A 69,440-nucleotide genomic window follows, 5' to 3' on the forward strand; every position below is an offset into this window, starting at 1 on the left:
TTTTTTTGTTAATGACCAATTCAACTTATGTATAGTGCATGATAGAAGAGCGTTGCGTAATAATCATTACGCAACTAAATCCAGTTGCGTTATGACGAACCCATGACAGATTGATTTGATGAAAAACAGCCTATTACTTATGATGAGAAATTGCAAAAGGTCTTTATTTATATATGAGTTAAAATTAGTTTGGATACTAAGGAGTGTATCGAAAAGTAGTCGCAAACATTCAAAACCGTTTCAAAAATATTGGGTTGAACCCACAAACAATTTTTTGATCAGAAGTGCTTTACAATTGTTTTAAAAATTATGATGCGGTGATATTGTTTCAATAAAGTGGCATTTTTTATGATAATTTTTCGAATTACTAACAGATGACGATGAAAATCTTGCACACCTCTGAATAATTTGATGTGTTAAAAAATGTGTTAAATTTTGAGAAAAAATGTTTTTTGTTTATGCTTATATATTCTGTGTCACAACTCTCAAGACATGGTGTAAAACATTTATTGAAAAATACATTAACAAGCATTTGAGAGCAAATACAAAAATCGAAAAATGTCGATTTTTAAGGACCAATGAATGCCAATAATTGGAAATCTGTCATCTCGAATTCCATGTCCCCGAATTATCCATAATGCCTAATGACAGTACGCCGAATTCCATTATCGCGAGGCATTGTCATTCGAAGTTATTGTACACTAGTGGTCCCGGCAAACTTCGTCTTGCCATCAAGTAGGCTGTTTGATAACGTCAAGAATCCCACCATACAAAATTACACCTTAGTCTTCTCCCGTTTTCCCAAATATTTCGGACACTTTCCTGAACTTTCTCCTCGCACCCGTTCCGTGACCCGTTCTCAAGTCATTTCGTGACATACAAACATCACTCCATTTTTATTTATATAGATTCGGGGTAGTGGCATCCGAGGTAATGGGGTAGAGCCGATTTTTGACATTAAAATGTGTATATGTTTACATTTCATTAGGCTGCGCACTCCGCTATAGGCCTATTCAAATGACGTCTCAAATCAGCTGATCGGGAAGCACTTTGACATTTCTTCTATGAAAATGACAGGCCCGTGTTAGCACCGGTCCTCTACCGATGTAAACAAATGCATAGACGGATCTGTCACATGAAAAGACCTATACTTTTTTCGATCTCTTGACTGTTACTACGATCCCTGTGTTGGTGCTGTCTCGCTCTCGCACATGCGTGACTTAAAAACAAGGCTGACAGTAAAAGTCAAAAATTTTATAGCGCACACAGCCTAATTCAACGAATGAAAATCAACGACCCATGAAAGTCAAAAATATGTCAGTGATTGTCAAATGCAGCTGAAGGTCATACTAAAAACATCGCAGATCAGACAATGTTCATTGAAAAACATCGCAAACCAGTCATTTTGTTCCACAAAAACTGACAGAAAACGTAGCGATAACTTCAAAATTGGTTTATTAGAGTCTGTCTACACCCCGTGCTATTTTTTTATTTTCAGTAACCCCTCCTCCCTTATAGTCTTTTGGCCACACAAAAAAAATCAAACACTTAATCCACTAGACGTTTAGTACCATAGTCCGTTTGGCGACATGACAACATTGATGATATTGCTATTACTTTCACGTTATACGTACCCGTCTCATGTCATGTTTTAGTCATAAAATAATCGATCAGCTGATCCAAAACGGTTCGCAAATGCACTATTTCCACAAACACACTCTTGAACGATCAACAAGCAAAAAAGAGCACGGAGCGAACACACAGCAATAACACTTTGCGGAAGTGTGAAATTGTGTTTGAAATTTAATAAATCATTTCGTAGAACTCGAGAACAGTTGTACTGTCAAAATCCTGTTTGGCATAAAGCGCTGTCGAAAAAAATACGTAACGCTTGAGGGAGGGGGAGCGTCATAAGAGGAGAGGATCCCAAAATTTCTAATTTTAGCGTTACGTAATAAAAATAAATCAATACTGCATAAGAAGTTTATTATTCTCAGCAATTAACCATCGTAAAAATCAAATATTTTATGAAAAATAGTCAACTGGTCGCAGTTGTATCGTTGGTTGGAATATTGCACATCATTATATATTGAATGTACCGTTACAAAAAAAATGACTTAACTGTCAGTTCGACACTGCAAACTGACAGCTTCCACTTGTTTTGGCATGGCAAACATCACTTTATGCTAAATGTCCATTCGGTGAAACCGAATGCAGCATGCAAACGATATAAACATGTTGCGCTGCTTTGTGCATTTTTTCTGTCTGTTTTGTCTACCATTCGCAACAGACTCAGTAGCGGCCGAACGCCATCTCGCTTCGGGTGCTGAAACGAACTCTACGAGCAAGCACATGGTTTGTATCTATCCATCCGCTTGTTTACCTCGAACCTGTTTTGTGTTTTTTTTCTATGTCGCTGAATCGTTGCATGACGGCCGGGTTGAACTCTCTATGGGAGGAAAAGATTGTTCAGATGAAAAGGCTATACTATGTTTGTTGCTTGGGTTGGTTATTCCATTTGGCTTACCGTTTTACTCTGCGCGTCGTTCTCGGTGTTTGCCTGGCACTGTTTACACTACAGCAAAAATGGGCGAAAGTGGCAGCAGATTATGGTACATTAGTAATTTAAAAACCAATTTGCTTCTTTCTATATCGAGTAATGAATAGTAACATACAAGTATTTTTTAGAATTAATGCACCATATGTATTAATTTTGATTATCAAAGTTTGTTCATTTGTTTTACGTAATCAATGAAAAGCCCCTAATTATTTTATATGAATCATTAATTAAGATATCTTTTTATATTTGTTTGATAATATAATTATGATCATTATTTTTGTTAATCAAATACAATATGCAAACATTAGATTTGATTTTATATGATGACGAAATGATATTTGATTTCGTCCATTATCCGCAGGTGATCAGTAAGCACGATAATACGGCACAATAACAGCGTTATATTTATGCACAATATAGTGTAGCCATTTGATGCATGCCGACTTTATATACCGTATTAACCTATTTATCAACAAGTAGTGAAAATGATGAAGATTCAGTGACCCCAAATTTAGTCAGTAGCATATCTCTTTATTTTTGGAAACCTACCTTAGTAATTAATCAACTTCACCCTGGAATGAAAAACTCCACTTTTTGGTTTCCAACAATTGTTTTTGTTATTATTATAACATTTTGATACACATCGGGTTTGGGTTATTTGGCATAGCGCCATTTGACATAATGGTTATTCAGCATAAGATGTTTTCATTAAGAACAACCATGTTTTTGAAACAAGGGATATAATTTTAGTCAATAACCGGGTTGTCAAATGGTTATTATGCAAAACGGCGTTATGTCAAAAGACCTTATGCCTAATGGCTTTATGCCATATGGCTTGCTCCCCTTCCTCCACATATGCAATGGCTTATATCCAATGAGCAACATTAACACTTCATGAGTATGATTCTATCAATTCGTCCATTATACTTTAACTATAATATTCATTGTTTTACCTTTCTTCTCTTTCTCCAGATAATACCACCACCGGAATGGAAGCCTAGAAAAAAGGGCTATGATCTCGACGGACTCAATCTTACTATCCCGGCACCTATTTGCCAGGTTGTTGCAGGCAAGCAAGGCCTCTATCAACAGATCAATATCCAGAAAGGATCGCTCACAGTGAAGCAATTTGCTGAGCTTGCCAATACTGAAAGGTAAATACTTTCTTTTTTCTAGCTAAACAATTTAGCTTATTATCTCCATCTATAATATTTAATATTTTCTCAGATATGCTACACCGAAACACTTTGATTTCGAGGACTTGGAACGGAAGTACTGGAAAAATATCACATACGTTGCACCAATATACGGCGCTGATGTTTGCGGAAGTATAACGGACGATGATTGTAATGTAAGTATATTACGAATGGCCTCTAATTACACATACTAAATTCTAAACTTTTGTCAACAGATTTGGAACATAAATCGTCTTGGGACGATCCTGGATTACGTCAACCAAGATTATGGCATCTCGATCGATGGAGTTAACACGGCTTATCTCTATTTTGGCATGTGGAAGACAACGTTTGCATGGCACACAGAAGACATGGATTTGTACTCGATTAATTATTTGCATTTCGGTGCACCTAAAACGTGGTACGCAGTCCCTCCTGAACACGGTCGCAAACTGGAGAAGTTGGCAAACAGTTGCTTCCCGGCGAGTTTCCAGACATGTGCAGCTTACTTGCGCCACAAAATGACCCTCATCAGTCCACAGATTTTGAAGCAGCATAACATCCCATTCGATAAAATAACACAGGAGGAAAATGAAATCATGATTACATTTCCTTTTGGGTATCATGCTGGCTTCAACCATGGATTCAACTGCGCGGAATCAACCAACTTTGCGTTACCTCGTTGGATCGAGTATGGAAAAAGAGCTACTCAGTGCTACTGTAGCTCCGATATGGTCAAAATCTCGATGGATACATTCGTCAAGCGCTTCCAACCGGATAAGTACGAGGCTTGGATGAATGGAACTGATTTTGGGCCACATCCCGAAGACCCATCACACATAGTGGGGCCGCCGCCACGTGTTATAGATTGTGATAAAGATGAGGGCATTGAATCGTTCACGGAGGAAGGGGAGCACACCCCTATGAAGAAAGCATGCAATATTGCAACTAAAAACATACGAAAAATGTCGTTCAAAGAAAAAAATCCGGATTTGGATTTGAATGATATTCAAAACAATCCACACATTCCCGACGATGTGAAGATGGTCCTGAGCGGTGCACTGGTAGCAGATGATGTAGATGATGATATTGAGGATGTGTCACCAAACAAATCGGATGCTGGCTCAGATAGCTTTAAATCTTCTTCCTACGATCCGTTCGACTCCGAGGACGATGACGATGAAGAGTTCAGCTCAAAGAGCAAGAAACGAAAGAAGAAGAGGGCAGGCAGTGACTATGACGACGATTGGTATTCGTCTCAAGGTAGATCTTCTAGACGAGTGTCTTCGCCTAGAAAACGACTGTCCAGAGAGCAACAGGCTGCCAAGGCTGAGCGAGAAAAACAACGTTCGGATCGTCGGGCCAAGCTAGAAGAAAAACGCAAACGTCGAGAAGAGGAGAAGAAAGTGCGCGATGAAGAGCGCGAACGAGAACGTAATCAACGGATGGAGAAAAAGGAACGAGAACGTCTGGAAAAGAAAGAACAGCGTGAAAGAAACGTGTCGGATTCGAAAAAGAAAGCGTTGGATAGGATAAAAGATCGAATGAGCAATGGAAATAAGTCGCCTAAAAAGCCAGCCAACGGCGCCTCGCCAGCGATGAAAAAGATTAAGAGCCAACTGATGAAAGAGCTCCCACCGCAGTTGAAAATGTTGGAGCCCCACAAAAAGTTCGAAGGTAAGATTCCGCATCTCAAGAAGACCGGTGCCGAGAATGTCAATGGCAACGGTGATCCAAGCAGTGGAAGTACTCAGGTAAACGGTAGTAATGTTAGGAAGGTGGCACCTGTTGGAAAGCTATCTCTGCCAAAGTCAACCACTTTAACCGTTATAAATCGTCCGAACGAATTCACAAGGCGAGAACAGTACAACGATGTGCAAAAGCCAAAGCCGGTTAGTTTGCCTCTGTCAGACAGTAGTTTGGCGAAAAAGATAAGCAGTATTCCTAATCTGGTGGTAAAACAAATTGATGAGCGTGAGGTGAAGAAACATCCATCGTATGCGTCACAAAGTGTAACGTCATCCGTGAGACCATATTCATCGGAGTGTAAAAAGGCTGAACCTAAAGAAGAAAAACTTCCGTACCGACCATCGACGTACATTCCTCCTCCGGTGAAAATTCCTAAACCTCCTACTCCACTCAAACAAAAATTTGACTATATGAGCGCCTTTAATGCCTTCCTGCAAAACGGTAGTCAAACATCAGCACCAGTCATCAAAACAAAACCGCCAATAATGAAGACGGCTTCAAATCGCTATAACGATGAACTGTCGATGCCACCTCTAAGGCCATCTTCAGTCGTGGTGAATAGGCCACTATCGATAAAAACTGAACAACCAGTGAACAGTCGGACGATTGAAACTTCTGCCGGTCAAATAGAGATTGTTGTCCGTCAGCAGCCAGAGCCAGAACTATTTCAACCAGACCATAAACCACAGCTTGTACCGACTTTGTCGTCAACTGTGATTACGCCAAATAGTTTTCTGGATATCCAACATCTGCCTCCAGACCAACTGCTTCAGCCAATTGAAGATCCGCCGCTCATGCAGTTCGAAGAAATGCAACAATTTAGGTACTTTGACGCGGCAGGAAATGAAATACCCGGTCCATGTCAGCCGTCACTGGTCTATGAAGAAACTGTTGTACAAAGCTCGCCAATGATCTCGACTGATTGCGATACCACCACGACATTGCTAACCTGCGCTGACAGTACTCATCAATCGCTGCAACCCACTGTCATTAACAACACCGGCACCGGCTTCGTTTGGTCCAACAATTATTGTTTGAATGAACGATTAGTAGATTATAACCATTAGGCTAGCTGATCGGTTATACCATATTTGTTGTCAGCGATTATAGTTTTGAGTCTTCCAATCTTAACCTCTTTCTTTACTTTCACTTCTAAAACACCTTTACACATACACACTAGATCTAGATAAATGTCCCACAATTTTCTTTATTTTATTACTGATTATCAGTAGACTGCAAGCTAACCAGCTTCTGAAGAATTCTTATTTACGATTATTTCGAAGTTTAGTATTAGGTTTCGTCCAATATTTAATTTATACCTGGTTGGCATGCTTACCTTATCGAGGATGTATAAAAGTGTGTGAATGCGTTCGAGCTCCCAAATGTTAGGAAACGTTTCATCAGAAATGTTACAAATACCATTGAAAGTCATGGAAAAATGTTCCAACATGATCTTATTTAGTATTAAAGCTATGAATTCATTACGACTTGAACTTTTGTTATTAATTATTGTAATTTGGAAGAATTCCTTTTTCTTTCCATTGTGCTTCACGCATAGCATCACTTCATTTCAGATAATCAAACCATTATCAATCATATAGGTAGCTATTTCTGGCCTACAAACGCCTTAGTGATCTATGTGCCTAAGGTAAAAAGGGACCCAGATGGCTGTAGCAGTAAACGAGCAGCTATTCAGCAAGACCATGCTGAGAGTGATGGGTTTTAATTGTACAGGTCAAGACTCCTCTAAAAACAATGATTATCGAAGGCCAGCAAACCAATATAACTACAGTGAAACCTCCATGAGTCGATGTTCCAAGAGTCGATATCGACTCATGGAACCATAGTAAAAACAATATTTCATGGTTATTATGATGGTCCCTTCAAACGGCTTGCCAAGCCATTCGTTTCTACGACTCAATATTTCAATGAACCGATGACCCCTTCAGATAGCGACTCATGGAGGTTTGTCTGTATTCACGTTTATTTACAGTGTCTTGCCGATGTTGGCAACATTCGCTATTGCCTACCCCCGAATCTACACCCATTTTTGGCAACAATTTCTGCCCGTTTCTGACAACACATTGATTATATTTTCAGTTGATTGTTAAGAATTGGAATTAACATTTTGAGATGAATAAAAGTAAAAATACATCAAAATTATCATGCTGGACATTGACAGCAAAGAAACGGATTGTGCAATATACTTATGAGTAGAACTGTCATATTTCAAGGTTATTGCTTAACATATATGAGAAGTCTTATAAAGCAGGGAACATAATTAATCTTTGCTACATAATTCAATAGCCTGCATGAATTAGTGGAATATTAGCAAGCAAGTATATGTTAAGATAATTTGTTATGCTGTGTTGGTCACGATTGTTTTTGTAGTTATTGTGCTTGTAACCATTTTTAAACATATCAATCGGATTGTGCGATCAAAGAACATTGACGGTCTGAAATAGCTGTAAATGTTTCCAAATTCTCGTGAACATTATTATTTAGATAATCCATAAAATATTTGTTAAAACAATTTGCGAGTGTTTTAAAGGTATTTTTTGGAGAAATATATGGAAACTTTGACCATAGCTCTATTTCGCAGAATGTCAAGATGACTGTAAAACGAAGCCAAACCTAGAATTTTCAAGAGCACAAAGCTAGAGAACCGAATAGCGGACTGTGTTGAAAGTTTGATCGAATGGTCATCACCAGCAAGTAATCAACCGATCAAATTTTCAATGTGAACGGTTGTCAGATTCTGTAGATCTGTGCACTTGAAAATTCGAAACTTTGCTTCGTTTTATAATCACCTTAAGAATGGTTTTTGGTGTTTTAATTGAAGGAAATTTATCGAGTAATTCTAAAAGCGAATCACGGAAAATCAGAATTGAGTTTTAAAGGACATTGCTGAAAATTTTCCACCTATTCTCAAGCATTTTTTTCAAGAATTCACTGGTTTACTTCAGAATTTCAGCAAATTTCTCCACACAAAAATTGGTTACGGAATTGGACTACAAGTGACGTTTAAGTTGCGTTAGGAAAAACAATCAATCATTTTGATAAAAAAAGGATCTTCTATTGGTAATTCTTATACCAATAAATCAGCCAGAAATAAATCAATGTGTTGTTTGAGGAACATTGTCTGAAATTCTTTTCTGAAGTTTCCAGTTACTAGTTCATACAGCTTTGAGGGAATACATGTAGAAGTTCTACCTGTAACATGAAGTGTGCAAAATGCATAAAAAAGGCCAATGATTTTAATCTTACCTTTACGAAGTTGAGTTGACAATGCCTTGTTCACTAAGCATTTGGCAGTGCCAATTTGGATAAAAGGCATTGAAAAAGTGATCCGAAAAAATAATAATTACAATGAAAATAACAGCACGCTTGTATTGGGTACAACAAGTGTGCTTTTCAGATGGTGTTTGTACTCAGTACATGATATCCCTGATCTTAGATCATAAGTTGAATTGAAAAAGCCTCCCAGAAATTGTTCACACCATTCGTAGTAATGCCATGCATTTTTACTAGCTTTTAGAGATTATTAACATGCTAGATTTGGCCACATAAAATTCACCCCTGGTTGCCAAAATCGCTAAGACACTGTATTTAAAGCAATCTCAACTTATGTGGCTAGGAGTAAATTCACAAAGAGGTAGAATGAACGATTTCATCACACTTCATGTTTTTTTAATATTAATTTATGTTTTATATGAAACGAAGATATGACATTTTATTTCCAACTTGTATTGTTTTATCCCAATAAAACTTAACAAATGGAAAAGCCCTAATGATTGACTTTTTAAAGCAGAATAGTTTGATTTTCATTATGCGCTTTCGAAGTTCTGCTACAGTACTCAAGTTGCATACACTTGAGCACTCTTCATTTATTAATTATTATACACAAAACACTATTTTGTTCTCTAAATCATCTATTTTCGCTCACTAAAGTCACGGGGCACTTGTTCTTTTATCGGCAATGCAATTACTATTGTCGGCAACAAAATTGTTCTCTTCAGCAATCCAAAATTGTACAAAAACTACACGGAGAAAACGAAAAACACATACTTTTGAGTTATTTTTCTCTCCCTATTTCATTCGCTCTTTCTATTGTTGTCAGAGAGCGAAGAGCAAAACAACCTAAAAACCGAACCTTTGTGCGTTACCTCAAATTTGAGTAATTGACATAGTACTGGAAGTTGAGTTATTTGATCTGCCGGTTGAGTGAAAAGAACTTAGCCAGTAGGTATTTTTTCGAATGGCTGCAAATGAAAACCACTTCTACCCCATCAACTCAAAATTAGGTTAACGCACGAGCCCCCAGAATTGAGTGGAATGAACTCACTTTTGAGTACTTCATTTTCTCCGTGTAGGTTATGTATTAGTAACTCTTCGTATTCGTTGACAATGCCTGAAATTGAACGTCACTCATAATGTTCTACTCGTTGATAGGCCCAATGCAGAAAAATACAGACTACACTGAGAACAGCATTGCAGTTATAAATAGAATAGCTGAGAGCCATAAGGCAATCTGACGTTTAATCGCCTTTCTCTTTCCAGCATACGCACGCTTGTGGATTGTTTTCATACGGAAACCGTTTCCGTATGAAAACAACAAACAAAAAATCCCATTTGATCGTGTTGCTGGAAAGAGAAGGGTGCGATAGCCTTATATTGAATACACAACGCCACTAAATTTGTGCAGACTAAGGCGCAAGACCGTTGCGGAGGGGGGAATGGTCGAACACGATTCTCTTGATTTGTTCTTATTGCGTATCAATTCTACTCGCGGCGATCTGGACTATAGAAATTCATATTGCGGCGCTTATATTAAATCCACATCCAGCGGCGGCAGTAACGTGCAGAAGATATGCGCGCAATTCAAACGCAACGTCAAAATTCAAGTAGGCTTGGATTTTTTTCGTTCTTCAAGGACGCAAATGTTTCAAATTTGCTAAATCTGAAACATTTGGTGATTTTCATTATCACTGCGACGGTATATCGACATTTTCAGATAATCGCATTACGTGGATTTATCTTGCAGAGCACAATACATTTTGCCTTAAGAAAGATGGAGCGATTATTGCAATACGAAAGTTTTATGTATCGTTTTAGCATCACCCCACATCAAGGCGTCGATAGACGAGGGAAGTGCGCACGAGTCTATCGATCGCAAGGTTCTTGGTTCGATTCCAGGTAACAGGCTTCAAATTTATCCCTCTCATTTACCATTATCACGTCTATCTTTTGATACTATCAAATGATACTATCACTATGGGTAGTGATAGGGATACTATCCCTTCTTGAAAATGATTGATAGAAGATTGACTATATTATCTCTATCAATTGATAGACGGATGGAGATACTATCAGCATTTTTTCATCACTGATGGATCAAGCATATCTTTATCATCTATCTTTTGGGAAAAATATACTATTTGCAAATTCTATAGCTATCCCTATAAAGAGGTTACGTTATATCGAGGTATGACTGTAACTACAATCCCTAGCTGTTGCTAGGGCATGGCCAGAACAAGTCTCGACTGTAGAAAGATGTATCGATCTTGTCTAGCAGCCCTAGTCAAGCTCGAACATTCTGGGACTGTTTGGATAGTAGACGAGAAGAAGGCACCCCTCATTGAATGGTACAGTCGGACTCGATTATCCGGAGACTCGATTATCCGAGATTCGATTATCCGTAATTTTAAACTCGTCCGGAATTAGTTTTTGATAGTCTTATTTTTCAGTTTTTATGCATAAATTTGAGTTAATTTATTATCGCAATATACAATATGAATGGTTTGACAGTTTTGGACGTAGGTAGGAGTATGAGATTTTTGTGTATGCTGGTCAAAAAAAATATTTTCTTATCAGGAGCCCTAATGTTCCTAGAAATAAGGCCAGAGGCCGCTATCTTGGATTTCAAAATGGCGTCGGATATCGATTTTCGTCATATCATCATCGTGCCCGTTCCGAACCCATATTGCATGGGTTTCCAAAAATTCTTACATTCCTGAAGCCGTCACCTTGGATTGCTTAATATGGAATTTAATTAATGTTTTATACCCATCGTCCAACAATTTTAATTATAATAATATTATCAATTGATAAAGATATAACCTCTATCATTGTTATTTGAGAGATGTTGTACTGGTAGTATCATCATGAGAATTTTTTGGGATAGGGATACTATCACTCTATCCTCTATCTCTGATAGAAAACATTCTCTCAGTGATACTATCAGGATAGACAAGAAGTGATGGTATCATAGACCAAGTTTTTCTAAATAAAAATAATTTTAAAATAGATATCGAGTTATGGAGAGAAATTTACCTCTCACGTGACATCGACTAGTGGAGATATCGAGTTATAGAAATATCGACTTATGGAGAGCATGATGTATGGAAATTTGAAGGGACCGAAACATCCATCGAGTTATAGAGTATATCGAGTTATAGAATATCGAGTTGTGGAGAGTCGACTGTATCTCAAATTTATGCATAAAATCTGAAGAACAAGAATATCAAAAAACATTTTCCGGATAATCGAGTCTAAAATTACGGATAATCGAATCCCCAGATAATCGAGTCTTCGGATGTAATTCATTTTGCTTATAATTTTACTGCTCATACACCTAATCTGGCCAGGGTATTCCTAATATGGTCACTCTCATAAGAAATCAATTGGCCAATTTAGTAACCTAAGTTAAATGTATGGCCGAAACTGGCTATGATGGCCTATATTGACCAACAAGATTTCAATGCGAAAAAAAAGTTTCTAGTTAATTCCAATAATTTTCATAAAAATATGGATTGAAAGCTTTCATTTGACGTATTTGCAATACACACAGGACTTTCCGTTTACTTTTCAAAAACGTATTCCCTTGTGCTGGCCAAAACCGGTGCTTTTACCCTACAGACACTCTAGGACTTTATTGCATTAAAAATTCTTTCAATGCACACCCATAAGGATCCATCGATGCAAATCGATATGATGAAGGTCATCGGAACATGAACGATTCATCAACTGTAGCCGATTATGCCAAACTTGCTCTGGAATAAGGGATTTATAATGTTCGATATCTCCTCATTGATCATCTTTTTAATAAGGTTCAGGTATAAGATAGGTACAGGTGGACTTCTATATCTAGCATCGCTGCCAAGTGTTCTCATGTGAAATAGGGCAAGTGAAGCAGTAGTAGAACAACAAAACAAAGAAATACATTATCTCAACGCTCAACTAAAAGAGCTGCCTCTCCCCTAAGGGAGTGTTTTCTTTGGTTCTATCAAACTTGGATCGTCTCACTTTGTTTATAATAGTGAGGATCGATGAAGAGCACTCGTTCATTTTATTTGCTTGATCTCTTCTTGCACACGCTCGGTGTATTCTGGCTATTCATTTGAGTCAGTTTGGCTTTAGTTGCTTTGGACATTTGTAAAAAAGACAAGTTTTTGATTGTTTCGCTGGCGAAATAAATTGAAGAATCGCCGAAAAAGTATTCTGCGATCATATTGCGTGCTTCTAGAGTGAAGATTGTTTCTTGCGGTCTGATTTTTTTTTTCAACTTTAGCCTTTATCTAGGGGGTGTTTCATAAGCCCAGGTAAAAGATACACCTTTGGATGAAATACAGTAGTTTCTCGGGTATAGGGTAAAGATGGGCGGGATGGTTCACATAAGGAAAAGTTTTCCTTTTATGGAGCAGTATCTAGAACGATTTCTTGAAAAAAAGGGGCAAAATAAGTCAACCTTTCCTAAATTCATTTTTTTTTTCTCCGATGGAATATGCTGCAAGTGACCAAATAGCACTTTAATTCGCCCTGCGTGCTAGTGTAGTGCTTTAATGGAGCTGGCATGCCCTATATTAGCCGTACAGTAGCTGTGATAAGTCACTTCGAAATTGTTTTATGCAGTAAACACTCCATAATTTAAGATAGTTGTGATTTATATGCTATCATTTTGCAACAAAGATATCTATCGACGCCAAACCAAAATGTATTCCTCAAGAATCTTCTGAAGAACAATACTCGACAGTTTTTATTTACAATATAGCCCTTTATAATGCGGTAAAATTAACAAATGTACATAGAATTCGCAAAATAATGAATGCTCTATATACGGTTCGAGTAGACTACAGTTTGAAATCGGTATATCTCAAATCCAGATAATTTGGAAACTCGGGGTCTTCAGTATTAGAAAGATAGCGTCTTCGGCAAAGTAGTTCAGTAGCTCAAGGGCTATCATTATTTATTCGGAGAAATATAATATAAATATAATATTTATTTATAATATAAATACGATATTTTGCCAACAGGCGGCGCTAGATAGTATGGAACTTTTGTTTTGCAGATACTGCAGGATCCTGACTTTTTAGACAGATGGCATCTTTGGCAACGTTATTCAGAAGTTCAGGGAGAGACTATCATTATTTTATTAAATCTCAAACTTCAAGGATTAAGCAAAGAAAGCATTTCGGCTACTGAACAACTCTGCCGAAGACGCCGTCTTTCCAAGTAATCAGGCACCTGCAAAACAAATGTTTTATGTTCACTAGCGCCGCCTGATGGCAAAATTTTAAATCAACTAGCTCGAACAATGATAGTCCTTGAATTACCGAACAGCTTTGCCGAAGACGCCATCTTTCTAAGTGGTCAGGATCCTGAGATCTGCAACACAAAATTTTCATGCACACTAGCGCGCCTTGTGGCAAAACTCCCGAATCTCTTGCCTAAAATAATGATAGCCCTTGAGCTACTGAACAATTTTGTTGAAGATGTCATCTTTGAATGTGGTCAGACTCCTGGGATATTCGCAAAACCAAGGGTGTTGTACAAAGTACAACGCGCGACTACTCGCGTTACAAAAATTCGCGTGACAACCGAAAGGTTGAAAAGGATTTTTAACTCGATATCGACTCATGCTTTTCTCTTGAATTGCTCTCATTCTTTGGAACCTCTTTAATTCAATTAGACACTGAGATTGTATAAAATTTATGATTTTTCAGTTTGTAAACCAAAAAACTAATCATTTAAAATACTACACCTTGCTTTATTATTTTTTTATTACACTAATATCAAAGGTAAGATTTCGTAATATTGAATGACTTCAATTATTATTTCATCCAAAATCCGGGAAAATTATTGATAATTAGGTATATCAGGAGAAAAGTAAGTTGAAATACGGTGGCAACCCTGTCGTGAGTGCTTTAGACATAGGGATTGCCCATAAATTACGTAGCCTATTCCATTCGGACTCTGAGATCACTCCACACTAAACATTCTACATAAGCTACCATATATATTGTTTCGCTTACTTTAATTTCCATTATTGTTTGCACCAATTTCTTTTAGCTTCTTTCACTGATTTAGTTGCATTTTTGTTCATGGGGGCGTTATTCCTTTTTGATTATTTTCGTATTTGTAGAATTTAAAGATGGGTTCATCGCATGAATCATCATTTTGTGTTCTATCTATTATTGCAGTGATTTGTCTTTTTTTTGTTAAATTGTGGCCCATACTACTGCCTAACAGTTCTTAACCCATTGCTGATGCGTACTTTTTTTCGCGATGTTTCGGCATCGTACACTCGGTTTTCTAATTGTAGATAAAGTGCCCCGACGAAGACGGGCCCGGCGCCGACCTGGGTTGCGTACCTGGGCTACTTTGAAAGTAATTTGGAAGAGAAATACCGCATGGTAAAAGAAAGATTATATGAATGAAGAGGCTAGCAAAATGTCGCAATTATTTATGGGAACAGGTTATCGATTATCACACCTCTCCCATCTTGAAACAAATCATCGTAAAGGATTTCTTCTTTAAGTTTTTATTCTTCATAAAGGTAATGTACATAATAAATATAAACAATAATATATACTTTTTGGACTTTTCGTGAGAACCAAAACTACATTCTTTCATAACATGCAAAAATGAGAATATGTATGGTAGACTTTATTGTGTGTCTGATTTTAATATGGTAGCTAACATTTGTGCGCGCGACTTATAATTTTAATCGACTGTTTGACTCTTACGTAAAGTAGTTGACGATAGGTAGCAATTGAATAAAAAAGCTCTAAACATTAGTATTGGAGCTACAAATAATTCGAATAAATAAAGCAATTAGTTTCCTTAATCGTATCATTTCAATGCAATATCACATCCGAAAAAATACGTTAAAGTGAACGTCATAACATATTAAAAACATTTCAGAATAGAGAAGCATTTCAATTGTGTGATAATTTTGATGTTATCCACTTTATTCTATTCACAATAATGTCTGTAAAGCAAAATATACGAGTCTATTTTTAGCTGCAAGTCTTCAAGACTCTTCAAGAAATCCTTTTCTTGGGAATCGTTACGAGCATGGATAGTAAAATATCGTGTAAGTTTCGTTAATACTGTGCCAAACTTACGAATCCTAGGTTTTCAATAGTTTATTGTTTTTCGTTTCTCAATCATGAATAGTTATCGTTCATTCATAGTATCAAACCGTCAACTAATAAGTTTTATTTTTAGGAACAGATGACATTAAACAGGAAATCGAACCAGCTGAAACAAAAATGGAGGAAGATTTTGAAACTATGAGCAAAAAAATTAAAACTGAGCTATCCGATGAGCTGGACAGCGGCTTAGACATTAAACCAGAATCTATAGACATTAAAAATGTCAATGATGTCCCCTATGTCAGTGAGATCAAATCCGAACCCAACGGAGAGTTGCCGTGTGAGATCAAGTCTGAACCAAACGATGATATGACCGGAGAGATCAAATCCGAACCCAATGAGGAATTCCCGTGTCAGATCAAGAAGGAACCTAACGAGAAACAAAAGTTGTCTATGGAACAGCTTATGGCACAACGGGCCAGGTTTCGCCGAAAGCGAACTCCTTACAATCGTCATCAGTTACTAGAACTAGAGAAACATTTTGCAGAGCAACAGTTTGTCAACTTCAAACAACGTGTCGCAATAGCAGAAGGTCTTGAGCTGACTGAAAGACAGGTACGAACAGTGGTTTATCTACTAGGTTTCAGTAATAACGTTTTTCTCACATCTCTAGGTTAAAGTGTGGTTCCAGAACAGAAGGGCAAAGGACAAACGAATAGAAGCCGGCCTCGCATCGCCATGGACTCAATCAAGATGGGCTACTGGGGCTGCTGGTAATATCATTCCTAGTTTTCGTAAATCGATTGATAAATCAAATGCAAAAACCTCAGTAGAAAGTGTGGAGATAAAGAAAGAAGAAGGCGAAGAAATAAAGAAGGAAGATGCGGGTAAGTGTCTATTAATCTACATACTATTACATGTTGTACCAAATCATTTTTTACTGTTTTAGATGCCGACGTAGTCATTGTAGACAAGTCTAACAGGCCAGAAAAAATGCGTCAAAAACGTACTAATTTTACAACCGAGCAGCTTGAACTACTGGAAAAAGAATTCACGGAAAAAAAGTACCTCAACTTCCTCGAGCGGTGTCAACTGGCTTCTGAGCTGAAGCTCAGTGAACAACAGGTTAGTATAATTTATAATAGATGTGGTAGATGTTTATAACAATGTTCTTTGGATAGTATTATGATAAGTTGGAATTAGCCTCCGTGCCCTCACATTTCAGGGGCCTCCACAAATCTTGGCAAACATATTTGAAGTTAAACTTTTACGAAAAATTGCTTCATAAGGTTTGGAAGATTCAAGGTGTTTTCATAAATCCGGAATATTGGACAATATTTATGCAAATAAAATTACTAAAACAAAGCATTAGAGCATTCAGAATGGGATTTTGTTGACATCACGAGAAACAAGAAGACTAAGAAAGATTCAAAAACTATTTGGATAAACAAGTAGACTGCCATTCTTTTGCTTAAGGTGAAGATAAATCGAAGCCAAACCTCAAATTTTCAAGAGCACGAATCTGGAGAACCGAACACCCGTTTGAGCTAAAAACCTAATCGATTGGTCACCACCAGCGAGTGACCAATCGATTAAGTTTTCAGCTTAAACGAATGTTTGGTTCTCCAGATCCGTGCTCTTGAAGATTTGAGGTTTGGCTTCGATTTATCTTCACCTTAAATTCCTAACGATTTTCTTATGTGAATTTTCCAACTGTAACGAAAGCTTGCTTAAGTTTAAGACTAGGTTCGAATAACCAAACAGGAAACAGAAAAACAAAACGTAACTAATAGGAACTAGATAAGAGTTTGATTCTTCTTCATAGAGTCAGTCCAGACATTTGTCTTTTTCATAATCCCCCATTATATTGCGAGAGTACTACTGGTCGGATAACTGTATGTATTTTTTCATGACTGTCTCTAGGAATTTCGTGAGAATTTAGGTTCTTTCCCAAAATAGCTTCACTTCTTCTTTCTGGCGTTACGTCCCCACTGGGACAGAGCCTGCTTCTCAGATAAGTGTTCTTATGAGCACTTCCACAGTTATTAACTGAGAGCTTACTATGCCAATGACTATTTTTTGCATGTGTATTTTGTGTGGCAGGTACGATGATACTCTATGCCCTGGGAAGTCGAGAAAATTTCCAACCCGAAAAGATCCTCGACCGGTGAAATTCGAACCCACGACCCTCAGCTTGGTCTTGCTGAATAGCCGCGCGTTTACCGCTATGGCTATCCGGGCCCCTCAAAATAGCTCCAGCAGTTCATTAAGAGATTATTTCCCGTTCCATTCCTCAAAGAATTTTACTAACGGATTATTCCAAGAATTTTTTTTGCGAAAATCTCAAGAATATACTTTTGGGAACTTGTAACAGTGTGTTTGTTTGACAAATTGAGACATGAATTTGCGAAAAAATACGCGTTCTAGTGAGACTGGAACTCACGACTCCGCGTACGCTAGATTGGCGCTTTAACCAACTAACCTACAGAACACCTTATGATTCTGCGGAATAGAGAGCCTAACTGAATCCGAGTATTAACTATTAACACGTCTGTTTTTCGCAAATCCATGTCTTTTTCGGACTTAGATGTTCAAGGAAGTCCAAAATCTTCCGGTGATTCTTCCATCGAATTCCTTAGTATATCCTCCAAGATTTACGTTTAGAACTGGAGTAACAACTGGAGATTTTGGTTGATGGAACAGTGAAAAACTATCTGGAGGAACTCCTAATATAGTCTTCGTAAAAAATCGGGGTAATTCCTGAGGATATTACTGGAGGTAGTTTCATTGGAACTGGGGACGGAGGTGGTGTAGTGGTCAGAACACACGCCTCTTCGAGAACCTGGGATCGAATCCCATCCCCAAGATAATCATTCGTTGGATGGATTTCTGAGAGGATTGGTGTAGAATCTCTTAGTATTCCAGATAGACATATCTAGACGAATACTTTATCTTTTCTCGATAGTGACAAAGTAATACGACATGCACTAAACAAAGGACACGAAATATACTACAATAGATCAAATATTGGTCGCAGTGGTTTATGTTTTGAACAGAAAAAAAAAACATATCTGAACAAATCACTAGAAGATTTCTTGAAGTTTATCCTCGAGACATGTGAGACGAAATTCTCGAAGAACCTTGGTGAAAATTTCAAAATTGGCACATATCTCGCGAAGAAAGCATCCAACACCAGTGTACTTTTTATTTTGGCTTTGTGCACTAGCAGAAAGCTTAAAATAAGAGGATCAGAAACGTTTGCCAGTTATTCCTCCAGTTTAGTACCATTGGAAACGTGAGCAAGGGCACAAGTCGGCCATTTTGCCGGCCATCTTTGGATTCCGAGATGTTTCACCTTAAGGTGAAGGTGAATCGAAGCCAAAGTTCAAATTTTGAAGAGCACGGAGAACCAAACATCCGTTTGAGCTGAAAACCTAATCGGTTGGTCACCAGCTAGCGACCAATCGATTAAGTTTTCAGCTTGAACGGATGTTCGGTTCTCCAGATCCGTGCTCTGGAAAATTCCAACTTTGGCTTCGATTCATCTTCACCTTAAGCTCTGGAGATCTAATCCGATATTTCTAAAATTGGTTCACTAAATAGTTTGAACTATAAGTAGTGGTTAAAATGATTTTAACAAAAAAAAACTAGTTGTGTTATAAATTTTGTCAGTGATGACCCGGATGTCAGTAGGGTGCAGAACCACTTGAGCACTTCCATGATTCACTTTGGCATGGGTTTTTTTTCGGCCAAATTGTCTGAAACTTTGCAGAGACAAGTGTATTAGTACGACACATATTGAGGCCAAATATAAGCTCTGTAGCTTTCAAAAAAACCCACTGCCGAAGTGAATCAAAAGTGCCAAGAATAAGATCCGACTCCCTAATAGTTATATTCAGTCCAATTCTAAAGTTTCTTTACAAATAAAACATCATATTTCTTTTAGATTTGTGAACTAAGTTTTAAAAAAAATCTAATAATTTTGTTTAGAAAAGTGTTTATTAATGTTATTTTTCTAGATAAATAAAAATTGAATGGTGTTTGTATGTCACGAAATGACTTACGAACGGGTCAACGGATTTGGCTGATTCTTACTCCGCTTTGTTCGTCATAGGCCAGGAGAAGTGGATGAACTTGTCATTCATTTTTCTGTCAATTCTCATACAAAATCTACTTTTTCTCTGACATAAATTCACTTTAGGTGAACCACTTCCCCTGGCCTATGGGATCCGGCGTGTATGTGTGTATAAAAATACCAGGATATTTAAGATATTTACCACGAAAGTCGGGAAAACGAGAATGAAGGAACTGTCATTTTGCAAGGGCAATTCAAATGGTTTTTTCACAGCGTACTTGATGGCAAGACAAAGTTTACCGGGACCACTAGTATGTTGCTACAAATACCATTAGTGCACCAGATTCCGCTCATTTAAGGGAAGTTACGTGTTGAAATGCTTATTATAACATAACTATTGTGTCGATCAATACTATTTTTATGTCACAATGTAGCTCCAAGTATATGTAATCAGCGGCAAAATCATAAGAATTTGAGAAACATTCATAAAAAATATATAATTGCATTTGTTACTGCATTTAAGTATGCTTGATTTCGTGACGAACTTACTAAAACGCAGTATTTCGAATTTCGTCATTTATACTGATATTTTTTATGGTCAAACAATAGCAACTACTGCAATAAAAAAGGCTGTACTAAAATCGGCATTTCTTCAAAAAAAAAAGTTTTTTGTATAAGCGGTTATTGAAACGTACAGTAATACCTAGTTAGTGATCCAATAACCGCTCACGAGGTCTACTGTTTTCAATATAAAGAATATTATTATTTTATCAAACGAAAATAATGTCAGAAGACTCCATTTGATAGCTGTTAATATTGCTAGAATACCGTGACATGCTCTATTACCGTGAGGTTAAAAAACTCAAGTTTCAATCGATCAGATAAAAGTAACGTATGATTATTTTCAAGTCTTTCATGTTTTATATAGTAGACCGTTTTATATACTTTGCATTAAAAATATGATTTGAACCATTTTGAAAATTTTAACCATAGTTACAGTTGATGGTGTGAAACATACCAGTGTTTCAAATACCGTGCATCTGACCCCTACTGCCGGGTCACATTTTGAAACATCTCTCAATTGAACGAACGAAGCGCATCAAAAATAAAACTTTTATATCAAACAACGTAGGGTAACCAATATATTTTGGACCCCCTTGGCCATTTTCCTGCAAATTTCCCAGTTTAAATCGAAAGACCAACTAAATAGGCATGCCATTTGGAAAGATAGGACTATTGCGCACTTGCATCAACCGTTTGTACAAAGAAAATGTGTTTATTTTATCTGAAATTGATTTAATTTAATCGGTGCATCCATGCAACCGTTACAACACGTTACACACATAAATAGAAGCCGTCAGAAATCTTTCAAATGTAAACAAAAACTTTTTTCGAATTTCTGGACAAAAAGCGTAGAATTTGTTCGGTTTTCCATTGTCGATCGATTGATTAGACTATGGGCAAGCATATTATACATCCAGTGTCATGGACTTTGTCGCCAAACGATAAAAAACTGCCGGGGGTCCAAAATATATGCCATGAGGGTCCAAAATGTATTGGTGTGTCCAAAATAATGAAAAACAACGCATCACAATTCAATTATTTTCGACTTTTCTGGATCCTACATGACCGTTTTCGCATTTTTATCTCGTAGAGGTAGTTTTTCTCTACATTTTGACATGTTCTTTGACTTGGGTACGCTGTGCAATTGATTATTTGGGACACAAAACTAAAATCACTTCCTTAGGGGGTCCAAAATACGACCGTTACCCTATTGAGGTTTGCATGATTGATTCGAGAAATAAAATATATATTTCACTTCGCTATTTTGGAATTATAACTGAAACACGGTATTTGGAACGACTGTACCCCGTTTGACATAAAGTCGTTTGGCATAAGGTCGTTTGGCATAAAGCCGTTTGGCATAAAGTCGTTTGGCATAATGGTCATTTGGCATAATGGCTTGATTGACTTAAAATAAATATCGGCTTTTTTAAGCTTTTACCGAGATCAACAACATCGAGCCCATAGCAAAAAAATTGGTAGGTTCTAAACAAGCGTGTGTTCGTTCAGAGATTTTCCAAAAATGGTTAACATTTAGCATTACTAAACAATAAAATTTAAAACAGTATAAATATAAAAAACAGCCTATTTTTAAAAGAAGGCAAAATTTATAATTAAATCAATAGAAAAATGGATGGCAAAAAATTTTGCGGCATAATAAACGAAAGACATAAAAAGTGCGTTCATAATCATCGAAGTGATTGTGCTACTTTTCCCCGACAAGTGGTGCCGAGAAAAAAACAATAAACAGTCAAAAGAAGGAAGTATTCTGTCATTCTCGACTATACACATGTTGACAAAAATGCTGAGGACGGTAAAACTCGAAAGAACCGCCAATTAAATAAAAAAGAGTGCATATTAGATGGTCCGTTCGTTCACCATTCTGAAATGTATAAAGTTACGACATTTATGAGTGCTAAAACTTTTCGGGGAAGTGGGCTAGCCGGGGATATTCGGGGAAGCGACATTCGGGGAACCGACATTCTGGAAAAAGTAGCACAACCCTTCGAAGTAACTGCAGTAATCGATTTCTCTATTCGCTGATAATTTGAGCAGATCAGTGTTATCGATTGCCGCCTTTTAGTCAGTTGGAAACAAAAATACTAAAAAAAATGTAGCTCCAAAGAACAGCCTATGCATAAAAGAAGGAGAAATTTATTGAAATTTTAAATCAACAGTTTTCATACCTATAATTATGGTTACATCATATCTAGAAAAAAAAAATAACAATAAAAAGAAGGGTAAATTTTGTGCTAAATATATAAAAATCTTCAATGCAAAAAACTGTTCCAATAGCGAAACTCAAAAGAAGAATCAATATTTGAAAGAAGGGTAATTTCTGGATAAAAAATGAAATACTATTACTTGTATTTCCTAATATGCTTAAATTTATTCAAGAGCGAATGATTGTTGAATAGAGTGTCATTTTGTATCAATCGACTCCAAAACAAGGCTGATGTCTCTAGAATGATTCAATAGAAACGTAAAAAAGAAAAATTGAGAAATTCTTAGTTTCAGACTAATTATGCCAAACGATAATGGTCGCCAAACGACTTTATGCCAAATGACCATTATGCCAAACGACTTTATGCCAAACGGCTTTATGCCAAATGACTTACCACCATTTGGAACACATAAGCAACCGTGCCCTAATACCGTGTGTTTACACCAGGCGATTACATTCTAACATTATTTTTGTTTGTTTGTGTGTGCAACTTTAGTTCAAGTTTGACGTGGCTTTCTAAATACTACTTATTGTGCTAAGGTTTGTTACAATAATTTAGAAAAATAAATAATATAATATGCTAGAAATCTACATAATTCCCAAATACACTGTATTAGGCAACACACGGAATTAGAGCAGGTCACGGTATATCCGTGCGAAAAATGTTGGTTTTTAACACTAGTGAGTGGAAATATGCGGCATAAGCGGATACTGGTGCAACGTCGATTTGAATACGTTATCCTTTGAGACAATTTCAGTTGCCAATTTACTATAACTTAAAAAACTGAATGGTCATCAAATTGACATTGTTTGTCCAAGTTTTGTTTATCGTGATTATTAAATGGGTATTTTAAGAAGCACCAACAAATAGAGAGAATAAGTTTAATGTGTAATCAACTTGTCTTCAGATTATTAGAGTATGCTCTATTGAATTCTCCAAATTTTATGAATCGTTCTTTTCTCACATTTTCGCCCCCTTTTAGTTTTTTCGCTTCCCGAATTCCATTTTACAAATTTTTACCCCCCTGAAAACCGCTCCCAGGGGGCGAATACGCCCACTTTGGGAATCATTGCTCTAGATGGTCTCGATGGTCTTTAGTTTAAAACAGAGACTTCCCTGGGCATAGAGTATCTTTGTACCTGCCACACGATATACGAATGCGAAAATGGTAACATTGGCAAAGAAAGCTCTCAGTTAATAACTGTGGAAGCGCACATTGAATACTATGCTGAAAAGCAGGCTCTGTGGCTCTGTCACTGTGAGGACGTAATGCCAAGAAAAGAAGAATAAGCATAATATGCGTTAAGTTGACAGTAAGAAGGAAATCTTCAAATGAATTTTGTCCTTGACGAATAAGCATTGAATTTACCTGTAAAGATATAAAATCCACAAAAATATATAAAACATTAAAGAAAACATTACATTCATTTATTTAAATTTACGTTCATTAGGAATTTAAAGCATTTTAAATGTCCTTTTATTTCTGGAAAAATGGCTCCCCTGTCCGAGTGCTTTATTTGTATGACATAACTATACACTTCATAGCTTCTCTTCTAGTCACGTTCTAGTCTACAAGAGGTTTTGGGGTATGCGATAAAGGCAAAAGTACTTTGACCGCGGTTTTATAGGCGTTTATTTATAGCACCCCAGAAGTAAATCGTAAAACTAAAATTGTTACTTGGGATATGACATCGAATATCTCCTCAATAGCAAAACATACAATCATAGCTCTATTTATCATTGGTCTGTTATGCTTGAAAGTCATGTAATATCTAATCAATAACAAAATATACCATCATAGTAAAATGTGTTGAAAATGTGTTGTTCGTGCTAAAATACTAAAAAAAATGTTTGGCCATGATAGCTCATTCTACTATTCGTATGATATTCATTCAAAATACCTATAAGAAGCAAATTTTTTTTGCGGTAAGGCAAAACGTTTATTTTTCAATCATGCTTAATTTAGATATTCGAATCAAAGAACTACATTTACCATTATTTTGATCTACTCGTTAATAGCTTATTTTGTTTTTAATATCTAAATAATAACATATTGTGTTATTTACTGTGGCCTACTATAATATTTGTGTTATTATTATCTCATTATAATGGCAATGGCAAAATATGATATTATTGAGTTTTTGTGCCATACAAACTTAGTTATTTTAACTCCTATTTCAAACAACAAATAACAAATTTTGACATTCAAACATTCTATTTTAAAGGTAAATTTTGTTATTCGTTTGCAATTCTCCTCTACCCAGGCAGAGGCGATGAAATTTTGAAAATTTCTTGCAGACAACGATTTTTTAACCGTATTTTTTAAGCAGATACGCGCAGGATGTTTCAATTTCGTAAAGATATTGCGGGGAAATTTAAAAATTTGGATAGGCTCGCGGAAATAACGCGCAGCGAGCTATCTCCGCACAGAACAAAAGTAACACAGTGTGCGTTGAATTCTGGTTCATTAAAATATCATCCCAACACTACGCATCTACATGTCACACCTGAGATTGATCATGTTCTTGGTAAAAAAAATCATTTCATTCAATTTTCGTTTTCAGTGATTTTTAATGCTTATCAGCTGGAACGCATATGGTTTCGGGAAAAAAAGATCCGTGACGGCTAGTAGTTTATGGCAGAGTCTATGAATGGACATTCATAGACTCTGGTTTATGGGATTTCGACTTATTAATTTGAACACGACAGTAGAAGCCTTTTACCTTCCAAAAACTCTATGAAATGAAAGCAACGGACGACCATGGTGGCTATCAATATAATTATGAAGGGATGTAATGCCATAGGCAGAGATCTGTAAAAGTAGTTAAACAACCGTGCCACCTTTCGTAGCTAGTTTGCCAGTATATAAAGTGTATCATCATACATCGGAGCGCTGTAGTTGAAAGGACATGAAATATGTAATTATTTTTTGGCCCGAATAGTACCTTTTTGTATCAAAAGAACTATGAATAGTAGAAGAAGATATGAACATATCTTATATTGAGAAAATTGGGAAACGTCAAACCATTCCAAACCGGCACCTAACGACGCGCATCGCTGACTTTGATTGGAAGCCTGGAAAATTTACCAGTCGAAGTCGTTCGATTTTCCAGGAATCAAAATTTTTCTTGCAACGCGTAATAGTAGTTTTTATTTCGCGCCATAATGATACACCAAACTGATTTGAAATCATATCACTTTTCTCTTTTTTCTGTACAGGTACAAGTATGGTTCCAAAACCGGCGATCGAGGTGGAAAAAGCTGACCTCTGAAGCTGACAGTCCCGAAAGTAACAAGTACGTAAGCCTCCGTGGATCGTATGATAATGCGCCAGTCAAAATTAAAGATGAGCCCGAGTGGGATGAAAACGAACCCTTGGATTATTCTGGCTTGCAACCGATCAGTAACAATTCTCCAGTACTGCACCAACTGAAAGCAGATCCTAGCCAGATTATAGATCAGCCGGTTATCGAAAGATCAGAACTTGAAATGATAAGTGATGCTATTCGGGCCTTATCCGGTGCTGATGATGATCTTCATCGTAGTGAGAACGAGTATAATAATAGTGTTCCGCCGCTTGGACCGGTAAAGTTAGAGCCAACTTCGCCGTTAGATAAGTCTCCCGAGTATCCTCCATTTTATTCGCGGGCAGATCAGCCCGTTGATCCTGATATTATGGACCTATCGATTTCTACAAGAACGGCACCATTGAAACAAACAGAAACACATCAGCGCTCACCTAACAGCGTTCCCAATATGGTACAAGAGAATGATATAAAAATCGAAAACAATTCGATTGACCATAAAATTACAGAAGAAACAGAAGAAATGGATACAACAGATACTACGAATTGTGCAGAACCTGAAACTAAATTCCAAGCTGATGAAACTAAGCAAATTGTGGATGATTTGCTAAACGATACTAAATGTGAGAAAGAAAAGATCTCATCTGTCGACAGTCCTGATACATCACAAGTTGCCATGAAAATTGAAAACGGTACAGCTGTTACTTTCAAGGAAATATGTGCTCCCGAAATCGCTGCAGACTGTACTATGTCTGAGCCAATGGACAGCCAATCTCAAGAGCCCATGGACACCGAGAAGTCTTCAAATAATATGGATGGAGACATTAGTGCATCTGTTATCGATTCTGCTGCAACGCAATCCGTTCCAATAAAAGTCGAAAAAGAACTTACTGATGCTGTTAGTGAAAGTTCTACGGGTACAACTGATCAAGAACCCATGGATATTCAAAATGATCTGCGTAATAATGTTGAAGTCGATGAAAAACTATCAACAGGTTCGTCACTTTATAAACTAATTGAAGATGTCGAAAAACTTCAAGACGGTAGATGTAGTCCAACGTCAAACATAGGAACTGAGACTAAAACTAAGGAAATTGAACCTACGAATACTGCAGGAAGTATAACATCTGAAGTAGATAAATTAAATGATTCCTGTACTGAACTAGATACTGAAACCAAAATGGCAAGTAAAGATATCCGTGATGAATCACTAGACAAAGAACAAGAATCATTGGATAAAAAACAAGAAAGTAGCAATTGTAATTCGACATCTGATAAAACCGTTCCTACGGCAAACGATCTCAAAAGCATAGACGAGAAATCAACCACAGAAGATAAAATAAGTCCTGGCGATGATTTACTCATCAGTTCAGCTGTGCAGTGTTCTGATAATGCTGACTTAGTGTCTGTTCCGGTAACAGCCGATGATTCCCAAAAAGAAACAAGTGATATGCAACAAAAACTGGATAATGGGGTTCAAGACTGCTTGCCAGACACTAATTCCGGTACTGCAGACAAAGAGCTTGTATCTACCACAGAAGTATCACAATCAGATGTAAGCGAACAAACGAAATCTATCACAGCAGAAGCCAAAGCTGTCTTGGCGATAGCAAATTCAAACGATAACAACACCGCGAAAATAGAGTCCACTGAAGAGAAAGCAGCAGCAGTTCCGATAGAAGAACCAATGATCAAAGCTGAAATATAATGAAAGCGACTGAATGATTCGAAGACTACTCGGTGTTTGCAAAAACGCAATAGCAAACTTAAGGAGAAGAGGAAGATACGTTTATGTGATTAGATTTTTTATTTTACTAGTTTTATTTCAGTATTTTATAACATAAAATATTTCCTTATATTTTTGGAAATCGTGTTTACAAAATCGATCGGTTTTTTTTCTACGAATAAGTTTAACGCTTGGGAAGCTCAAGCATTTGGTTATATTAGTTTCTCGTTCACTCTAATACGAGCACGAGCATTCATGTGCAACATTTCTCATCGCGTATTAGTGTTTCGTTTGAAAACTAATGACTTTTAAAGCAAAATAAAAGAAATTATGCAAGTGGTTTTAAATCGTTTAGTAAAATATTGGAATCGAATTTAATTTTTGGAAAATTATTCTCTATCGCTTACAGCAGTCCACAGAACCAGTACGAAATTAGTGTAAATGTTCAATTAAGATTCGAGAGCCACTTAATATATAATCATCACATTAGAAATGTTCGTAGTTATAAGTTTTGATGTTCGTCGGAACTGATACATCACGATTCACGTAAATAAAAAAATAAAACATACGATTATAACGAAATCGAGTATTGTTCGTCATATAGAGAAAATATCACCTTCGCATTTTTTTATTAAACGGTGCGGCATTTAGGGGGAGATCCCCCAGTGCCGGACAGCACCTAATACCGGTTTTTGATAGGCATCTTGCAAACTAAGGAAAACTCAAATTATTCTTGTAAATGTAGCAAATACATTGAATTGGTAATTATAAACTATTCCTATAGTGTACACATTCAATGATGTTCAAATTTACAGAATTAGAGGCATTTCCAGATCGTGTCCGGTATTGGGTGTCTCCTTTCATGATCAATCAATTTGTTACTGAAATTCATTATCAAAATGCAATGTCAAAATTCATATTTATATTTTCAAATTTATTTTTGTACACTATAAAAATGATAATATTTATCGTAAATGAGTAACACGAGCCCATAAAATCAATATTTTTAGAATTATGAATTTAAAGGCTTAAGTGTCCGGTACTGGGGGATCCCCCTAACTCAATTTTAAACCGTGACCTGCTCTAATTCCGTGAGGTTGGATTCCAACGTCCTTCATTACCTGTGCTCTCAGCGCCATTCATATGCTCTTCGAAGTGCTGCTTCCACTTTTCGATCACCTCACGCTCGTCCGTCAAGATGCTGCCATCCTTATTCCTGCACATCTTGGCTCGCGTTGAGCTTCTGATAGAACTTACATGTTTCTTGAGACCACCACAGCTGTTCCGTCTCGTCGCACTCCGTCGCCTCCAGGCGGCATTTTTTCTTCCGAAAAAAGCGGGTCTGCTGTTGCTGTTTTCGTCTATAACGTTCCACGTTCTCCCGGGTCCCTCGCTGCAGCATGACCGCCCGCGCTGCATTGTTCTCCTTTAGAATCTGCCTACATTCTTCGTCGAGTCAATCGTTCCGTCGACTCCGTCCCACGTACCCGACGTTGCTCTCAGCTGCATCGTTGATGACTGCCTTCACTGTTCTCCAACAGTCCTTCATCCAGCTTCCGGTAATGCAGCCTCGAGGTGTTGCGTGTATGCAGACATCCGGTTGCTTAAGCTGCTCTATGTCATACTGGGGCGGCCGTCGGTACCGTACGTTGTTGACGATGGATAGTCTTAGGCGCAGTTTAATCATCTACAGATAGTGCAGTGGTCAGAGTCGATGTTAGCGCCCCGTTAGGTCCTGACGTCGATAATATCGGAGAGGTGCCAGAACGAGATCGATATGTTATTCTGTCTGCTGTGGTGATTTTCAGGTGTATCGATATGGAATGCTGTGTTGGTAGTAGGTGCTACGAATGGCCATATTCTTGGAGGCGGCGAAATCAATTAGTCGCATGCCGTTTTCGTTCGTCAGCCGGTGGGCGCTGAACTTTCCAATAAGTAGTCAGTCTGAACTCCTCCTCCTGGCCAACCTTAGCGTTTAGATCTACGTCGTAGCTTGAGCAGCTGTCCTAGTCGTGTTCGAGCTATGCGTAAAAATCGTCTTTATCATCATAAGTGCTTCCGGAGTGAGGGCTGTGCACGTTCATTATGCTGAAGTCGAAGAACTAGCCATGGATCCTCAGCTTGCACATTCTCTCATTGATCAGCCACCACCCGATCACGCGCCTCTGCATATCTCCCAGCAGCGAGCTGTTTCCAGCTCGTGTGTGTTGCCGCAGCTCTGGTAAATGGTATGGTTACCACTAAACGTTCGCACCATTGATCCCTTCTAACACACTTCCTACAAAGTTACGATGCCGAATAGGTACGCGGTCCTTCAGCACGTCGACGAGTATGCGTGTGCTCCCGATGAAGATGAGAGATTTACAGTTCCACGTATCGAGCTTATAATCGCTAGTCCCTTTACGTCGCTGTGGTCTTCGCCGATTGTCCCGGCTCGTATTCTCTCGTTAATTGTTCGTTGCTTGATTTTTTACGACTGGCTTGCAGGGCCTAGCACCAATCCCATAGATTTCCGGAGGACCATTCCCCCCAAATGATTGGAGGTCCATAATGCACAGTTTAACCTAGAGTTCTTCTCTGGCACTCGTACGATGATCAGCCGCCCCTGGCATGAGGAACAGATGATGTTCTGAGCCGCTCCTAACATGGAGTAAAGACACTCCAAGTTGGCAGAAGCAAACCCCCCTTTCCCTGTCACGCCCAAAGTTCCCACCGGAGTTGGTCACCCGATCTTCCCTAAGGTTGATCGCACCCAGCCAGTACCGCGAGGAGCTAGAGATAGGAGTTGCTGGGCAGGAGGCTAAGGACCACACAGAGGGGTCTATTTTATTCCTTCACGCGAAGTACCAATGCAATGGTACGTCATGCCCAGCATTTACCAACCTTTTTGCAACATATTCCATATATTTAGAAAAATGGAAAGATCAAAAATTGTTGAAATGATCCTTTTTCTTTAAGTATGCTAGGACTCCGATATGTCATAGGATCCAACCTCAGTCATTTTTTGTTGATTGAATTCATTCCAGATACCGTTTTGATTCATATTACGGACAGTTTCAAATAACGGACACTCTACTTTGTATGGGTACAGGTAACAGACGTTGAAGTCCGATTGTAAAACTGTGTAATAGATACAATCAATGGTCATTTTGAATGGAAACACAAGTAGCAACATCGTGGTGGCGCTGTCATCGCTAAGTTCCCATGACGATGTCAGTGGTGAATATGAAATATTTCAAGATACTGATATTCACCACTTATTGACGCAATTCGCTGTGTGGCGGTGCTAGTGACTGCAAGGAGTTTTAATTTGAATATTTACACAGTTTTCAGACAATTTTTGTTCTAGCATATACATCTGTTATCTGTGGTATGGGAATCATTTCACACGAAATGTTTCAATTCTTGCCGTTCAAAAGTTCTAAATTTCGATGTTCGTTTTAGTAAGCTTTTTCAATTAATATCTTCCAAAATTTGTAATGCCCAACTACCTTAGATGTTTCTTTAGTGGTTTGACGATTTCAATTGATGATTTGACTGTTTCATTATTGATTATCATGAGCTGGCCGGAATTCGAATCAAAATGTCCGGAATATGAGGCAAAAGTGAGGAAGCGCCCGGAATAAGGATCACAAAAAGGCCACACATTTTGATTTATATAAAATTATTCAAGTTACGGAAGCGTATTCTTGGCCCACCAATCGAAAGTTAAGGGCTTCCGGCGCTCGGTAACGCTAAGAAATCATACATAATGATTTATTTTGTATGCTCTAGGCGGGGTTACTTCCCTGAGGCCTTAAATGTCCGTAATATGAATCAAAACGGTATTCCAAATATTCCATTGCAAATAAATACTTAAAAATAAGAAAGGGTTTTTTATTTTTTGAAAAAATGTTTGAAGTTCGTCTAAGTAAAATTCTTATTTTAATGATTTTTCCATTCAAAAATTCATAGAATTTTTCCTGTAGCGATTCTTGAAGGTGGAATTTAATATTTTGAAAAATCTGTCGATGAATTGCTTATAAAATTGTGGATTTTGATAGAATTCCAGTAAACTGCCAGTAAACCTTGTCTGTGTTATGAGCACAAATATACTGTGCTTCAAACCAGCGAAAACTGGGTCCACAAGGTTACCTAAATAGAAGCTTCCCTTACGAAAGTAAGGTTCTTGAACTAGCGCCACTTGGGCAGTACCATTTTGCATGAGTCTGCAAAGATTGATTGTTGCTGTTCTTTTATGCTGAAGATTGATCTGAGCTATGCTAACCGTAGCCACTACCCAAACTAGGCAGGATTAAGCTTTTTGCAATCTCAGCAAAAAAAAAGACCAGCAACGAAAAAACCAGATCGGTATCTATTGAAAGTCGCCAGAGGCGAAAGAGCACAGAATACACTATGTAAAACGCATGATGCGAATCCATATAGGTGATAATTTAAAATAAATAACAACATATTAATAATCCCACCCTTATTAAGCCTCAGGATAGAGACTGAAGAAGGGCAGCCGATTATCTCGAAGAAACACAAGGTCACCTGCACCATTGCCCCGGGTAGCTCAGGAAGGGCTCAATACTGTAGAGGGCGCCCTGGTACCCCACAGGCTCCGTTTGCGGTTAGGTTTTATTTAGACCCCCCTAACCATTCATTCCTAGGCACGGTACGCATCACACCATAAATTAGGGGTCACCTATTAGGTGGACTTTTACCACCGGAACAGGCAGTCCGTAGTGTTAATTCTTAGCCAATTGAAGCAATCGCTACCGACATTACGCGGCTATCTAGGCTGCTCAGGAAAAGGAGGTTAATATTGATGATTAACTCCTGACGTTCCCAAGCAGCCTGAAAAGTTCTAAGTTACTCACATTTTTTTTCAATGAGTAATTCTCGCTGAGACCAGCTCACTATTTTTGAATGACCCCTAGAGCCAATGTTTATAATATCTCCACTTAAAACATTGTAGAGATAACTTTTTGCAATCCATATACTACAGAGCGAGCGTAAACCGCAATAACACCATTATTTGACCGCAAATTGCACCTGCGCGATAAGAAATGTTTTACAAAATCGCAGATAACTTTTGATCAAAAAACATATACCTCTGATTTTTTTTTCTTATTTTCTGTAAAACTAGCTCAGCTTTCCAATGATGCAAAAACTTTTAAAATCGGTGGTTGCGAACGCCATGAAAATTCAGTTTTTCCGATAAAATCCAATATGGTGGTCAAATCCAATAAGTCCACCAAATATTTTTATTTTTGCAAATGAAGCTCCTACGTTTTCTTTTTCCAAAACCATGCTCTTGTGAAGAGATTGTTGAATAAACTTCTGAGTTATAGCAGTTTGAGTGAGCCAAGAATTGTCAAATATCGAGGGGTCCTCAATAACTGTTTGAATCAAATACCAAGGGGTCCATCAATTTGACCAACCGAATGCAATTTCATTGCTTACTCCTACTGTTTTGAATGAGCATAAATTTGAACATTTTGAAAGACCAAGTGCAAATAGTGGACCAGTCTCAGCGAGAATTGCTCAATATAGTATCATAGTTTTGTAGATGTATGTATTGAGCCCTTAAAAGTCGACCCAAAATTTAAACTTCTGCAATGCGTAGAATCCATAATATTTTCTATTGATGCAGCACGCAAGCCTCCTAACAAGTCATGCATTTCAGATGACAGAAATATTGACTTTCGACGTTTCTGAGACTTGTCAAACTTGATAGGAAAGTGCAATCCATTAGTGAATGAGCAAATGTTGGAATTCATGAAAAAAATAAGAGGAAAAGATGAAATAATCTTTTAAGGATTTATGTTCAGATGGATAAGGCGCGGGCATCAGCAGATAAATTCCGTGTTTGTCTATTTACATTTATGCGTTGCTCAATCCTCTATCGATTCGCACCGACAGACTTGTCAAGATGCTTTTGGAAACGTTTTTACAACGCTGCGAACATCCCTTGTCAGTGTGATTATTGTCGGCAGCCTCATTCTCTTCGGCAACTTTCCCATAACAACTGCTGGTGAATCTCTTCGGCAGCTGCAAATCAGTCGCATTTTGAGGCGTGCTCATTTGAATTGATGGCATCTCCGGCAATCTCGTTTGTTTGGTCTCGGAAATCTTGCCAGCGGGAAGCGGGCAGAACAAAGAATCATCTGAATGTTTCCACTGATGTGTTTTGATAGGAAAATACTGTGTATTTGGCGTTTGAAATTTTATTGCCGATAATAGTCGAATGGTGACGAAGCCGTAAGTCTCCCTACTTCTTTTATATCGTATCCTACAATTCGAATCTCTTCTTGGAATTGAGAACGAAAATCATCAAAACATACAAGACATAAACTGCCCATAACTGCATATTTGTAACATTCGACAAAAGTAGGCATTGAGTAAATGGAATTCCAAATGTACGTTTTATGGCAGTATGGGAGGAAACTAAAATTTCTAAAAATTACGAGGAACTCAAAAGTGCTTATTTGAGGCTGATATTTTGTACAACTCATATCGCATACTAGGTGAATTGTCAGAAAATAATTCTGATAGAAATTGCATTGCTATTACATTACGAGGCTGTTACTGTTATGCGGTTATAATTACCAATGTGACAAAACAACTTGGTATTTTTTTTCGAATTTTCTAGAACAATCTCACAGATTTCAGTAAGTTGATCGAAAGTATTTATCATTTGATGACTCTCCATGGCATTAACTCCATTTTGTCAAAAATGTCGAATGTGACTGTTTTGCAGTTATGGACAATGAATAAGAATCTTATTTTCACTTAATTTCCTTTGTTCCCAGCTACAATATTTCGTTTTGCTGTGAGCAATTTAAATTGACAATTTATGGCGTAGTATTCATAACACAATAAAAATTCAAACAAAGCGTAGAAATTTTCCACCTGGCATCAATATCATACCGACGGAATGTGTGTAAACCTTCGATCCTGTCGAAACAGTGCAACAGTTGAACACAAACTACGTGACTGATATAGCGTAGGCGAATGAAATGTGTTGATTCATTTTACTGCTTGAAAAATTGACGCTATGGTATGAAACCAAAGAGGATTGAGGTCCTTATTCATGGCGGAAGTTTCACAAACTATCTAAGTCCTTCCCTTTTCATATTATGAGCAACCGTTCATATTATTTCAAATCAAATGGTAGAAACCCTGCCGCCACAGGAAACTTCTATTCCGCCTCTTCGTCTACCGAAAATCTTAACGGAAAATCATCAGATAATGTACCTATAGTATATTTCAAGTAATATGTCTCCCTCTGATTTTGTTTTTCTAACTGAACAATTGAATCAAATGATTGATGCTATGTTCAAAACTACCACTATGACTGAAGCTGTCCAAGTTGGTGTAAAATTTGCTAATCAAATTGTTATTGGATTACGTTTTTCTAATTGATCCAAACAACTATTTAAATATTTTTAATTAGAATGCTCGTTCTTTGAATGGTAGATAGGACGAGCTGTTTAATTTTCTTACAGCTAATAACGTGCATATAGCAGTTATTACTGAAACGTATTAGAAACCTGGATCCAAACTCAAAAGAGATCAATTTTTTTTTGTATCTAAGATCTCAAAAGTTAGATTCCAAACTGTTTCACCTTTATATCTTTGTCATTTTTGACTAGTTGTGTAGAACGACACAAAAAAAACTATTTGAATCTATATAAATAAAAATGGATTGGTGTTTGTATGTCACGAAATGGCTTACGAACGGGTCAACTGATTTGGATGATTTCTTCTCCGTCATGTTCGTCAAGGATTTCGACGTGTTTATGTGTATGAAAATCCCAAGATATTCACCGGGAAAATCGGAAAAACGAAAGTGAATGGAACTGTCATTTTGTATGAGTTTCAAAACGTTTTTTCAACAGCCTATTTGATGGCAAGACGAAGTTTGCCGGGACCACTAGTATGTAATAAATTTGCAACCTCTGTTTTGTGTATGTGTATGTGTTCTTTTGTTCACACCTCAAGTTTCATTTCCTTCTGTAGCAAAAAAAGTACTTTCTTATAACTTTCAATTCTTGTTTATTTACTACGAAAACTGAGTCAAAAGCAAAGCATCTTTCTTCAGCTCACGAAATAGTAATGTTTGCTGCGAAGGAAACGTGATGCTATCATTTTATTGTTTTTCCACGAAGAACGCAATCGCATCCATTGGGCAAAGTACGAAATCATGCTGAATCACATTATTTACTAACTTTCACGATCGCGATGGGCGAAACAGGAACCGAAGCGAGTGAGATCCGGCGATAGGAAAGAAAAACAGACTCCGACTGGGTTAGGGGTACCATGGGTAAAATGCATCAGTTAAGAAAGATGTACCGAAATGGAGATCAAACAACGTGTATGAAGTGTTTTATTGCATGAATCTAGCTGATTTGCACTCCTCTCTGGACCAAAGTGCACCTGAGCATCGAGACAAGACGTACCTAATGGGTCGTCCATTAACTATATAAGGAGTTACAGCGGAAGGGTGGTTTGAGATTTATTATGCGACATACAAATTATTCCTAACTTCCATACAACAAATCCTACTAGGACGGGAGGCGAGTTTAAAAAAATGTCAAAATTGTGTTACGTAATTAATGGGCAGCCCCTTAAACTAATGGACATGATGCACCACAACAATAAGGCAAGGTACATCGTGTATCAAAGTTAATTTTGTATTTTAGATGATTTTCGCATAGACGTGCTTAGAAAATGTGTGTAATTTAGTTGACAAGGACTTCAAATGAACAAGTTTTATAATATCAGTTTATTTTGAGATTGATTGTTCTGAGACGACTAATGAAAATCATATTGCTCCAATCAGAAGCTCAACAAAAACCTATTCGCAATAAGTAACATCCGAACCGTGCTTTTCGAATTTCTCGTTCTATCTCCCTGTTTAATTATTCAAAGTATATGAAATTTTCAGGGTGTGAACAATAAACAGCGTTTCATCAATCTGCATAGTATTTTTCACTGGAAAGTTGTTTATTCCACAGAAACTGACAACATGCGTTTTGTCCTAAAAGTACATGTTAACCCAGGCACCCCTACTATTTTATTATTCGGAAAAGGTTCTATAAATAAATGTATCGATTCCATATTCTCCGAGTATCTGAAATTTATATGCTCCAACTATGGAATAACCTGCAGCTGGTTTAATTTTTGCCAGTTTGTTGTCAGATTCTCGATTGTGAAGGTTGTGATCTTTGTGCAAGGTGTGGCGTGCAACTTGATCGTTAGTATAGGCCTTTAATCAGTTTTCAAATTTAAAGTGAGTAGTGTTTTAACAATAGGTAGTGCAAACTTGTATACAAAGAGAATGCTCTTCTTGTACGTAGAATTTAAAATGTGTAACAAAAAATATAGTTGAAACATCAAAAACCGTGTAATCTACACAGTTTTTGACAAATTATGCAAAGCCTATTTCTCAGTATTATGAGACCTTCCACAAGTATCAATTAAAAGAACTCTCGTAGTCGTGCGTCCGTATTAACGGTTTAAAAGGCATCAAACTAAATAACAAATGGGCAAATGTTCTTTATATTCTTATGTTAAGCTTTTTGCTGGTGCAAAAAGCCAAAATATAAAGTGCACTGTTGTTTGATGCTTCTTTCGCGAGATTAGTGCCTTTGGTGTTTTGGTTGAATCTTGAAAGTTGGATTCCAAGCCGTTTTACCTTAATAAATGGTAAAAAATAATAAACAATACATCAAAAGTGATTTTACAATGGATGTACACAAACTTCTTTTTATAGTAGAAAACATTGATAAGTATACACCGCTTGCTAATTGGTCAAAAGGAAAAATCAGTCCTGTGAATTTTGTTAGTATAAATGATGTGAGAAAAGTTCATTGTTTCAGATTTTATTCAGTATGGAGCTTTGTATACATGACATCATTATCAAAGTATATTCTATACTACTCTTGACTTGCCACATCTCGATATTGATAAGACCATCGAGACATGCAAGAAATTTGCAATTTACACTAGGGTTAGAAACCCTCTGGAACAGGAAAATTAACAAGGTCAAATTTGCAAAATTGTCTGGTAGAAGTCGACCTCCTTTGTCACGCTTTTCGTATGGGAGTTTAAAAAAAATATGTTATTTGTTTACGGAGAACGCATCTGAAACGAATAAATGTAAATTTGGAACAAAAATGAACAAGAACACATCAAGATAGAGCTATCGAAATAATGGAGTATCGACATGTGGAAAGTGAAATTGAAAACAGATTGAACGGACCGTAGAAATAGTCGATATAGGAAGCGATATCGAGATGAAAAACATCCAGATCTTGGTAGTCGACTGTATGAGGTAGATTTATCTATTAAATCCGACGCTCAGATGGTTCGTATGGTTCAATAGAATTATTTCATTACTTTTCGCGTTACACTGAGGAAAAGTCTCTTCTGTGACATATTGATGAGTACACGTTTACTATCGCTGGAGAAAATTTTAACTCATTGCTTCAAAAGGTTTTCGGTGCATAAGTGCATGTTTATTCTACAAGAAAGTATTCAATGAAAAATAAATAAAGTTCACTTCGAGTAGATTTTGGGTTCTAATGAAACTATATCGCTGAATAAGAGATCATAACGGATATTATCAGAGCTAGGTTCTCGAAAAAGTAACTCATGCACTTATCAACAACTAGAAAGTTCAGAACAAGTTCGATTTATACTTTCTTTCTACTTTGTGGTAAACATCATTCTATTTAACAGTGCGCATCGTACCTTCAGGCTGTGCGTACACGAATTCTCTCTGCTCTTGGAAGTTTTTTTTTTAAACTACCTAAAGCAATATAACAGTACTTCTCAGTGCTACGAAAACAGTACTTTTCAGTGCTAAAAAAAACGGTACTTTTCAGTGCTACTAAAGCAGTTGTATCAATACTTTTCATTACTATTTTTTTTCTACTATTAATCCCTGTTTGTACCCGTGGCTTCGATTTTTCGTTGGACCCGTTGGCGAAATTCTTCTTGGACACCGGCTTAGGAAAAAAAAACTCTCGAAGGTCACGTCTTCTTTCGTTTATTCACTAAACATGGCTGAAACTACAAACAAACGGAAGGATATATCTCTGAATTCTGCCCAATTGCCTACCAAAAAAGTGGGGTTTAAAACTGGTACTACAAGTGGCAACCCGACCAGACGGAAGAAACAAGATTATAACAGAATGTGTTCCTCTGATATGATTTTTTTATATCACTAGTTGTTACAAAACATGTACAGTTAGTAGTTAAAAAAACAAAAATTCAACAAAATTTGCACCAAATTAAAGGATTAAGGATTGTTAATGTTGTTAATTGTTAATTAAGGATGTTACAAAATAATAAAATTATTGCAAACGAGGGGACGGACCTGGTGTAGTGGTTAGAACACACGCCTCTCACGCCGAGGACCTGGGATCGAATCCCATCCCCGAGATAGTCACTAAAAATTTTAGTGACGACTTCCTTCGGAAGGGAAGTAAAGCCGTTGGTCCCGAGATGAACTAGCCGAGGGCTAAAAATCTCGTTAATAAAGATAGAAAAAAAAAAAAAAATATTGCAAACTATGTTACTGTTTATGACATCGGATGTTATTTGCAACAAACTTATAAATGCGATGTCAAAAATATTACAAATGTTGTTATAAATGTGTTACTTAAAATATAACAAATTGAGAACAAAGCCATCTTGATAGCAAAATTTTATCCAGGTATGTTATTTTAAATTGCTGTTGATAGGAATTTGTTATAATCTTGTCATGTGGTTCTGGTCGGGAAGAATGGAAGAAAGAACTTTTCACCGGATTGCGCGCTCTCTTCAAATGAGAAATGAGTAATCAGTTCGATGCTCTAGACAAATTTTCCGAACACCAAATCGAAGCAGTCTCTAGCCCAGGCTCTTTGATTCAAGTGAGGAAGTAAAAAACGCCGTCATTGTAACCCAAAGCACGAAAGCAGCCGCTATTGCTGAGAGGACCGCAGGAAACCGCAGAACTCGCCTCATAGAAGTAGCAGACCACCAGCTAGAAAACCCCACCGGTTCGAGTCTCCCACCAATTGCCAAAACGCAGTGGTGTGGCAAACGAGACTTGCGCAACTCAAATGTTAAATTCGACGACAGAATAAAGTAAGTTTTAAGGCAGGTGATTCCTCCATCCGATTGCGAAAAACCGTCGCCGAGATTCTTCGCAAAGACTACTCAGCACACCAGCGACGATACACAGACGGATCCCTCTCCGTACGAGGTGTTGGGATAGGTATAACAGATGAAAATTTAGCAACCAGCCTCATCCTCCCCGGACAGTGCTCTATCTTCTCCGCCGAAGCAGCGGCTGTTCTATATGCCGCCACTGTACCTACTACCAGCCCTATAGTCATCATCACCGACTCAGCGAGCTGCTTCACAGCACTCCAATCTAAACCCCTCGTCACCCGTGGATCCAGGGGATAATAAAAAAGGCCCTATGCGACCATAATGTGGGTTCCAGAACACAGCGGCGTTCCTGGAAACGCAACCGCAGATTTCCTTGCAGGATCCGGCCCTTCTGGCCCTCGTTACAGCACTAAGGTACCCCTTGCTGATATTCGAAGGTGGGTGAAATCGACCACACGCCAGACATGGCAGGCAGAATGGGCAAACTCACGAGGGGCCTACCTGCGAAAAATAAAACGAAGCACCGATGCTTGGACACACCTGAAGTCGATGAAGGACCAAACAATAATCTCCCGGTTGAGAACAGGCCACACAAGGATGTCCCACAATCACGGAGGAAACCCTTTCCATCGGTCCTGCGAAGTCTGTGACACGGGTAACACAGTTGAGCATTTTATCTGCAACTGCCCAGCCTTTGATAGCCCCAGACAGATGTATGGGATTTCTGGTAGCATACGAGAAGCCCTGCAGGACGACCTCTCTTCAATGGGGGCGCTTATCTCCTTCATTAGGGACGCCGGATTATACTATAAGATTTAGATTGTCCTTGTACAATTCACGTGATCGTAACCCACTAGCTGTTGTTGTCCCATGATATGCATGTTCTGCCATCTGATTAAACTGATCCGTCCATTCGTTCGCTCTGAATGTTAGGCACATAAGAAGTGGCTCCTTATTGTACCCCCAGGTTTATGTTGTGTTAATTTGTGGTTTTATGTCAACTAGTTTTAATTAAATCTCTCTCGATGTAATTACTATGTGTCCCTAGACTAGTTACAACATTTTTGTTTTTTTTTTTTCTCAGGCTGGCCCTTCAGGCTTGTCCTGTTTTCTTTTTTACCTGACTGGGGATGAACCTGCCTACGGCAGAAAATCCCTTCAATAAAAAGTAGGGAAAGTGTACCAGTTATGGCCATAGTGGTTCCCTATTTGGACACATATGAACTTTCAATACCTTTCACATTTTACATCTTTTTGAATGTCTCAACATCAAGATATATCTTTATTCTTCCTACTACAACACACAAAATCTTTCAAAATGTGAAGACATTCAAGTAATCACGTATGGCGAAATAGGGAACCACTATGTCCATAACTGGTACACCTACCCTAATTCAATTCAATTCAAATTCATATCTGACTTACCTGAGTTACCTCAGGGATGTCAAAAATCCTTGTTTGCGGATGGCACAGGCCTCTCCCTCAAAGGACAAAACCTGCGTGTCATCTGTAGTCGATTGCAAAAAAGTTTGGATATTTTTTCTTCATACTTGCAAAAAAGGAAGATTTCTCCTAACACTTGTAAAAATGGAAGATTTCTCCTAATGCTTCCAAAACTCAACTAATAATATTCCCACATAAACCAAAAGCTCTTTATTTAATACCTTAAAGTAGACATGTTGTCACGATGAGAGGAGTTCCAATAAATTGGTCAGATGAAGTTAAGGGCATTCAAGTCAAATGTAACAAATATGTAAAATGTCTCTATCCGCTTATTAATAGAAAATCAAAACCTTGTCTTAAGAGCAAGCTTTTGATATTCAAACAAATTCTCAGGCCAGCCATGTTGTATGCTGCACCAATATGGACTAACTGTTGTAATATCAGGAAGATAGCTCTGCAGAGAATTCATAATAAAATTTTGAAAATGATTCTGATTGCGTTATATATTTAGGTTAAGTAAATTGAAAACGTGTTTTTTTTCTCTCTTAAGCGGGTGAAATCAACTCACCTGTAAAAATTTGAACTGCTACGGCAAATGAAATGTAATATGTTGTTAACAAAATGTTGATAAATCTTTAATTTGTTTTATCAAATAAGGATGATAGTGTTGTCTAATAACACAGAACACCTAGATATAAGAAAGGAATGTAATGTTTGGAATGTTACTAATAAAAAAATAAAAATGGTGTTATTTTCACCCAACACGAGGATTTTATCTTCTTCAACGGAAATTTATTCATCGTTTTTGTCTAGTTTTTAGTCTAACTTGAACTGTCCGATGTCTGAAATTTCGTTGGTTCATGACTATGCGGATCCAATTTTTCTAAACGTATTTTTTGGCAAACCAGACCAGTCCATCGCTTCTACCTCGAGTAATGTTCTCATGCATTATTATAAAAAAAATTCTCCAGACTTATTATAACTATTTATCTTTATTTGAGTGGCTTTTTGCCCTGGGCGTGTTCGCCAATTCCTCCAGACGTTTTTCCACTGATTCTTTTACCGTTTTCTCCAGTTGTTCACAAAGCTTCATTCCAGGGTTGAAAAAAAAATTGTTTCGACATTATTCAAAGAAACAATACAATAACTCCTACACCGATTTTTAATTTATTCCAGGCATTTTCCTAAGGATTATTTTAGAAATTCGCCCGCGATTACTCTAAGAAATTGCTCGAAAGTTCCTGGTTTTTATAATAAATCTTCGAGCTGTTTAGTAGTGAGTAGTGTTTGATCCTTTGCTCGTGTCGCTTGCTCCTGCGGGGGCGGGTGATGTGAGCAGGATCAATCGTGTTGCGCGTCGCTCGCGCGGCATGAATAAATAGTGGCGTGATTCGCGGATAGGGTCAGTAGTGTTTGATCCTTTGCTCGTGTCGCTTGCTCCTGCGGGGGCGGGTGATGTGAGCAGGATCAATCGTGTTGCGCGTCGCTCGCGCGGCATGAATAAATAGTGGCGTGATTCGCGGATAGGGTCAGTAGTGTTTGATCCTTTGCTCGTGTCGCTTGCTCCTGCGGGGGCGGGTGATGTGAGCAGGATCAATCGTGTTGCGCGTCGCTCGCGCGGCATGAATAAATAGTGGCGAGATTCGCGGATAGGGTTAGTAGTGTTTGATCCTTTGCTCGCGTCGCTTGCTCCTGCGGGGGCGGGTGATGTCGCTCGCGCGGCATGAATAAATAGTGGCGTGATTCGCGGATAGGGTCAGTAGTGTTTGATCCTTTGCTCGTGTCGCTTGCTCCTGCGGGGGCGGGTGATGTGAGCAGGATCAATCGTATTGCGCGTCGCTCGCGCGGCATGAATAAATAGTGGCGTTAAACGGGTTAGGCGTGAATGTATCATGGATCGCATCACCAATCGCTGGTGACTCCCAGATCTTTACCTTATCCCACTAACCCAATATCCCTTCCATGACAACTGTGGAGATGCAGAAGATTCTTCGGTCTCTAGTAACAACGGTTGTCTAGCTAACATTCCTTCCCTTCCCCGATGACCGTAAGGACGTGGCCGGCGCCGTTATTGACTTTTAAAATTTGAGCTCTCGATTTGTGCACATTGAAGAATGGTTAGCTAATCCCAAGCCCCATTCATTGATTCCCTGTGCAACTTCGATTGCTCTAGTCAATCACGGAGTAGCAACTACGAATTGTACGGTCATATATGCTCATGCTCATGCTCATGCTCATAAATCTTCGAGCTGTTTAGTAGAATACCTATAAGTAGATGAAAAAACCGAATTTAGTACTATACCATTTAATTCCACTAGAGTTTGTATCCTTTGACAGATACGCGTATTTCGACCTCAACTGTAAGGCCGTCTTCAGTGTCGTGTACTAGACTAGGCCTTACAGTTGAGGTCGAAATCTTCTGGTTTTTATTCGATGATATCTATTACAATATTTTAAAAAATTCCTCTGGGATTCGACATTAAGTTCCTCCGAGAGAAATGCCTTGAAAAAAAGGCATTTTATTAAAATATTTTTGCAGCGGTTCAATATTTAAAAAAAATCAAATAAAATTTTCAATCCTCCATGGATTTTATTTATTTACATGCCTTCGAACAAGTCGCACAGACTGATACTTATGAACTAATACTTCTTTTGAATGTTAACTTCGACATATTAAAATCAAATCTGTCAGATACTTCGTTAAAACGACGACAACAAACATAAAACGGATTATTCTGTCCAAACAAAGTACGATGCACAGGGAACCGGAGAAACTTTCAAGGTTCCAGACTGCAGTAATTACATATTACAGTGTTTGCTTCGATCCTTCATAGATAAATTTCTTAAGGGATTCTGTCCGATTTTCTTCAAGAAATTTCATCAATATCCAAATTCGAATGTTGTGTTTTCAGTATAGCTGATACAAATATTTTATTGACATCGAAAAAATAAGCATAGCATAGCATAAACTGACTGTACATGTCAATGGTTGCTACTCCGTGATTGATCGGAACTGGTAAGAATTGCACTACGATCCAAATGAATAAGGGATGGGAGTTCCCGCTTACACTCGAAGTGCAATTTTAGCAGATCTAATATTATTGATCAATAACGGCGCCGGCCAAGTCCTTACAGTCAGTTGGGATGGGGAAGGAATGTTAGGCTGTAATGATTGTTGCTTCTAGAGACCGAGAATACCTCTGCATCTCCACAATCACCACGGGAAGGGTGTTTATTAGTGAGGTAGGAAAAGATCTGGGATCCCTCTGGGAAAACCTCTGGTCGATGATGCGATCCATGGACAAGGGGGAAATATACGACTTATATTTAAAGCTAGTTTTGTATTTTTGTCTCAGAAGTTTTTGGTAGAAGCTTTAAAAAATACGTCAACATCTGTAATGTCGAACAATTCAAAAGATGTTTTTATTAATGACGAAAACTGATTTTTTTTGTGGTATTCAGTTGGAGCTGCCTGACAGCTTAACTTGTCAAGGCTGAACCCTCGGTCTGGCTTTTGCCAAGTTTCCCCTCTACCAGGACCAATACTCAGACGGACTAGGCAATGGCGCCCACATGAACACTGTTTTTTATTAGTATTGTGACGTGGTAGTTTTTGAAAAATACCCATATTCCCTTGCTTCTGAAAAAAGGAAGCATTGTGAAAATCAGCAGCTCCATCAGAATTTATTTGAAACTAGTGGGCCCAGCAAACTTCGTCTTGCCATCAAGTAGGCTGTTGAAAAATGCTTTGGATCGTCCCATACAAAACGACAGTTTCGTTCACGCTCGTTTTTCCGACTTTCCCGGTGAATATCCTGGGATTTTTATACACACAAACACGTCGGAACACTTGACGAACAAAACGGAAAAATAATCATTCAAATCGGTTGACCCGTTTGGAAGCCATTTCGTGACATACAAACACCACTCCATTTTTATTTATATAGATAGATAGATAGTAGTGTAGTAGTGTCATTATTAATACTGTCTAGTCGAAATGGTTTTGAAAGGCAAACTGAACATCACCAATAGTATTAATGTCCACTTCGAATAAATTAATCATTTGAAATGGGCATCAATTCTATCAATGACGCAGAATGTCCGTTGGATCACATCCGAGATATTATTGCGTCTATGCCAAATAAATTATGACGCGGCTTTAATCAAAAAATGCCAAAATGTGATACCACCACTACAGGTTACGCCTTTGGTTTCCATCATATGGGCTAATGGATTATGCCCTCCCATCGCGGCATGGTCGCATAACCAAGGGGAGGGTACAATGTTAAATTGTTGTTTAAGTCTGAACCAAATTAGACTGTTACATTGGATACTTCTCTCATTTAGCTGGAGGTTGCTGCAATCCTTCGTTGGTCCGTTGGTTCCGACGATCGTTCCCGTATCCGCGTTTCCTCGGCCATTACGCTGTTTACATTGCATTGTTGCTCGTGGTAGTGGCGGGTTAAATATGAAAACAAGGATAGGGAGAGAAGAAATGTTAGTGATTGTAACATGCTTTATTGCAGTATTGGCCTACACTGAAGTCATACAAAATTCGCTCTTTGGATTCCCACGATAACAATCCCTGAAACTGATTATGAACCACATAAAATTTATCCGAAAGAGCAAAAATCTTAATGTTTCAATGTAGGACAATCCAGCTTTATTGCATGTGAGAAGTTCTTGGTGATATTCTCACAACGGCCATTCAGAATGGTTCGACGAATGTAGATAAAAGATCATTATGATAAAATTAACGCGACGACATGTTAGTTAGCTCAAAAAGATTATTGTATTTGCAACTGATAATTTAAATAGTTAAGCTAAGGGTCGGTTATTGTATATAATTTTATAGATAAAGAGAAGTATAGCACGAACGCGAAGTAATGACCTTCCACTCCATCTTCAAGGGCTCCCCACAAGCCCAACACTTCATTCTGGCACTTTAGAACGTCCATGTTGTAACTTGTTCACACAAGAAATCTGCCTCTGTTCTGCCGAGTTGGCAGAACGCGCCCGTACCCCATTCTGAACCAAAGGACAGGATTCAACTAATACCATGGTATCTTAACTACAAATACAAAAGCTACTTCTATGCTTTTCCACTATTACGCTCACGATAATTATGTTATGATCGTTAGAATAAAAACGGTAGAGGTTACTACTACATAACAGAAATACTACCCAAAGAACGCTAATGTCGCCAGTGTTGGTGTGAATGCAAGGTAGTGCAAAAATGTTTAGAGAATTAAATAAGTTATAAATTGCAGCATTCTGTTCAAAAATATTATATTATTTTATAAAAGACAGTAAAAAATGAAACATTTCAGTAACGACAGCGCCATTAGTTTTCTAATTATTATACATATATCAGTAATACTTCTCTAATTCCGCTACAACCTCTAGTAACGCAATATTGTAAAATGCCGTAAATCAGCACATTTTGGAATATTTCTCAAACATTGGAAATTATTGTTAACGATGTTTTTAATTGCAATTATGAATATACAAAAAACAAATAGCGGTATGGGCATCGGATTGAGCAGATGCGCTGAATTAGGGCAATCCACAGTATTGGTCTTATACCAAGGTAAGTATTACTACGTTGTTAGTAAACCTAATATAAAAGTCTATTTTCAATGTGTGAGACGCAGAGACCACCCGCACCCACTCTTGCGCCTCGTGGACTATTGAAAACGACTTGTGTATATTGAACTAATACTACTATTAGAAATAGTGCTACTGATAAAGGTGATCGTTGGTTTCCCAGTCTTGTTAGTGATTTGAGTGTTAGTAGAGACTGGTAGTAGGCCCTGCCGGTCCCTCCAGCATTACGCGTAGTTATCTGGTGTTAGATCATGCGACAGTAACTAAACTCATGCTGAAGGTGTGATAAATCAAGTGTAAAATATATTTATGCATTGAAACACATGTCATTATATAATTTTATTGACATCGAAAAAAATAAGCAGTAAAACTGAAAAAAATATCAAAACCCATCGGATTTGTTAAGATATTTGGTGGAAACCTTCAGGTTTTGATAATCGTTTTATCAACTGCCTCCTCAAAATACCAAATTGGGCCCGAAAAAAAAAATGAGGGAGACAAAAAGTCAAAGTCAAATTTGTAATTTATTGAAAAATCCTAGGAAGAATTTCAACTATAATCCAGGAGTAGAGCTCACACAAGTTTTATTAGAGGTTACTCAGGATTTTTGCAAAATATTCTCCACAAAACTCTGTAAAATTTCCTTGATGTTTCTCTGAAAACATCCCTGGATGAATAACTGTAACATTTTTTTTAAGACATCCTTAGACATTTTTTCAAACATATATGGAAGAAGTACTGTAAAACTTGTACTGGTCCATTGAGTATGCTTATAACAAATGAAAACAAATCATAAATCATTAAGAATCAGATACCTGTTTCATATTTCAAGCTAACGAATGATAAGATGTGTATTAGTTAAAAGTTTACCACAATAAAATTAATTATATTTCAAACGCGTGTTCTATCTTACGGTTAATCTATATATACTGAGGTACTTCACTGTTCACCTCAAGCCTAAGTATATTGCTCATTTATTTAAATGTACCAATTTACATGTTTCATTTCAGGAATCAAATCTGCAGCGATGAAAACCGGGTTCAGTTTACAACCGGAGGACGCATCTCTTTTGAGAGTTCCTGCCCCACGGTTTTTTTGGGCCATGCCAACAGCGGTACATCATCTCTTCTGATGAAAATATTTTCAAATTAATCCATTTCAATTTTCTCCAATTTCTCCACAGATCAACACATCGCAACATTCTTACCCTATGGAAGTGTGGGATCAAATTCCAGACAAAGACATCATTTTAAAGCTGTCCGTTTTGATACCGATTGTACTGTTTGGCATATTGGGTAACGTTTCCCTCTTGGAAATTATTTTCTCCAATCGATCATTGCGCACACCAACGCATATGTTAATAGCAAATCTCGCCCTCATTGATTTGGTGACGTTGTTGATTTGTCCACCAATGTTCATATTGCACGACATTCATCAGAGTTACGTACTAGGACCAATTGGATGTAAGCTGGAAGGATTTGTTGAAGGTAAATCAAATTTAGTTTTTTATCATATGATAATTGATCAATACTTACAATAATTCTAGGTGGACTTCTTATCACTTCTATTTTGGCTCTCTGTGTCGTAAGTTACGATCGTTTGGCAGCAATTGTTCTATCCAGAAAAGCGAGATTCAAAATGAGTAGCGTTATTGTAGCATCGATTGGGTGCTGGATTTTAGGGTTTGTTGCTGCTTTGCCCTTAGCAATTTATCGAAACTTCAAAGAAAGAGACTGGAGCAATTTTCACGAAACATTTTGCTCGGAAGATAAACATGTGATGCCACTATACTGGGACTATATAATTATCTTGTTGGTTTGGCTTCCGTTGAGTGTCATGATGGTTACTTACAGTACGATCTTGTGTAAACTAGATCGGTATGAAAGAAAAGCAATGAACAGGGAGCATCCAATGGTTGTAAGGTACAAAAGTCGTGTGGCCAAAACATTATTTATTGTACTTATTACCTTCATAATTGTAAGGATTCCTTTCACCGTTATGATCCTGATCTACTACAAGGATGTCGACGATAATAATAGTTTTGCGGTACGTGTAAATTTGTTAAATGTGACACTATTATTTATACTGTTAAACTTACAGATAAGTGAAAGCTTCATTATGCTTTGGTGGTTTGCCAAAGTTGCTTTCATATTCTTGTATTCTGCAATGAATCCGATCATTTATGGATTGACCAATAGAACATTTCGGAGAGCATTCAGGGATTCGAGAATCCTTGGGACACTTTTACGCTTCAGCGACGATGAGCAAGTTGATGAAAAACCAAAAAAGCCAAGGATCATATCATTTTCGAAGAAAACGCATACTGAAGGAATGATTTCAAAAAGAGGAATCAAAAGGTAGTTTTCCTTGGATTTGCTTGAACAGAAACTATTTATATATAACGATATTTTCAGACGATCGGCTACTAACTGGCTAAATTCCACAATAAGATGGAAGGATAGGCGTTACAATAATAGAAAAGTGGAAAACAATAACCCGGAAGCTAATGGAACACAATCATCGGAAACAGGAGCGAGGAATGCGTCTCAGGAACAGAAAGCCTCAGTCAATGAGCCAATAATCGCTAAGCTGACGTAAGCGCCAACATTATAGAAAATAAGTCATTTTTGTTGCTATGTATTTTATTTACACTAAGTTGCTCTTATTGGACGTGAAAAGAACAGTTTGTTTGTTTTTTTTCTCAAACATATGTGAGTTATTAAAGAAATTTGAATGACATAAACAAATTTATATGGTATGGTGTGGAAACCACGATACAGTGAGTAATAGAGTGATTAAAAAATAGTTTTTGCTTCATACCACACCGCTCATTCGATTCTTCCCAAAATTTGGGCTCATTCGGATGAAAATTGAGACTTCACAAGCCCTTCAAAGTTTATATGGGAATAACAATGGGAAAAGCAAGCAAATCATTCAATCGGTCAAAGTGTTTGCCCTTCTTGGGGATTAGAGCTATGTTGATAATAAAAGATAGGCCCTTCCTTAGCCGAGTTGTTAGGTGTCTGGGTTGGAATCCCGATCGGTCCAGGATCTTTTTGTAATGCAAATTTCCTTGACTATAGCTTTCGGGGTAATGGAATTCGGGGTGCTAGCATTCGGGGAAATGGAATTCGGGGTAATTGGGTGGAGTCCCAGTGACCCATGCAGTTCAGCCTAATTATTATAGTCTAAGTTTTACAACTCATATAAAAATCAATAACTAATTACTGAGGCATCCGATTTGAAAACGGTCTTCGGCAAAGTTATAGCAATAGAAATTATTAACCATAGAAGAATAATGTCGCTGGTGTTCCTTTTGTTCTGGCTGTCAAACTGCATACATTTTCGCGTTGACATTTATAGCCCCGCCTATCTCCGCCAGCAAAAGATGTTCCGACAGCGACATTCTTCTTCTATGGTTTATTACTTCTATTGTTATAGCTGATGAATGTATCTTAAATTATCAACGTAGTGCGAATCTCCAAAAGCACATGAGCAAACACTATGACCGATTGAATGATTTGATTATCCCATGAAAATTACTCATATAAACTTTGAAGGGCTTGTGCAGTCTCAATTTTCATCCAAATGAGATTAAATTTTGGGAGGACACTCAGAATTTGATCTTGAATCGAATTAGCGGCGTGGAGTAAATACGATTTTTTGAACCACTCTAGTGATAAAATGTTCAAAAAAGTTCTAGTGATCTGCCAATCAAATCTGTTTATCGATTAGCAAAATAGAATGGTTGTTCGCATGCGTTGTTCGATGATAAATATCCATGATGAATCAAAAATCTCTTAAGTCCAGTTCAGATTCTCATTCTCTTCCAAACTAAAAGATTCTTTCACTCAAATGGACCACACACCTGAAAGCATTTTCCCAGCAATAATAGTCCTGTATGTTACATCGACTCTGAAACCGTGGGCAATCATGTACACACTTATCAACAACAATAAATGCTATAAAGAAGCATAAATTGTCTTCTGTTACTAGTGTTATAAATTTTCACTGTTTGCTATATTTATCAATCGTAATTAATATCCTTTATGCTTGTTCGCGATTGGAATGGATTTACAGCTATCTCTCAATCGATGGCGGGTTCAAATCAGAGGTAGGAGGGTCATGTCATCGCTTATCAGACTATTAACATGCGCATGGGATCATCATTGTTTTCCCTACAACTGGCCATCTAAAAGCTGGAACTGCTCTAACGAGCGCTTTATAATCCCTACAATGTCATTTAAGCGATATGTGTTGTGGTAGACACTGGTTGATGAAGGAGGTATCGGAGAGATTTAGAGTGAAATGAGGACGAATCAAGTACATCAAACAGTGTTCCGTGAAACTAGTTGATAGAATGTAAAAGCTTGCCTTTCTACTTGATGACAAACGTGAATTAAAGTGATAAATAAGGTAGGATAAATTTGTTATCTAAAGGTCTCTTCATAATTATTGATTAGTTGGTAATGGCACGTACAGATTGGATCATACAACCAGTGATAGTTGCAATTGAGAAGTTGACTTTTGAAGGTGGTTTTCTAGATATGTGTTGAGATAGCAGCGTTAAATTTTGGTTTCTGAAAGTGATTACTTTTCTATATAAACTTACAATATTGACAACGTTTTCTTAAGTGTTGGTTAAAACAAAAAGTGGGTAATTTCGCTATGTAGGTGTTATACAAGAAACATTGAAAAATGTGAGATTTTAAGTATCGTCAAACCGGGTAAAATATGGCACATTTCAATTTCAAAGAATTCAGATGTTTCAAAAAGAATCTGGTATCTTAATAGCTCAGTGAAGCATGTCACTCGGTACTTATTTTATCACTGTTGAGTTTTCTGATGTTAGAAGAAACCTTGAATGTGGAGTAATTTGCATTACATAGCGCTACCTAAAGCTATCTATCAGAAACTAGATTAAAACCGTGACTTATTAGTAATGATATAATTAACTACAGAAATAGTTTCTGTATGCCTTGCGGTAAAGATCTGATCTGTTGTTTTGGTTAAAGGCGAAGGAAAATAATACTTGAGTAACACTTTGTAGGCAAAATTTAGAATATAGTGACTACTATTTGTTTTTAATCTCAATGTTTCTGTGGGACTTTTTGATATTACTCATGTTCAAAATAAGTAAATTCGTGGGCATTATAATGGTGATGAAAGTTTTATTAAAAACAACCGTTCGATTTTGGAACGTTTCGATTTAGGCAACATGACATTTGCTGGCATGTTGCCAAACTCGAACGGGCACTGTAATTCCGATGTAGACATACGTCCATCATGTCCCAACCCATCATGATAAGTATTGCTTCGAAATTAACTATTCTTTACAACTGCTTTGGGGGTCATTCAAAAATGACGTCCATCATTTGGGAAAGGGGAAGGGTCTACGAAAGTGTGCCAGTGCATGTAGAAGGTATTGGAAAAAGCGTGACAGAAGGGGGAAGAGAGCCTAGAAATCATATTTGAATCTTCCCTTGTTGTATTGTTGACTTGTCGAATTCTTGATAGAACTTTTGAGTTTTCTGGTGTGCATTTCTGAATATGAAACAACTATTTGAATCACGCAAATATGATAGAATACAATCATAATTTGAAAGTATGAATGTATTTTGCATAATTGAATCACAATTTTGGTGTCGCATCTACTGTCTCCCAGTTCCAGATAGCTTGATTTTCTCATGATAGCTTAGTATTATTTGCACCAGTGACTCAAAATACTCTCATTTTTCAGGGGTTTTGTCCATCATGGTATCAAACATGCAATAAAAATAAGAGGAATGAATAATCAGAACATTATTGAAAAAGGTGTTACATATATTTCATCATATATGGAGTGGTGTTTGAATGAACGTCTTTCGGACTAAATGGAACTTATATTAATCGTGTTAATTCTGTAAATGCCTTGTCAATGAATTATTAGTCCTGTAGGTGAATTCCGGCGCACATTTTCTTCGGAGAGAAGAAAATTTTCTTCCATAACCCACAAGCAAGAAAATTTTCTTTTCTTCGAAGAAAATACACGTCAGAATTCGCCTACTGGAGTGAAAACATTGAATGGTGTACATATTTGAAGAATTTTTAGATTGTGTTCGGTATTGGGGGCCACCTCTTCAGGGGTCATGCACAAATTACGTCACGTCCCAAGGGGGGGAGGGGTCGGTCCAAGCGTGACAAGCCTTACAAAATTTTCGGAAGACTCAACAAAGAGTGTGACAAAGAGAGGGGGGAGGTGGTCGGAAAAGTTGAAATTTAGCGTGACAAATACATCATCACAGGGACCTTCCTTAGCCGAGTGGTTAGAGTCCGCGGCTACAAAGCAAAGCCATGCTGGGGGTGTCTGGGTTCGATTCCTGGTCGGTCCAGGATCTTTTTTTTTGTAATGGAAATTTCCTTGACTTCCCTGGGCATAGAGTATCATCGTACCTGCCACACGATATACGAATGCAAAAATGGCAATTTAGGCAAAGAAAGCTCTCAGCTAATAACTGTGGAAGTGCTCATAAGAACACTAAGCTGCGCAGCCGGCTCTGTCCCAGTGGGGACGTTAATGCCAAGAAGAAGAAGAAATACATCATCACTAATTAATGTCAAAATTCGAATGTATATTTTTAAATTGATTTTTGCACGTTACAAGGATGATAATATTTAGCATAAATGGGTAACAAGATCGCATAAAAACAATAATATTGCATTGGAATTATGAATTTAGCTGTTTAGGTGTCCAGTATTGGGGGATCTCTCCCTAACAATATTCTATCGTGCAATTCCATACTCCATATATTCTGATGATTCTTGAGGAACAATTGGGAGATTTGTGCCATCGCCATATTTGAGCCTATTTTATCATCTACCCGATGGAAGAAGAAAGGGAAGGGAAAGATGGGAGGAAATAGGTAGGGGGGGTATACGCAACGAGGTTCGCCTACCGTACATGTTTTGTGGGTGTATTTGTTTGGCTCACAACGCTCCTAGGCAACCCGCTGTTTGAGTGTTGAAATGCATCAGCATTTGCTGTCTGGCATGGCCCGCGTTCGACCTGTGCTGTTTGGGTCGGCCCGTGTGAGAGATGATGCTGTTTGGGACGGCCCGCCCGAGAGATGATTGTTAGGCGAGCTTTGTTTGTAGTTGACAGCCGTACACCCACCCTGGAAATAGGAGTGAGGTCTCTTGATGTGAGCGCGTAGCTGCATACTGGGTTTGAAAAGCGCCCTTAAAAGGGCACTGCAAAAAGCATGAGCGTAAAAAGAGTCTATACCACAGCAGCGAGTTAAGAATAACAGAATGTCTTGAAGATTCAGGCTTATGAATTCAGTTTCACTTAATGAATGTTCACTAAGTACTTGGAATCACATTTGCGCAACAACTGGACAGTTAGGGGGATAAGGGGCATAATGAATACCCGGGGCGAAATGGACACCCCCTCAATCTCTGAGAATATGCATACTTCATCAAAAGTTCACACTGCATGAAATCTGTATTGCATTTGCAATGTTTGACGGTAAAACAGTTTATGTTTTGTTTCAATTGTCCTTTGAAATTGGCTTGTTTAGGGGTATCCAATTTCTTACATATCCTGAAACTACGTTAAAAATTGAACAAGAATACAAAGTTTCACAATTTTGCGTGGTCTGGAACTATTTTTAAAACACGTTTGAAATTAGTATGGAAATCGCTTTTGAATCACCCCTCGGCAAATTTTACTTCGGGACGAGCTGTCATTATGTAAATTGAAATGTCATTGAGTCTACGGATTGAAATCTTTTTTAATCATTTATAATATCAACATTGAGACCTGGAAGTGCAATAAAATCGAGTAATGCTTTTAAAAATGTGCTCTTTCGATCAAGCTACAAAAAACTGCGATTTTTTCTTCACTAAACAACCCAATTTGATCTTGAGTTTTTCTCTCTGCTTCAAATCGACATATAACCAAGGCGGTGGGAGAATCTAATTTTGAACAAAATAACGAACCCAGATAGGTTCGTATAATAGAGGGAAAGCCCCTTTTACACATTGGAACGACTGACAGACATTACATATTTTGAAATCATTAAATTTCATGCAAGTGTTCATTTTGCCCCGATACCTTTTTTCTAGCCTTGTTTTCGACCTTATTTTCTATATCACTTTTCTGGTACCGTCGATGGGGGTGACAATGGGTCTAGGGGGTGAGATTGGGTCAAAACGGAAAAATATGTTTTGTGAAATATTTCAGCTAATAACGCTGATGTTACTAAAATTAATAATTCATATGTTAGGGAACATGTGTAATAATACATAATTAATAACAACATGCATTTTTAGAAATAGTAGTTTTTGTTTACTACATCAATAAACTTGCATGTTGAAACTAGATAAAATTTACAACATTAAATTTCTCCTGTACAAAGTATCACGCATGTACTATAGCATCTATCGTTGTATTAGTAGAATGTTGAAAGTTTTTTCATTACACATCACAGGTATTTTCCGGAATCTGTTTGATTTTCCCACAAAAAAATCATTTTTTTTCGGTACGATGTCTAAAACATTGAAAATGGGGGTGAGATTGGGTCAAGCAAGAACGATAGTAAATGAAATTCCAAGTCCACTTTTTTGACATTTTACGGTGCCGGGTGTTCTCTTTTTTCATTAAGATTTGTTTATTCTTTCTAAATACAGCATCTCTGAAACATCAAACAAGTCTACTTGAGTATTCCGTGCATTGAATAACAATACAACGCATTTTGACAACTTCTCAAACCAGCAACTGTGTTTCGTGCGCAGCAACATCGTAAATTTTTATCAAAAGGGTGTTTTTTTCTAAATTTGATTATTTATCGGTGTTTTCATATTAAAGAAACATCTCATAGAAGTACAAATAATTTGGATCGCTGAAATACTGAGATTATGACGTCAACTTCTGCCTGAAGTTTATTGATCGTGGAATGTCGCACCGAAATCTAACTATTTGCGAAGGTTTAAAATAATCACTGTTTCAGTACACCTTTGGGGAAACTGAATGGGCCTTATAGCAATGGGGATGAGACTTTAAAGACAATTTGAGGGAAACACCAAGAAAATTTATGTAAACTTGACGATAAATGTTGGGTTTACATATTTTTTCTCATAGCTCTTCAATTTTCAGTATAATCTTTCTTTTAAGTGGATCTATCATACTTGTGAAACATCTTAGATATCTTTTTGTCTTGATTGCATCGTTTTTTATCAATATTGTTCAGTTGTGAATGGTTGTGAAATCATATTCTCAAAAACAAGTTATTTCAATTACAGTGACCCAATGTCACCCCCTCTATGGGGTGAGATTGGGTCATTTTTCATTCAGTTGTGGTGCCGCTGTGAATAAATATTTGTCTTTATTTTTTTGAACAGTTGTTAATGTACCATCAAAGTACATACACACCAAATTTGAAGTTTATTGGAGTTAAATTGCGATAGTTATTCAAAAAATAAATCGCACATATCCCTTTTTGACCCATTGTCACCCCCAACGACGGTATAAGATTTTTATTACCATGAATGAATGTAGCACATTGTACTAATATCAAACTTGAAAACTAGCCGGGAGTAATTTGAAAATAATTTCATTGTGTGGCCTTAAAACAAGCATTTGCTTGATGTGTCCATCATGCCCCGAATTCCCCTACATATCAGGTGATACGTAGTTTCATAGTCGGATTCACAGCGATCACACACAAATGAGTCATCAAGCTGAATATTTGCCATGTGATAGTTGAGTTGGCAGTGGCCAATCAACGTTCTGACCAAGAGACTGCAATTCCGCTTCGACAGATTTGTTAAATACTTCGCCACCCTTAGAGATGACTCAGTAGAGTAAGGTGGGGCAAAAGTTCGACCTTAGTGGTATAATCAAAGTTTCCAGGAAAACAATAGCAGTTAAAACAAAACAAATACCATACAGTGAACCTTCAACACATTGGCTATAATTTTGCTGAACAAACTTGTGTCAAAATATTTACCCATTTTTAGTTATAACAGTTTCAAAATTGATTGTCTTATTCGAACTTTTGCCCCAACGGTGGGGCAAGAGTTCGAATCTAGTGTGGGGCAAAAGTTCGCTGGGTAAAACACAAAAAACCGATACTTTCATGACAGGCATACTTTATACCAGCCGTAAACTTAAGTTTGCCTAAAAATACACACTAAATTTTCATCAAAAATTGCCCAAAACCGGGTTAATTGTAATATACTCAAAAATAGCAGTTTTTCGCAAAACAAAGTGGAAATGTAAAATTTTGGTGACAATTTTCACACGATCAGACAAATTTAACTTAATTTGAAGATAATATGTGTATTTTAGGCAATTTGCAAATTTTTCCGTGATTTTATACATGGTTTATACTATACCCACTATGGGCCAAAAATTGTTTTCAAGCAATTATGCAAAAACTAATACACCTCAAAGCAACCTTATGATAGGCCTAGAAACGCCCTTACATAAAATATTGGAAAAGATTTTATCTTCAATTGGTTCCATGCAACAAAAGTTTGACCAAAAATTACAATATTCACGTCGAAAAACAACAAATAGCCATAACTTTTCCAAATCTCAATAGATTTTTGTGATATTTGGAGTGAAAGTCTCTTACTTGAATAGCATTCGAACCACCATGACATTTATAAGATTTGTTTTGAATTGAGCTAGAAATATCAAAAAGAAACTCTTACCCCACTCGAACTTTTGCCCCACTTTACTCTAATGTGCAATTTTGTTTGACGACACGAATCCAAACTATTCCAATATTGCTTGTGCTGAGTTGCTGCCCAAGAATTGATCTGAAGCTTCACCCAGCTCTTCGAAATTGGAATAGCTGGCTCAGGGCCAATGAAGTCATGCGATGCTCCATCACGAGCTAGCTCATCAGCCAATTCATTTCCAGCAATGGAAGAATGGCCAGGTACCCATACAAGGTTTACAGAGTTGACTGAATTCAGTTCCTCAAATTGAGTTAGATATGCGATAACAAGCCTCGACCAAGATTTGACCGAAGCAAGAGCTTTTATAGCAGTCTGACTATATGAATAGAAGTATATGACTTTGTACATTACGTGCTGTTGAAATGCGGATACTATTCCACACATAAGAGCAAATATTTCCGCATGAAAAGCGGTGCAGTGTCTCAGTGTCTACCAAGTGAGTAAAACTGATTCAGCCTTAGGTCACGAGAATATACACTAGGGCGGTTCAAAATTTAAAAAGTTTGACAATTCAATCTCCTATATATTACTTACCATCCTTACCATAAAAATAGTATTCAGTGAAATTTTCAGCTTTCTAGGTGGTGATTTAAAGGTGGCCCAAAGACAAAGTAGGTTTATATAGAGAAATTTTGAAAAATATTTCAATCACGTTAGTATTCGAATGTGAATACAAACATATCATCCCAAGCATAAGCATAAATGACCGTGCAATTCGTAGTTGCTACTCCGTGATTGACTAGAACAATCGAAATTGCACAGAGAACCAATGAACGGGGCTTGGGATTAACTAACCATTCTCAATGTGTACAATTTGAGAGCTCAGAATATAATTAAGGCAATAACGGCGCCGACCACGTCCTTACGGTCATCGAGGAGGGGAAGGGATGTTAGTGTGACTACCGTTATTACTAGAGACCGAGATCACCTCTGCATCCCCACGGTTGTCGCAGGAAGGATTTTTGTTAGTGGGAAGAGATAAAAAGTAACATGATCAGGATTCACCTTGGTAAGTTTAGTAAAAGACGTCTTGATCGTTTTAACGTTTATTTCAGAATGTTTTACATTGTACAGTCAGTCACTGTCATCATATGTCATGGCCTACTTGTGAAACTGCTTAGTACTAATTATAATATAACTCTACTACAGTAAGTAATGCGACCAGAGACAAATAGAGACCTCCATGTCCCTTGCAATTGCCCAAAATTGTATGGCTCATAAGGTAATCTAGAATGCCGTGAAAAGTGTTCTGCGATCTGTCAAACTTGGGTACCGTTTGCATTACCGAGGGACCAAATGCAGTACTAGAAGTGGTACCCAATCTGAGCTCGAGTGGGACGGACCTGATGTGACTCTTGAAACTTTGATTTAAAATATAACTATTTATATGGCTTCATTATAAACGTAGACAAATGTATGTCGACACCTGTGGTAACAAACTATTCAAATATTATTGTTAACTAAAAAAATTTTTTTTTTCATTCGGCTAGCGTTCTTGATTAAAGTTTTTGTCGACACACGGAGTGACGAACCATTCATTATTTAATTATTTAATTAAAAATATTGCATAACCAAGACGAAGACATTGTATGTCCTCATAACAAGATAATCAGTTGTAGCTGCCAGAGTATGCTTCGTTCAACTCAGCGTAGGCGTTTCCAATCTCCAATCTTCAAAAGCGTCCATTACATGGTTGGAATTAAATTTTACAAGTAGTGGCGAATGATTCCACTGATACATCTCTCGATAAGTGCTGAGGCAGGAATAGCAGGAACACACTTAACACCCATTAATGGTGGTAAGCTCCATCGAAGTTGATACGCCAATCGCGTATTATCCTCGATTTTACTATATTTTACTATAGCAATTGACGTATTAACTTCGATGGAGCTTACCACCATAAAGGAATAAACTTCTTGATGCACAGTCACACTTTTATACAATCAGCAGTTCATACATCCCTTAATACTACAGTTAACACACTGTTTTCTGTGAGTACAATGTCATAGTATAAGTGATTTATTTTGGACAAAGTACTATTGAAAAAGTTAACAAGTAAATTAATTCAAATCGACAACATGTTAAGATAGCTGCAACCGAAAAATCATGTTAGAAGTAAAAGATCTTTATGTACAGCAATCCAATACGGTATTCTGAAAAATGATTTGAATGTTTCGAATACTCATTAAATGCAGTTATATATATGGAATCCTAATTGCAATTATGCGACACATAAAAATCATCATCAATCAAGAAATATAAATATCAATATTTTACCAGCATAAAAAGAAGAATCAGAATCAAGCGGCTCAACATTGCCAAAGAAGTTCAAAATATGTACTGATATCGCTGGTGGAAAATCATCTGACTATATGAATAATTGAACCGACTAATAAACAATTGATATGTTATTTATTTATGTTATATAAGAGAATTGAAGTGCTTTGCTATGCTAGAGACTTGAAGTGAAAAAGCAATAGAAGCTGAAAAAGGAATTGTCTTTCCAAATACAGTTAAACTTTGGAAATGGGATCGGAACCGAAATGTTTTCAGTGTAGCAAATTGAAGCGTGGTTTCGTAGATTATTAATTTACTATTTCTATGTGAGCATTTCTCAGACCACTCTAATGCTGCTAATGCGTTATCTCGTGTCTTAGGTCATAGAGAAGTAATGAAGAGATATAGATCATATAATGTCCACAAGATTTCGTCGAGCACTCGACACTGAAGAAGTCTATAGGTTGCAGACGAAATAGGCCTATCTGTCAAAATAAGCAATATATTAGAGGTTAAAGGTATTTGCTTGCCTTATTAGTGAAGTGTTGAAGTTCAATTAGTAGTTTTGTTTTCTTAAACATACTCTATTAATCCCTTCCATAAATTAATAAAAAAATGTAGTCCAGGAATGAGCAATCCATGCTGGAAATTTATTCCAAAAATTCTGAAACATAATTATAAATTCGAGATAAAAACTTAAATTCCATGAGTCGGTAATTCACTAAGGAAATTTGAACAGATCAATATGTTTTACTTTTCAATTACTTTCTGGAGAATTTTTAGTATTTGTTGATGCGTATTTCATACATTGAAATATTTTGGAAATTAAATCGTTCGATGCTGTCGGTATTAAACAAACATTAAGCAGAATATATTCATGTATCCATTGATTCTCCAAAGTGACATTGCAATGGTCCTTCTTCTCAAAGCAAACTATTTATTAAAAATTAAAAACCTTACCTATAGCCGAAAGATTTTGTTTGTTTTAATTAAATTGAAATTGTATCGAATGATGTTGTTGGACATCAAAATCAAGATCTGATTGGAATAAAATCTACAAGATTTAACAAAAGTTTTTAAACATCGTTTGTGCGAAAAGGATGATGAAGAAATGAAGAAGAATAACAATTCATGTTTATCTCAAGACAAATATATGGAATAATCTGAAGAAAACAGGAAACTCCTTGCTTTCAAGTTTATCAGAATGCTCAATGAGAAATGAATGTAGATGAGGAACTGAATATTAACTTATATCAATTGTAGCATAGTATTAAGTTTTTGGGTAAAATTTAATATTTTCTTTTCCAAACAAATCGAATGTCAATTATCGAAGCTACGCTCAAGGCCAATGACGAATTTGATTTGTTATTTAGATAATGAAGAAATTAGCTACAACAATCAGTGAGCGTTAAAGGTTCCGAATGATCCTTAGTTCAATCATCAGAAATTTATGGTGAACAAACATTAGGGTGGCTGATGCAGTGGTAGAGTGTGTACCAATAATACGGTTTAAAGCGTACTATAATCAATTTTTATTTTTATGTGTATTTTTCCAACATGGCCCTTGTTAAATTGATATGAATGTGCATAAAATTTGTCTGGAAATTAGTAAGGAAATAGTAGAAAACAATTAAAAACCTTAACTGTTTTGCTCCTTTGCACCAGTAATAATGGGACGTTTCTATAATAGTGGGATTCAATGGGAATCCATGTAAACCACTATTATAAGAACAGACGTTAGCAAATACCACTCCTACTGGAACATGTTCCAGGAATAGAGGAAAAGTTTTTTTTTTAAAGATTCAATGATTTCAAGTATTTTATCCCATAGTGAAAACTCATTCTTCAAACCAGAAGTAGTAAAGTAGTAAAGATATTGCTGAAGAGAGAAATTCAATCCAACGGATAGGAGAGGAATATTTATGAGTTTGTTTGCTATCATTTAGCTTCATACGGGATTATAACCCTGCAAACATCTACAAAAATCCCATACAAAAATAGCTTAAAATGGATTTGTTTCTTCAGCTACATCTTTCATTAAGGTTCGAATAATGAAGTTATTCACTATGGGATGATAAGTTTGTACTGTACCTGCATTGTCTTTGGGCCACCTTTAAATCACCATCGAAAAAGCTGAAAATTTCACGGAACACTATATTTTGTGGTAAGGATGCTAAGGCACATATGGGAGATTGGATTTTCAAACATTTTTTAAATTTTGAATCGCCCTTATATACACCAGCACCAGCTCTACGTTCAAGAGAGAGCCATCAGTGTAACATACTATATTGTTTGATATACTTCTTTCCAAATAGCCAGACGTCCACTCTTCCCGTGATAGGAATTGTGTGGTAAATGTCCTGTAAGGGAAATTGACAAGCACTTGTGAGATCATTTGGAGCAAGGAAAATTTTGTCCCAGTTCACCAAAAGTTGAAACAACGAAGTGTGTTCTCCAGTAGATCCAATACAAAAAGTGCTTCTAGTATAAGATGGATGTAAAGTGGCATAACGTCGGAAATCGCCTCGAACTCTGCCGTGGGAGTCGCAATCAGACATCGTCATCAAGCACATCCTTTGGAGATGACCCAATTTTGATTGGATTGTTCTCAATTTGCCCTATTGCCACCACACAAGACATCTGTATGTCAATATTTCTCGAACGGTGTCCGGCAAAATCAATGATGATTTATCTTTTTTATGAATAAGCTGAATAAGTTCATTGGAATTCATCATAAATCCTTGCTAACTGTAGTTCACTTTTGTTTCAATTTCGGCAAACGGCATTCGGCCAAATGGCGTTCGGGCAAACGGCATTCGGCAAATGACTCGGAACCTGCTCGAACAACTGTTGTGTAGATCAATTTGATATATTTGGGTTTGATGCCCCAAGTTTTACCAAAGGTCCGCCGGCACTGACTGGTGGCTATGCAAGCTTTCTTGACACTGAAATCAATCTGAGGTGCCCAGGAAGTTTAGAATCTGGAATGACTCCGATGTACTATACCTGATCAGTCACATCAATCTCAGAGCCAAGAAGACGCCAAAGATCGATATTCATCGCGGTTTCGTTGTTCCGTAAAAAAGTAAGAGGTTGTTTCCGAGATACAACCGCCAAGTTGACGTTGGATAACGTTAGCTTCATCTATTTCCCTGGCTTGAGACCGGCACAAACTTATGAAAGATTTCTACTGATTAAAAATCCATATTATTTGTTGCATGTCAATTCTGACCTATTATGGACATTGTGTGTTAGCACAGAAAATCTGTGGTGTAAGTTTGGTTCGGTTAACACTTCAACATCGATAGACTCGGTCGATGGAAGAAGAAGCATGAGCGGTAACTCTAACAAGTAAGTTATTAACAGTCATAATCTAACCACTTTTCGTGACGCGGAGCGATTTTTTCGTTTTTCGAAATTGTACTCCAGTATGTTGCCGTAAAACGTTATCCAACGTCAAAAGAACAATAGATGTTTTATTCGGGTTGACCGAAAGGCCCTAGGGATGAATGTGACGTCCATCGTTTTTTCAGGACCCCCTTCTGTACGGTTTTTCCAATACCTAATACACGCACTGTTTACACTTTCGAAGACCCCTCCCCCTAATGATGGACGTCCTTTTGAATGATCTGCTATTGGCGACACCAAACTTTCGATTTGAAAAGCTTTTTGCATCAGGATAAGCACCTATATGTACATACAAACTATCTGTCGGCAAATCCATAAGTTGGGAAACAGCAATTATTGAGTTGATCTGCTACGAGATACCTCAAAAGTGGTGATAAGACTCCCCCTTGGGGGCATCCCGCAAACACTCAATTACCAAATCGCAGATGGAAGCCATGCCAAGAAGAGATGTCGGTTTTTTGAGCATTTATGAATCTAATTGATAATCATTGCAGGTAGCTCATGGTTTCGTACAGCTTCCCAATAGGCACCGAAAGACACGTTATCAAAGGCACCCTTAATATTCAAGAAAACACCTAAGCAGGATTGGTTCTGAGCGAATGCTTTCACAATATCGTATATAACTGTGTTAAAAAAGTCACTGTGGACATTCCAGATTGGTAAGCATGTTGATTCACATGAAGCGGCATGTTTGCCAAATAAAAATCACGGATGTAATGATCGATAATGCGTCCAAGACATTTCATAAAAAGAAGGCCAGAATGATTGGTCTAAAACTCTTCGCTTCTTCATACGACGCACGTCGGGATAAGCTTCACAGTAATATCACGCCAGGATCTGGGAATATACCCGGTAGCAAATTTGCTTACAAGCAGCTTTTTCAAAGCATGTTTGATAAACTCAAATCCCTTCTGGAGTAGAACTGGTTAAATCCCATCTGCTGCTGGAGATTTGAAAGGAGCAAAGCTATTGAGTGCCCATTGAATCGATTCAGTAGTTACGATACTGCGAGTCAAAACCAGACATTCATAACTACATGAAAAGACATTTGGTCATCCGTGGATTCTATGTCACCACACGAGGAAAACTTCTCCATCAGAAGAAGATAAGTCACTATTAGGTAAGCGAATTTTGCTCACTTGGACCTCCTTAGATTTTGCAAAGATTTTGTTCAGCCAACTAACTTTACTCAGACTGGAAACATTTGTACAAAGGTTTCACTCCAGTCGGATCATTCAGCAGAACGAAGAGCCTTCTTGTAAGCTTGCGCGCTAACTTGAACGACTCTGATCCAGCTGAACGCCGCAATGTTCTTTGAACGCTCTATCGTCACGTACCATGCGAGAGAGTGAATATCACATTCATAGGCTCTCTGAATGCGATGTGCCACGAACTGTTAATGAATCATGAACTGGTACCACTCTCTGAATATGTTCGAACGGCTTATTCGAATCAATATCCTAAACTCTGTTTTATAAGTAGTACGATTTGAATTCGTGAAAACCAAAAAAAATAATAGATATTTCATGCATTTAATAAGCATCTTTCAAATATTGCATTATCTCAATTCATTTTTAGCTCTCTGCTTATTTTAAAATTATATTGATTTAGATTATGCTGTTTATCATGAGTTAGTCTCGATAAAAACATCACAATTGGAACGAACGATTCAACAAGGAAGAACGGATATCAGCAAACACATCATAAGCTACATATTTCAAAAGTGTTATTTGGAGTAAGGTATAAAGTGTTTATAAGAAGATGCTCAATTTCTCTTAGCTAATCAGATTATTGTGCACAATATATTGTGCACATATCAAATTTAATCCGCATTGACTTTCAGCACTCGAGCCTATGAAAAATAAGTAAATTGTAATAAACATTTGCGACATGTCATTGTACAGTTGAAACATCATTAACGGTACAAGAATGTCTCATTAATCTATTGTAAAATTACTTTTGGTCGTTACGCCTCCAAAAAGGGTTTATCTTATTTGTTTATATTATAATATGATAATTATAATATTATAATATATAATTAATATGAAACTAGATTGAGAATTACGTCAGAGAACCTATCTTTCAGAAGCATATAATGTTTGTGTCATATTTTCAATCCCACATGCAGCAACCCGTCAAATATAGAAGTTGGACTGAAAAGTTTCCCTTTTAACACACTTAAAGGAGATTGGGCAAAATTATATGGGGTTCGGTCCCGGAATGTACACGGATGATTCTATATATCATTTGAAAGATCTAAATGAGACAAGAAAAAGTTGATATGGGGGCCAAAAATATTCGTCATGGGAGAAAAAAGTTATGTAAGCTGGAAAGATGTGAAAAGAGGTATGTTTTGAACAGTTTTCTATTAAATAATATTTTCTTGCGCAAATGTTTTGAGCTCGTTGCGTATGTTTGTACTTATGCATGTTTTTATTTAACCCCGTTTATATTTTTCAAATACTGTGATTTGACACAGATTTCAGGACGTTTTGTATTGCTGCAATGTTAATAATTGAAAACATACGGAGATAAATAATAAGGATATAGGTACATTGTGCGTTTGACAAACACATCGCTTTGGGTAACAGTTGGACACAAATATCAAATCGTATTATCCTAATTCAGGTGTTCTAGTAATATGTTGTATAAACCAGCGGTTCATGTACTCAGGAACGAATTTCCACACTATATCCGTTTTAACATTACAGTGATTGCCGTTGTTGGATTCTGTTCTACGCTAGTGGAATACCTCGCTTGTCGTACACCAGCTTAAGCGTGCTGGAAATCTGCGCGACAGTTACCCACACTTCTATCTTTGATATCAATAACATAATACTGTCATGCTATTGCTTCTCAGAGAAGGGAATCATTTTGAACTGGAAGTAACTGTAGTGTTTGACTGTTTGCTGTGAACAAACTGCCAATAATCCGAGCAGAACCATTTCAGTTTTGCTATCAATGTCAGTTCCATTGGCGACGCCTAAGCACATGTACCTCCACAAATGCTTCGCTAAGATCGCTAAATACTCATGAGGATGTCAATAATGTTGAATGTTCAGAAGTAATCACACTTGAGTTGGGAACAGCTTTCATCGTGATGAACGACATGGCAAAAACATGAAATCGGATGGTGCAGATCAACAAAGAATGTGCAGGTTGAGGATCAACGGTCGATCAACGGCACTGATGATGACAAAGATGCAACTGGAACGCAAGTAGGCCTGCCACCCAAGCTTCCACGTCAAGGTCATCACGAGAGATTAGGAATAGAGATGGAAGATTGGGAAGATCAGTGCTCTCCGACTGGCGAACATGGATGTCCTACGTTGTTTTGCCGCCTCCAAGAATATGGTCATTCGCAGCACCTACTTCCAAGATAATTTCCCGTACTAATATAACTGGCGATCACCATTGCAAACGGACCCGAATCGATCAGGTATTGATAAATGGATTGCACATCTCCGACATAATCAACGTCAGAATCTATCGTGGTGCTTACATTTAGTCTACCCTCTACCTGATAAAAAAAACTGCGCTTAAAACTCCCTGTCATTAACGACGAACGGTACCGACGCCAGTCAGCGTGACCTTCAGCGACTGAAGTAGAAGGATTTCGCCACAGCATCGCTCCACATCTCGAGCAGTCGTTACCGGATTTGGTTTTGCTGGCTGAAACTCTTCTTGGTTGTTCTACTACAGTGAAAGTAGTCATCAACCCACAGATATAATCATTGAGCGTTGATCGCTTTGTTCCACCACTCTCGTATACCAACTCGTAAAACGATAATGATTGACATTTTAACTTAAGACTGGTAGGATAATGTAGGAGTACATGTGACACTAAACATCCACGTATGTAGTATACAGCGTGAGATGATTTATACTAGCTAGCTAGATTGTCATTGTTTCAAACACATGAAATCCTATAACTTCGCATATGTTACTGATAAGTTCAAATGAGCATTTCAATTCACATTTAACGTTTTTTAAGGCTGATGATGTTGTTCATTGAGGTTGAGCTGATTTTATTGATCTCTTTGCGAAATCCCTTCTGGAGAAATATGTACTTTAGCTAAAACAATTACAGCCAGTTCTCTTATAAGACACCACACACTTTCTTTCACCACTCCCAATTGTTTTTCATCGAATGAAGCTGACTTTTTATTTGAATATATAAGTCGTAATGTTACCTTATGCGAGAAAAAACATGATTGGTCGGTCAATAAACTGCAATTAGTTTAATGTGAGTAGCAGGTCTGGTAGAAAACTTAACTGAATATACGTACATATTTTATACGATTTTAAAGTTATTACGGTCTAACATCACCACGTAATATTTTCATCTCTGAATCAAAGCTCTAATTCACTTCTTTAAAGCATAGAGCTTTTCATCATCATATAGGTGCTAAAAATACATGTTTTATTTTTAATCGATAACAATATAGCAACAAAAAATAATAAAAAACATAAAGAATCCATTTCAAACCATGCGGAATAACTTTTTCTCCCACGACGAATATTTTTGACCCCATACAAACTTGTTCTTGTCTCACTTAGATCTTTCAAATGAGATATGAGTCATCTGTGTACATTCCGGGCCCAGATTTGCCCAATCTCCTTTACATGATGTTTGATTTTGGTGCCGCTGTCATGCAAACCATTGAGTTTGTTTTCAAAGATGGCCGGTACTGTTCGTCGCGATTTTTCTCTTCCGTATTTGTGGAGAAATCAATAGGAATCAAGACAAGTGTTTGTAAAATAACTAGGGTCGGTGTTCCCTTAGTGGACGGTCCCCTATAGTCGCACTAGTGGCTTTTTACGGCCGTTTCGCTGGTAATCGTAGCAAAATAATTTTTGACATGAAGATCAGTAGCTTTATCTAAGTACCATTGACACACAGCTCGATTTTGTTCAAAAAATGATCGAAATAAATAGTTTTGCTTAAAATTTTAGCTCCCTTGCACCTATAGTTAACCTATTGTTCCTATAGTAGCACTACTAAGAGAAACTATTTTATTATTAAACAACATAGTTGATAAATTAGGAACTTTTTTTACATCAATCGAACGCTTTTGATCCACACTTCAAAGGAAAAATATAAAAGTTTTGTAAAAATACTGTTTTGATTTGTGTTTTGCCTATTCCGTGAAACTAGTGCTACTATAGGAACAGAAATTAGGAATAGTGCTACTATAGGCACATGTGTTCCTATATTGGCACAAGCGATTATAAATACAAAAACATGAGTTTTCGTATGTGTCATAAGTTTTCCACAAAGCCAAGATATAAAGCTTTCAGATGATGTAAAAATAATTCCGCAGGCTTTATTTTCGATTTTATACGAATATTTGTTCTTAGCTATGCGGCTATTGGTACATCGACCCTAGTGTTTCGTTTCTATGAAGTGCGGTTGTGATAGCAGCTTGTAAATTATTCAGCGCAAGGCTCTGATGGATCTCTCATGATAGAAAATGACAAATCTAATCCGCTCGCGTCGGCTGATTGCACCTGAAATCCAGAAGCCTATTTATGTGGAATTGTGAAATGTTATATATTCCATGATTAAAATTAAGATTGCTACTGCAATGTTCCGTGAAGTGGTGAATTTAGTGAAATGGAAAGCAAGCAGGTCACAACTGAGCATTATTTGTAAATTTGTCCCCCATGAAGAATGGAGAAGTCCACAGAAACGTGCGGCAACTGCACCAAAGAATGATGTTCTTGCAAGTTGTTGCCTTTTCGTCAGAATCAGCAAAAGGTAAGAGTTTTCGTTTCTAAATATGCACATAGCATCCCCAGACAACCAGCAGTCGCATAACGGTTTACGTGAAAAGTCGTTTATTTATACACATTGCATCACACCCGCACTACATGTGGGTGAAATCGTTTGATCGATGAGTTTTCTCGCATTAAATTTTATGAGTTTATATGTACAATTCGTTTCGTTCCGTATACTTGAACAAAGTAAGTCGGATCAATCCGTAGCAGCTGTCAAATATTTTTGTTATGATAAATCAAATCGTATAAGAGTGCAGATTAGTTCGCAATAAAATCTGCACACTCGCA

At 37.4% G+C, this 69,440-nt stretch overlaps 2 protein-coding genes across 4 annotated transcripts; both read left to right on the plus strand.

The window, feature by feature from the left end:
* Positions 1–3,445: 3,445 nt before the first annotated feature.
* LOC5570369 lies at positions 3,446–28,337 on the plus strand. 2 transcript variants are annotated; one of them, XM_021856934.1, is made up of 7 exons: positions 3,446–3,714; positions 3,788–3,911; positions 3,972–5,412; positions 15,994–16,475; positions 16,534–16,747; positions 16,810–16,985; positions 25,944–28,337. In XM_021856934.1, exons 1-7 carry the CDS (start codon positions 3,455–3,457, stop codon positions 27,735–27,737), a joined length of 4,491 nt encoding a protein of 1,496 aa, XP_021712626.1. In that variant the 5' UTR covers positions 3,446–3,454; the 3' UTR covers positions 27,738–28,337. The 2 variants fall into 2 exon arrangements, with proteins under 2 accessions (XP_021712626.1, XP_021712627.1); XM_021856935.1 differs by having other exon boundaries at positions 16,000–16,475.
* An 8,585-nt stretch (positions 28,338–36,922) lies between these two features.
* On the plus strand, positions 36,923–49,840 carry LOC110681163 (neuropeptide FF receptor 2-like). 2 transcript variants are annotated; one of them, XM_021856933.1, is made up of 7 exons: positions 36,923–37,035; positions 47,969–48,072; positions 48,142–48,445; positions 48,505–48,880; positions 48,941–49,004; positions 49,059–49,315; positions 49,373–49,840. In XM_021856933.1, the coding sequence occupies exons 2-7, from the start codon at positions 47,986–47,988 to the stop codon at positions 49,554–49,556; spliced, it is 1,272 nt and encodes a 423-aa protein (XP_021712625.1). In that variant the 5' UTR covers positions 36,923–37,035; positions 47,969–47,985; the 3' UTR covers positions 49,557–49,840. The 2 variants fall into 2 exon arrangements, with proteins under 2 accessions (XP_021712625.1, XP_021712624.1); XM_021856932.1 differs by having other exon boundaries at positions 48,505–49,004.
* The last annotated feature ends 19,600 nt before the right edge of the window (positions 49,841–69,440 follow it).

The sequence above is a fragment of the Aedes aegypti genome, unplaced genomic scaffold (assembly GCF_002204515.2).
Source record: "Aedes aegypti strain LVP_AGWG unplaced genomic scaffold, AaegL5.0 Primary Assembly AGWG_AaegL5_hic_scaff_499_PBJ_arrow, whole genome shotgun sequence".
Taxonomy (NCBI): domain Eukaryota; kingdom Metazoa; phylum Arthropoda; class Insecta; order Diptera; family Culicidae; genus Aedes; species Aedes aegypti.

What these genes read in the sequence shown, in the direction of transcription:
- LOC5570369 (XM_021856934.1), top strand. Translation starts at nt 3,455, where the DNA reads ATGAGTATGATTCTATCAATTCGTCCATTATACTTTAACTATAATATT. An exon ending in GCCCCACAAAAAGTTCGAAG is followed by an intron (nt 5,413 to 15,993) that starts GTAAGATTCCGC and finishes TTTTATTTTTAG; the next exon opens with GAACAGATGACATTAAACAG. An exon ending in AATAAAGAAGGAAGATGCGG is followed by an intron (nt 16,748 to 16,809) that starts GTAAGTGTCTAT and finishes TTACTGTTTTAG; the next exon opens with ATGCCGACGTAGTCATTGTA.
- LOC110681163 (XM_021856932.1), top strand. Translation starts at nt 47,986, where the DNA reads ATGAAAACCGGGTTCAGTTTACAACCGGAGGACGCATCTCTTTTGAGA. An exon ending in TTTGGGCCATGCCAACAGCG is followed by an intron (nt 48,073 to 48,141) that starts GTACATCATCTC and finishes ATTTCTCCACAG; the next exon opens with ATCAACACATCGCAACATTC. An exon ending in TCAAAAAGAGGAATCAAAAG is followed by an intron (nt 49,316 to 49,372) that starts GTAGTTTTCCTT and finishes CGATATTTTCAG; the next exon opens with ACGATCGGCTACTAACTGGC.